The 70,338-nt window shown below is 45.5% G+C and overlaps 3 protein-coding genes and 2 pseudogenes across 16 annotated transcripts in view; 3 read left to right on the plus strand and 2 right to left on the minus strand.

The window, feature by feature from the left end:
* Window positions 1–1,075: 1,075 nt before the first annotated feature.
* Window positions 1,076–1,496, minus strand: LOC118704165 (annotated as a pseudogene).
* Window positions 1,497–14,763: 13,267 nt separating this feature from the next.
* GJB1 (gap junction protein beta 1) lies at window positions 14,764–20,569 on the plus strand. 3 transcript variants are annotated; one of them, XM_036411547.2, is made up of 3 exons: window positions 14,850–14,898; window positions 18,226–18,275; window positions 19,093–20,569. In XM_036411547.2, exon 3 carries the CDS (start codon window positions 19,109–19,111, stop codon window positions 19,958–19,960), a length of 852 nt encoding a protein of 283 aa, XP_036267440.1. In that variant the 5' UTR covers window positions 14,850–14,898; window positions 18,226–18,275; window positions 19,093–19,108; the 3' UTR covers window positions 19,961–20,569. The 3 variants fall into 3 exon arrangements, with proteins under 3 accessions (XP_036267441.1, XP_036267440.1, XP_036267442.1); XM_036411548.2 differs by lacking the exon at window positions 18,226–18,275 and having other exon boundaries at window positions 14,764–14,898; XM_036411549.1 differs by lacking the exons at window positions 14,850–14,898; window positions 18,226–18,275 and adding an exon at window positions 18,622–18,723.
* Window positions 20,570–32,511: 11,942 nt separating this feature from the next.
* ZMYM3 (zinc finger MYM-type containing 3) lies at window positions 32,512–47,318 on the minus strand. Of its 8 annotated transcripts, none has more exons than XM_045571897.1 (25): window positions 47,283–47,318; window positions 45,210–45,892; window positions 44,274–44,305; window positions 43,887–43,959; window positions 43,204–43,498; window positions 42,843–43,020; window positions 42,277–42,495; window positions 41,837–41,987; window positions 41,498–41,613; window positions 41,249–41,335; window positions 40,970–41,120; window positions 40,557–40,729; window positions 40,213–40,378; window positions 39,476–39,573; window positions 39,237–39,399; window positions 38,865–38,977; window positions 38,583–38,757; window positions 38,291–38,437; window positions 37,535–37,638; window positions 37,049–37,217; window positions 36,583–36,734; window positions 35,659–35,773; window positions 34,893–35,147; window positions 34,071–34,188; window positions 32,512–33,977 (listed from the first exon to the last, which is right to left on the minus strand). In XM_045571897.1, exons 2-25 carry the CDS (start codon window positions 45,871–45,873, stop codon window positions 33,785–33,787), a joined length of 4,107 nt encoding a protein of 1,368 aa, XP_045427853.1. In that variant the 5' UTR covers window positions 45,874–45,892; window positions 47,283–47,318; the 3' UTR covers window positions 32,512–33,784. The 8 variants fall into 8 exon arrangements, with proteins under 8 accessions (XP_045427853.1, XP_045427852.1, XP_045427854.1 ...); XM_045571896.1 differs by lacking the exon at window positions 47,283–47,318 and adding an exon at window positions 47,092–47,211; XM_045571898.1 differs by lacking the exon at window positions 47,283–47,318 and adding an exon at window positions 46,654–47,069 and having other exon boundaries at window positions 37,070–37,217.
* Window positions 47,319–56,213: 8,895 nt separating this feature from the next.
* On the plus strand, window positions 56,214–57,428 carry LOC118704157 (annotated as a pseudogene).
* An 8,200-nt stretch (window positions 57,429–65,628) lies between these two features.
* Window positions 65,629–70,338, plus strand: part of NONO (non-POU domain containing octamer binding) — a 16,424-nt gene continuing 11,714 nt past the window's right edge. For 4 of the 5 annotated variants that reach the window (XR_004983310.2, XM_036411532.2, XM_036411533.2 and 1 more), the window contains exon 1: window positions 65,630–65,781. The gene's annotated coding sequence lies outside the window, so the exon portion shown is untranslated. Of the gene's footprint in view, window positions 65,782–70,338 lie in introns of all 5 variants that reach the window. The other variant, XM_045571901.1, reaches the window with a different exon arrangement.

Here is a 70,338-nt window from a genome sequence, read left to right on the forward strand (position 1 = left end):
CTTGAAGATACAGATGAAGCTATCAGAACAGATGAGACTGCTCTGGGAGAGTTTGAGAAGTGGTAAGAACAGATGAAATGGAACTCTGAGGAACATTTGATGAAATAGAACTCTGAGAAACATTTAAGGGGAAGAGTAAGAGGAAAGCATGGAGCAGTCAGAGATTAAAAATCCAGTAGAGAAAAATATAACAAAAATTAAAGGAGATGCCCTAGGCAGTTTGGCTCAATTAAAAGAGCATCGACCTGAGGACTGAAGGGCCCCGGGTTCGATTCTGGTCAAGGGTATGTACCTCAGTTTCAGGCTCGATCCCTGCCTTGGTCAGGGAGCCTGTGGGAGATAACCAATCGATGTGAAAGGTGTTTTTCTCTGTGTGTGTCTTCTCTCTTCCACTCTCTAAAAATCAATGAAAAAATATCCACAGGTGAGGATTAACAAAAAGAAAAAAAAATTAAAGGAAATTATGTAGCCATTTAAAATTTTTTTTTATTGATTTCAGAGAGAAAGGGAGAGGGAGAGATAGAAACATCAATGATGAGAGAGAATCATTGATTTGCCGCTCCTGCATACCCCACCCTGACCAGGAATCAAACTGTGACCTCCTGGTTGACACTCAATCACTGAACCATGCTGGCTGGGCCAATATAGCCCTTTAAAATCCTGTTTTACAGTAATACTTAGTGATATTTTATCGGGGGGGGGGGGTGTTAATCCTCACCCAAGGATATTTTTCCATTGACCTTTTCATAAAAAATATCACTGCATTTCTTTTCTTTTCTTTTCTTTTTCTTCTTTTTAAAAAAATATATTTTATTGATTTTTTTTATTTTTTTTATTTTTATTTTTATTTTTATTTATTTATTTTTTTTTTACAGAGAGGAAGGAAGAGAGATAGAGAGATAGAAACATCAATAAGAGAGAAACATTGATCAGCTGCCTCCTGCACACCTCCTACTGGGGATGTGCCTGCAACCAAGGTACATGCCCTTGACCAGAATCGAACCTGGGATCTTTCGGTCCGAAGGCTGACGCTCTATCCACTGAGCCAAACTGGTTTCGACAGCATTTATTTTCTACAGCTTCAACATTTTCCTCTCAAAATAAAAGAATCCCAAAGCTTAGAACTAGATCACTGGGCCCTTTGACTTCTTATCTCTTCCACATTCAAAATCCTTGCATCTCTTAATGGCCAGCATCCTCTTGGATCTACAGTTAGGCTCAACACATTTTAGCCTTAGCATAATCTTCTTTTTGGTTTCAGCCTTTTTTTTTGAAAATTGACTTTGTCTACCCACTGTAGCCACTCTGCTTCCTACCATAGCACCTCTTTCCCTGGGCATACAGGGAATCTTTCCCCTTCTTATACTGGGTCACTTTGTGAGGTTGATGCTTTTCACACTTCTTACAGAAAGTCCTTTGGGTTTTAGGCACATTGACCATTTTGTTAGTAGAGCTGTCTATATGATGAAAACGGGAAACTCAACATCCACACTTCTCACCTCACTCCTCTCCATTGAATTTTAGAGAGAGTAGAAGGGAGTGGGAGAGTCAGAGAAAGAAACATTGATATGTGAGAGACAAATCAATTAGTTGCTGCCCTGACCAGTTTGCCTCAGTGGATAGAGCCTCAGTCTGTGGACTGAACGGTCCCGGGTTCAATTCCAGTCAAGGGCATGTACCTTGGTTGTGGGTACATCCCCAGTAGGGGGTGCAGGAGGCAGTTAATTGGTGTTTCTCTCTCATTGATGCTTCTAAGTCTCTCTCCCTGTCCCTTCCTCTCTGTAAAAAATCAATAAAAATATATTTTTTAAAAAAAATTGGTTGCCTCCCACATGGGCCCCAACCAGGATATGTGCCCTTGACTGGAATCAACCCGGGACCCTTCAGTCCTCAGGCCGATGTTCTATCCACCAAGCCAAACCAGCTAGGGCTATTTATTTTTTAATATGTTTTTATTGATTTTTATTGATTCGTACTAGGGATCAAGCCTGAAACCCGGGCATCTGCCCTGACCGGGAGTCGAACTGGGGAACTCTTGATTCATGGATCGAAACTTAACTACTGAGCTACACCAGCTGGAGATTTATAAATGGTCATGCTATAATGGCAAGTGAGAGAGGAAACCAAGTATAAAATAATCTGTTTTGTAGAGAAGATTGGTTCTTGCCAGAGGTGGTGGGTGAAAGGTAGGAAAACTGGATTAAGGGAGTCAAAAGATACAAATACTTCTAGTTGTCAAATAAGTCATGGAGATATAACATACAGCATGGTAAATGCAGTTAGTGATATTATACTGCAAATTTGAAAGTTGCTAAGAGAGTAGATGTTAAATATTCTCCTCATAAGAAAAAAATTATTGCTATGTATGGTGATAAATGATAACTAGACTTATTGTGGTGGTCATTTCACAATATACACAAATATTGAGTGATAATGTTGTATACCTAAAAATAATATGTTATATGTTATGCCTCAATAAAAGTAATAGCATGTATCATATGATGAGTATTTTATTTTAAAAATATATTTCTAAAAAAGGTATATTTCTATCTTTTCATTGAAAAACAACTATAAACTTTTAAACCTATTAATAATAACCATTTCTGAGTGGTGGTATTACAGACTCTTTTTCTTTTTATCCTCATCATATTTTTGTATTCTTGTTTTTCCATAAAGAACATGCATTACTTATATAATCAGCAAACATAAAAAATAATATTAAAAGGGGAAAATCAAAGGAGAAGAAAGTTTTGAGAAGGTGGAAGTGGTCAACTGAGTCAAACACCTCAGAGTCAGTAAGATTCATTCTGAAAACTGGTGAAAACTGTTTAAGTGTAGTAGGAAGTAGAGGCAGAAGCCAGATTGGAGTGGAACTGAAGAGTGAATGAGTGATGAAGAAGTGTAGACAGCAAATGTAGAAGTGTCTTTCAATAACTTGGTTAAGAAGGAAAAGAGGGCAGAGGCCCAGTTCAAGATGCCATCCAGTTTGAGAATCCCATACTATTCTTGATGGTTTTGACTATCCTGATGAAAGGTTATCCTGATGAAAATCTGATATTCAGATTTTCACTGTAAGGAGTTACAGCATAGTGTGCAATTTGAAGCAGCGGCCAGCTCAGAAAATCAATGTCAGACATTGCTCTTCTGGTGCAGGGTGGAAGTGGTTCATGGATTTTAAAGAGGGACATCTGTAATATTTTCAACAATAAAGATAATTTTTTAATTGCTCTTCTGGGCTCAGTGACAAATTTATCATCATTAGAACTGAGCAAAACACTACAATGCTACATCTATGGCTACATAATTTAAAGTGTGGGTTAGTCTTTAAAAAGAACCCCTCTCCTCCCCCCCCCAAAAATCTTTGTGATAAGGGTGAAATAGTTGTGGAAGTTCTCAGGGCTCATGTGTTAACAGTCTGGGCTTTTATTATTATTATTATTATTATTCTCACCTGAGGATATTTTTTATTGTTTTTAGATAAAGTGGAAGGGAGGGAAGAAAGGAAAGAGAGAGAGAGAGAGAGAGAGAGAGAGAGAGAGAGAGAGAGAGAGAGAGAGAGAGAGAGAGAGAGAAGTGAAAGAGACACATAGATTGATTGCCTCTCACACATGCCTCAACCATGGTAGGGAATCAAACCGGTATAACCCAAGTACAGTATGTGCTTTTGACCAGGAATCAAACCTGAGACCCTTCGGTGCCAGGACCAATGCTCTAACCACTTAACAATGCCAGCCATGGCAAGGACTTCTTTATCAAGGTGTATAGCTCAGTTCCTTAGACAATATTGTTCTATAGGAATAATGCCAACCTCAATGGATTCTATAGCTTAACCCAGCTTTGATTATGAGATTAAATGTCAGCAGTGAGAAAGAACAGTTTGTTTATTTTAAAGCACAAATTCAAAAATCAATAACTGTTTGACATTCTGAAAAGTGCCTTCATGCTGGAAAAGCCATTTTCTAGGATTTAATGAAGTAACTCCATCATCCTTATCTTTTGTAGGAGGAAAAGTAAGCAAAATGGAGGCCTCTTCAGAGAATCTGAAGTTCTTCCTTTATACCCAAAACAAAGGCCCCATAGATTGTGGAATCCTTATTCTGCAGGCATCTGCTTCTGGGATAAGCAGAGGGAGGAGAATTCTAGGGACATCCAACTAGAAGAGGGTTTCACTTGAGGAGGCGCAGGGCAGCAAAGCCACAGAGAAGAACCATAATCTTTAAACAAAAGGCAAGATAGGAGAAACCAAGATGGTGGCATAAGTAAACATCTGAAATTGCTGTCTTGCACAACCACTTCAAAACTAAAAAAAAAAAAAAAAATGGACATCATCCAGAACCACAGGAAGGCTGGCTGAGTGGAAATTCTACAACTAGAAGGAAAGAGGAAACCACACTGAGACTCAGAGGAGGTGTGGAAGTAAAGTGCAGAGGTATGGAGGTGCATGCAGAGAGGGCTGGCGACTGAGTACTCAGCTGGCTTTTCCAGTCGGGAGGGAGACACAAGCTCCCAACTGCTGAACACCAGTTCCAGGCAAGACTCTGGGGACCCAGACTCATATGGGGAGCAACTGTACTGTCTGACATCAGGTAGAACTCGAGGGCGGCTTTTTCTCAGAGGTACTTGCAGCAATTACGGAGGGACACTGATACCCAGGGGCCTCATAGGGTAGGGCTGTGGATCAGCCATAGCTGTTTATTCTCTCCTATTAAATTCCCTGAGACCCCACCCCACCCAAGCTGTGTGCAGAGGCTTTTGCATATGAATGGCCTGGTCTTTTGAAATATAAAATTACCTAACAAACTGCAGCTGAGTCAGAGAGACCCAGAACATCCAAAAGAAGGCCCAAAGCCCCACAGCAGCTTGCATTGTTTCACAGCTGGGCCTCATCTGGGCACTTCCAAAACCCAAACAAAGAAGAGGAATCTGCAGATCTCTCCATAGCTCTTGCTGGGTGGCCTCAGGCAGAGGCTAAATTAGCACCTCCTTGGAGATCCAAGAGCCAGTGTACCAGGGGTCAGAGTGGGACCATCCAGATTACAATACAGATCCATAAGGGACACACTCAGGGGGAAGACTCATTGAGCACCACAGCCCCACTGAAGCAAGTCTTGCCCCATAGGGGTATCTTCAGCACAGTTCTCCCATTGTAGACACAGCTGATCTTCATAGCCAATTGGCCTGGAGGTCAATTCCTCCCAGTGATACCAACAACAATCAAGGCTTAACTACAACAAGACTGTGCAGCCGAAACCAGTTTGGCTCAATGGATAGAGCATCGGTCTGTGGACTGAAAGGTCCCAGGTTTGATTTCAGTCAAGGGCATGTACACTGGTTGCAGGCACATCCCTGGTAGGGGGTGTGCAGGAGGCAGCTGATCGATGTTTCTCTCTCATCGATGTTTCTAACTCTCTATCCCTCTCCCTTCCTCTCTGTAAAAAATCAATAAAATATTATATTTATATAATGCACACAGCCCACAAAGGGGCACACCAAGAGTGTCCACCTAAGGTAACTGGGGAGGCTGAGCCACTGGGCCCTATAGGACAACTTGCACATAAAGCCACTCTATCAACACAGGAAAACAGCCAAAATGTGGAGACAAAGAAACAGGTCACAAATAAAAGAAATGGAGGAAAGGAAACTGCTGGATATAGATTTCAAAACTTATAGGTTATAAGTTTTTCCAGGAATTTTCTAGAAACCGCCGATAAATTGTGAGACCCTCAAGGATATGAAAAGGGACCAACTAGAAATTAAGCATACACTGACTGTAATAAAGAATAATATACAGAGATTCAACAACAGACAATAGGATTCAAGAATCAAGTCAAAGATTTGAAATAATGAAAAAGCAAAAACCACGCAACCAAAAAAGAAAAAAGAATCCAAAAATAAGCGTAAGGAGCCCCTGGGACAACTTCAAGTGTACAAACACACAAATTATGGGGGTGCCAGAAGAAGAGAGAGAGCAAGATACTAAAAACTTATTTGAAGAAATAGTGACAGAAAACTTCACCCACTTGGTGAAAGAAATACACTTACAAGTCCAGGAAGCACACAGAACCCCAAACAAAAGGAATCCAAAGAGGACCACACCAAGACACATCATAATTAAAATGCCAAGAGCAAAAGACAAAGAGAGAATATTAAATGTAGCAAGAGAAAAACAGTTAGTTACTTACAAGGGAGCACCCATAGGATTGTCAGCTAATTTCTCAACAGAAACTATGCAGGCCAGAAGGGAATGGCAAGAAATATTCAAAGTGATGAATAGCATAAGGTGACAGATATCCCACTTTTGGCTGGGCAGTCCTGATTTTTTATCAATTTGTCCCGCGTTCTGAGGTGTTTTTAAAAAGTCCCAATTTTGGGGGGAAAGCGGACGTCTGGTCACCTTAGAATAGCAAGAACCTACAACCAAAATTACTCTACCCAGCAAAGTTATCATTCAGAAGTGAAGGTCAGATAAAGAGCTTCACAGATAAGAAAAAGCTAAAGCAGTTCATCACTGCCAAACCAGAATTATATGAAATGCTGAGCCGAGACCAGTTTGGCTCAGAGGATAGAGCATCAGCCTGCAGACTGAAAGGTCCCAGGTTCGATTCTGGTCAAGGGCATATACCTTGGTTGTGGGCACATCCCCAGTAGGGGGTGTACAGGAGGCAGCTGATCAATGTTTCTCTCTCATCAATGTTTCTAACTCTCCATCCCTCTCTTCCTCTCTGTAACAAATCAATAAAATATATATTTTTTAAAATACAGAAAATTAAAATAAAAATAATTTTTTAAAAAGAAATGCTGAAAGGTATTCTTTAAGAAGAGGAAGAAGAAGAAAAAGATAAAAATTATGACCAACAAAGACGTTAAAAAGTGAATCTAAAAACCAAGGGAATAAAAAATCTGATGAACAGTATTAACTGGAGCATAGAAAGGGAGTGGACTGACAATTCTCAGGGGTAAAAGGGATAGAGGAGTGCGGGAAGATACTGAACAATAAGTGTACACCTATGGAGAAAGACAGTGCGGGGGAATGGATAAGGGCAGAGGGTGGGGTGGGAACCTGGTGGAGGGGAGCAATGGGGGAGAAAAATAGGAACAATTGTAATAATCTGAACAATAAGGATTTATTAAATTTAAAAAATCTGATGAACAGAATAAACTGGTGGATATAATAGAATCAGAGACATAGAAAGGGCGTGGACTGACAATCCTGGGGAGAAAGGGTGTGGCAGGTGCGGGAATAGACTGGACAAAAATCATACACTTATGGATGAGGACAGTGGGGAGGTAAGGGAAGAGGATGGGGTGGAAACGGGATGAAGGGGAGCTGTGTGTGTGTGGAGGGGGGAAGAGGAACAACTGTAATAATCTGAACAATAAAGATTTATTTAAAAATAAATAAATAAATAAACAAAAAACAAGATAAAGATGGAAGTAGAAGAAAGGCGCCCAGCCAGAGTGGCTCCGTGGTTGAGCATTGACCCGTGAACCAGGAGGTCACTGTTCGATTCCTAGTCAGGGCACATGCCCTGGTTGTGGGCTCAACCATGTGCAAGAGGTAGCAGATCAATTTTTCTCTCACCATTGATGTCTCTAACTCTCCCTCTCTTTTCCCCTCTGAAATAAATAAAAATTTTAAAATTAAAAAAAAATTTAAAGAAGGGAGACAAAAATCTTTGGGAGGCATGGGAGCAGGATTTTCCTTTTCGGATATGAGGGACATATGAAGGAAAGCAGATTATTTAGAATGAAGGCTGTGAAAGATGAAGATGTATTGGAGCTTCTCTTTTTATGTGGTACTCAGAGCCTGTTGCAGGGACTGATTTGGCAATTTACTGGTAAAGAAGGTATACAGGCCCTAGTCCAGTGTGGCTCAAAAGTTAGAGAGTCGACCGACATCCCAAAGGATCAAGGGTTTGATTCCTAATCAAGAGCACATACCTGGGTTGCAGGTTCAATCCCTGGCCCTGGCCAGGGCATGTGCAGATGCAGGATGCAACCAACCCATGTTTCTCACACACAAATCTCTCTCTCTCTCTCTCTCTCTCTCTCTCTCTCTCTCTCTCTCTCTCTCCCTCCCCCCCTCCTTCCCAATCTTTCTAAAAATCAGTGGGATAAATATCCTTCGGTAAGGATTAACAACAACAAAAAAGTCTACAATAATAGATCCTATCTTCACACACACACACACACACACACACACACACACACACACACACACTGCTCTATTGTCTGGGGCTGGAGGTGAGTTGGCTTTATGAAAGGCACAAGGTTGAACTCAAGCTCTTATGGGTGCCCCTTTTTGGCTCATTGTTCTCTCCTTAGACCAGGTGCTCAGGTATCCACATGGATGGATCTGTCCAGGAATCCATGAAACACATACTAGTACTCTGGCTCCCTGTCTCTTATAGGATGGATGGGTGTGCATGAACAAAGAGGTGGGAGCTTTAGGCAGAAGGCAACGGAGTTTGTGATCTCAGCGGTCTGAATGGGTCTAGAAGTCAGTCCTCTATTTTGCAGCAGGGTTGGCTGGGCAGGTAGAGTAGGAGAAAAACGGTGTGGGTTTCCTATCTGGAAAGTGGCCCACCATCTCTCCTGCTATAAGCAGTGCATGTCAGCAGAAGCCTTGGCCTTCAGGGTGTTGTCAGCAACCTGGCACTCCCCAACATATTGACCTGATAGTGCTGGCTGGTTTCAGGGAGAAGCAGGGGTAAGTGGTTGTGATTACTGAGGCATTGGGATTCTGGATGAGGCATTCATGGTGTTATTGTGAATGCCTCAAATCTGGCTAACAGAGGGGAGAGCAGAGGAGTCCAAAAGTTAGACACAAAGGGTAAGCACATGGCTTTTATTTAGGATCTAGTTTACATGTTTCATTGGATTCTCAGCTTGAGTGAGTGGGTGATAGACCATTGGATTTCTATTTGGAAGACCTGGAAAATGATCCTGTGAACAAAATCTTCTGTATGCACAATATGACTTCAATGATGCATGTGTGTGTAAAGAAAGAGAGAGTGTGTGTCCTTTTCACTACACCCTTCAAGTTTGACACTTAGCCCCATTTTTCTGGCTATGACCTGGACTCCTTTCTGATTCTTCACCCCTGCCACACTACCTCTAGTCCCCTTGGGTAAAAATCTAGGATTGGATTCAACCTAGGAACTTTCTATTTCTGTGCCACCTCTGAGGTCCTACAGTGCACTATACCCTCAAGAGCAGAGTGATCTGAAAATAGACATCAAGCTGTATTAGCTAAATAAAAGCAACATTAAGACAGGAACCCAAAAGTCCTAATTTTCCATTTCACTTTTCTCACTTGGCTACCTAGTCTAGTGTGTCCTTTTGAAAGGGATTTGTGAAAACCATTACCAATTATTTTTTTAAATATATTTTTATTGATTTTTTACAGAGAGGGATAGAGAGTTAGAAACATCAATGAAAGAGAAACATCGATCAGCTGCCTCCTGCATCCCCCCCCCCCTCGCCCACTGGGGATGTGCCTGCAACCAAGGTACATGCCCTTGGCTGGAATCGAACCCGGGACCTTCCAGTCCGCAGACCAACGCTCTATCCACTGAGCCAAACCGGTTTCAGCCCATTACCAATTATTGATATAGGACCACTTCCATCACTCTCTAGCAGTCCTTACAAACAGTTTGAATAACTTTCCACAGCCTGAGCTGGATCGGGCACATTGGAAATGTTCTGCAGATTTTCAGGGTTTCACATTTCCTTAATCTCATGGACCCATTTGGAAAGAGTTTTTGCCTGTGTGTCTTAAGAACCATTTATATTGGACGCTGTCCCCTCTGATTTCTAAGCCATACATCAATGCTGTCTCATTGATCAAAGCCATACACAATGCCACATTTTGTCCAGCTGGATGATGGACTCCATATGTGAGGCAGTGCTGCTGCATGCCATCTGAGGAAGCCTCAAAATTGCTGTGATGTGATAAGCAGAACTCCCACCAGTATGCTCATTGATTCTGTTGATGGAGTCTGAATTGCTGAACTATACTGTAATGATGTCACTGGTGAGATGTGTTCTTAAACAATGTGATCAATTTCCTCCATCAATTGTCCTGGTCCTGGGTGGAACAGAAATGGGGAAAGCCCTTCATAGGGCTAATGTTTGAACCATACCAGAGACATCAGGCTTATGTTTAAGGCCTCTTTCCTTGTATGTCTCAAGATCTAATGAAAGGGCTCTGACCAGATACCTCAGTTGGTTAGAGCAGTGTTTTTCAACCTTTTTTGGGCAAAGGCACACTTGTTTCATGAAAAAAATCACGAGGCACACCACCATTAGAAAATGTTAAAAAATTTAACTCTGTGCCTATATTGACTATATATAAAGTAATTCTCTTGAATAGGAATCAAATAAACACAAAGAAAGTATTTTATAATTACTTTATTATGAAATATTAAGTAAACAAAATAGTGAAAAATTATAAAATTCTTGTCTTGTCTGCACCTACAGCACACCAGGCAACATCTGTGCCGCGGAACAGCGGTTGAAAAACGCTGGGTTAGAGCATTGTCCTGATATGCCAAGGTTGTGAGTCTAACCTCCCATTGGGAGGGATACATACAGGAATCAACCAATGATTCTCATATTTTCTCTCTCTCTCTCTCTCTCTCTCTCTCTCTCTCTCTCTCTCTCTCTCTCTCCCTCTCCCTGTCCCTCTCCTTTTCCCTCTCCCTCTCCCTCTCCCTCTCCCTCTCCCTCTCCCTCTTCCTCTCCCTCTTCCTTTCCTTCTCCCTCTCCCTCTCCCTAAAATAATAATTAATAAATAAAAGATTTTTTTAAAGGAAGATCTAATGATGGTCTCCCTGAGTGAATTCAGGGAAATAAGCAGGTTGATATAAAATCTTCAAATAGCCTTAGCTGGTCTGGCACAGTGGATAGAGTATCAGCCTGTGGACTAAAGGGTCCTGGGTTCTATTCTGGTCAAGGGCACATGACCAGATTGTGGGCGTTCTGGAGGGAGCCAATCAATGATTCTCTCATCATTGCTGTTTCTCTCTCTCTCTCTCTCTCTCTCTCTCTCTCTCTCTCTCTCTCTCCCTGTCTGTCTTCCTTCCTCTCTGAAATCAATTAAAAAATGTTTTTAATCAATAAAAAACATTTTTTTAAATTTTCAAATATTCCCCCAAAACATCCATTGTAAGAAGAAAGTCTGCTTAGGATTCAAGGCAGAAGCCTATTTTAGCTGCTTACCAGGAGCAAATGGATTTACATTGCTCAGTGTAGTAGTTTTCCTCCTCTCCACTCTATTTTCCTCCCATCTTTTCCCTCCCATGCCCTCCCTTCTCTCTTCTGCCTTCCTCTCTTTCTTGAAGCATCAATACCTCATCAAGAAGATGTATTCAGCCCAGTCACATGCCCGGTTTGTGGGCTCGATCCCCATGGTGGGGCATGCGGAAGGCAGCTAATCAATTATGTTTGTTGATGTTTCTCCCATCACTGATGTTTCTATCTCTCGCTCTCCCTCTCCCTTCCCCTCTGAAATAAATAAAAAATATTTTTAAGGAAAAAAGACAAGTTTGAGTAGCAGTAAACAGGCAGAGAACAAGTCAATTCTAGCAACAGTATTTTTTTTTTTTTTACAGCTACAAGCTATTCAAATGAACTTCCTGTAGCCTAGAACTGAAAGCACCCTGAAGAAACCCTGCCAGACCTCCAAGGAACAATGAGTACACACTGATATTGACCTGTAGTTTCCCTTCCAAGGAGCTCTGCTATAGGAACTCTCTCTTCTGGTCAAACAGGTCTGTCCACCATTCCTTAAATATATCTCACAGCTTCCTGTCACCTGGAATGCTTGGCCTTCCATCTCCTTTATGATCTGAGCTCAACTCTGCCTCTTGCATTAAAACCCACCCTCTTTTCCTACATCTGAATGCTTTCTGGCACCTCATACTTACAGATGGCATTTAGGACATACTCCCTTGTTGCAGGTGCAAATGTACATGTCTCTAACACTCCAATTTTTTAAAATGTATTTTTATTGATTTCAGAGTAAAGAAGGGAGAGGGAGAAAGAGATAGAAATATTGGGGAAAAAAAAAAGAAAAGAAACATCATTGATGAGAGAGAATCATGTGAGGCTGACTCCTGCACACACACACACACACACACACACACACACACACACACGACACACTGGGGAGGGAGCCCAAATCCTGGCATGTACCCTGACCAGGAATTAAACCATGACCTCCTGATTCATAAGTCAATGCTCAACCATTGAGCTAAACTGTTCATCCAATTTTAAGTTGCACTGTACAAGGCTTTTTAAAAAAATTTTTAATTAAATGATTATATGTGTACATATCTTACCATTGCCCCCCCCCATACATGCCCTCCTTGGTTGATTCTTATATGTGCCCTGACCAATGAATCTGCAAACTTGGCGTATCGGGACAATGCCCTAACCAACTCAGCTATCTGCCAGGGCTAGGTTGCACTTCTTTTTTTTTTTTTTTTTAATATATTTTATTGATTTTTTTTGCCCCCCTCCCTCTCCAGAGTTTTATGTCCATTGGTTTGTACAAGGCTTTTTGAAGTCTTCCCTTGACTATAGTAAAAAGTAGTTTGAAACTTGTAAATATCTGTGTATGCCAGAAACATCATTCATGTGAACCAGGCAAATTACCTTTTCCCCTTCCTTCTCCTAATCTAATTGTAATCTGGGTCAGCTTGGAGGCCATGGCTTTTGTTCATTAGCCATCATGTTCCTTCTAATGCATCTTTACACTCTTGCACAAAAATTGATGAATAAATGCCCATTGCTTTTGAATGTTTGGATGTTTGTTTGTGTGTTGTTGTTTTTTGTTTGTTTGTTTGTTTGTTTTGTTTTTTAATATATTTTATTGATTTTGTACAGAGAGGAAGGGAGAGAGATAGAGAGAAACATCAATGAGAGAGAGTCATTGATCAGCTGCCTCTTGCACACCCCCTACTGGGGATATGCCCGCAACCAAGGTACATGCCCTTGACCGGAACCGAACCCGGGACTCTTCAGTCCCCAAGCTGACGCTCTATCCGTTGAACCAAACCGGTTTCAGCAGAGACATGCTTTTACTCAAAGTCTCAATGGGGCCTGTAGAGCTCAGCAGTTGTGATGTAGTGGAACAAGTTCTGGAGCCAGACTGCCTGGGTTCAAATCTAGCTTTGTTACTTACTAGCCGGGTGACTTCAGTTATGTAACTTAACCTCTGTGTGCCTTAATTCCTCTGTAACATGAGAATATTAATAATACCTGCTGCATATGGTTATTTTGAGGTTCAAACAAAGCAATACTTGCAAAATACTTTGGCTTGTTTGTTTTTGTGGGGGGGGGGGGTTAATCCTCACCCGAAGATATGTTTTTATGGATTTGAAAAAGAGAGGAAAGGGGTGAGAGAGAAAGAGAGAGAGAGAAAGAGAGAGAGAACATCCAGAACATCCATCAGTTGTCTTCTTTTTAAAAATATTTTTATTGATTTCAGAGTAAAGAAGGGAGAGGAAGAAAGAGATAGAAACATTTAAAAAAATAAAAAAGTAACATCAATGATGAAAATCATTGATTGGCTGCCTCCTGCACGCCCCTTACTGGGGATCAAGCAGCAACCTGGGTAATGTGCCCTTGACCAGAATCAAACCCAGGACCTTTCTGTCTGCTCTATTCACTGAGAAAAACCAGCTAGGGCAGCAGTCACCAACTGGTGGTCCATGAGGTCTAAAAGGTTGGCAACCGCTGAGCTAGGGCAATCGGTTGCCTTCTCTATGCACTCCAACCAGGGGATCAAACCCACCACCTTTAGGTGTACCGGATGATGCTCCAACCAACTGAGCCACACTGTTCAGGGCCAAAGTACTTTGTATATTGACTTAAGAACGTTGGGATGTTTTCCACTCTTCTGACAAGTGTCCCCAGCATGAGTATCCAGTAGATGTCCAGGAAAGACTTACCAATTAATGTTTTCATATGCCCACATTTGGCCATGGGAAGAGGCTTTGGTTCTCTTTGTGGCAGTGAGCTTGGACTGAGGTGGAGTGCAGAAGGCAGGGAACCAGTTTCTGCTGACTTCACTTTTTTCAGGCCACAGAATTAGCAGGGTCTTCAGGTACATCTTCCTTCAAACTGGACTGATCCTACAATTAATGGTTAACATTCTTTGTTTACCTTGATGATTGCCAAGATCTGTTGCTGCACATGACACACATTACGGTCCAAGTGCCTTGGCCCCGAGGGTAAAAACCATTTTTGAAAAGGTTTTAGGGTTCTGGGACGGGATTGGTAATACTTTAGTCCAAAAAAAAAAATACTTTAGTCTATCTCTATGCACTCAAGACATGGACAATAAGCAGAGAGCCCTGATGCTGCCAGGTGGGTGAAGTAGAGTCATCCCCACTTTGACCTCAGGGTGCCAATAAACATCCTCCCCAGCATAATATCCTTTTAGAGGCTGGTAGCTATAAAAGATGAAAGGGAACACAGGAGCCCTCTCTGCAGCTCACCCACACTACAGTTGGCCAGGGGGAGGGGGAAGGTTGGGAGTTGTTGATGAGCTCAGGTCCATGCAGTTCAGTCTCACAGATGAGATGGGCTAAACATGGGCACGTGGGTAACAAAGATGCCTCTCTTCCTCTGGGACAGAGCAGTAACTCCAGACTATGTGATCTGTCTATCCAAACCCATTGGAAACTCAGGGGATCGATCTTATTTAATAATTCTGTGTGTGTGAGGAGGTGGAGCTGGTTAATGTTTGTCTGGTTCCTCTTGGGCTTTGGGCCATATCTGGCTCCAGCCCTGGGTTTTTTGCCCCTCCCCTGGGCTGGGCTGACAATACCTAGTGGCATAGTGCAGACACGTCTGCAGACATTCCCGGGAAAGAGCAGCAGCAACCAGGTGAGGAAGCTGGGGCTGAGAGAGGTGGACCAGGGGGCCCTGGTATGGTTCACGGGGGGCAGAAATGGGGGCTGGGAAAGGCCTGTGTCTTATCTTCTCTTGGCCTTGGCATTCAGCCACTTTGATTTCTTCTATGCTTCCCTCTGAGTTGGGGTGAGGAGGCCCCTTCTGCCAGGTGGCAAGCTTGCTTAGCCTCTCTTTGTAGCCTCAATTCTTATCCTCTGGATCCTCTCAATCTTTTTCCCCAGCTAAGGATCCCCTTCATCCCCACAGGGCCAAGTTCCCAGGATTTGCGAGCCTTCCCCCGCTCCCCACCTCCACCTCCCCACCCCCACTCCCAGCACAGGGTAGTCAAGTTGATCTCTTTAGAACATCTCCTACCACACAGGGTTAGGCTTCAGTGGGACTATTGGGCACTGCTGTTTTCCTTCTCTAATTGGAAGGCAAACCAGGCATTCAACCAATATGGGGGCTGAGGGTAGATGAACACAGTGCACTCAGTAGGTGCAGAGGGCCAGCTAACAGAATTAAAATTTTGGAGAATGCATTTCCATGTTCTTGAGGTAGGCAGCTAGATTTAAACAGAGCTTGGAGTAATTGATAATTTGGAGATCTGAAGAGATTGCCTTCCAGCTGTTTGAAAGTTGTTCCAGCTGTTAGGAATGGCATGGTAGAATGCATGGACTTAGAAAATGAGATCAGGGGAGGATAATAGAGATAAGAAAGAGGGGTTTGAATGGATAGAGTATAGATGTGGATGCAGCAAAGCACTGGGGAAGGACCCAGGCTTTGTTGAGGAACCAACATGAGTCCTAACTGGAGCGCCAGCACTTGCTCAGCTTCTTTAAGTCTTCGTTGTCTTGTATAGTTAAACATGAGGGCAAAACACACCAGGAGCAACACAGAGCACATAAATATCTGGACTTTAACCCAAAGTAAAAAAAAAAAAAAAGGTTTGGATTTCAAAATCAGGTCACGCCCCTGGATGTTTTTTAAAATGAAACCCTTGAGGTACTAATGTTGGCATAGGGATCAGCTCTACTTCCAAAAAGGAGAGCAAAAATTGAGACCCAAGTGCCCACACAAGAGTCCTTAGGGGCCCAAAGGGAGCTACTGGCCATGTCCCAGAACACTGAATAAAAGCTACAAGAACCTAGAAACTCAAATGTGGCTAGGCTGTCTGTGGGGCACCCCAAAGGCTAGAAAGAAGAGAGAGCTGAAACTTGCTTTGGAGTTTGAGTAAGCAGAGAAGAAAGCTAAGGAAGGGAAGATAGAAAAAAAAAAAAAAAAAAACAGGATGCAACAGAAAACCCTGGGAAGGAAGGAAAAGAGTTGTCAGCCGAAACCGGTTTGGCTCAGTGGATAAAGCATCGGCCTGTAGACTGAAGGGTCCCGGATTCGATTCCGGTCAAGGGCATGTACCTTGGTTGCAGGCACATCCCTAGTAGGGGGTGTGCAAGAGGCAACTGATCGATAACTCTCTCTCATCAATGTTTCTAACTCTCATCTCTCTCCCTTCCTCTCTGTAAAAAATCAATAAAATACATTTAAAAAAAGAAAAGAAAAAAAAAGAAAGAAAGAAAAGAGTTGTCAGTTGATAGGAAAGAGAAGGGACTACAAGAGAATAAAGCCAGACCAGTTTTGAATATCCCTGTTTCTAAAAACACAAAAAAGAAAATTATTAATCCCAGCCAAGCAGTAGAGTTTATGGGACAGAATATGGGCTCTGGAGTCAACTTAGCTTGGCTCGGTCATGTGCTAACCGCGCAACCCTTGTGACCCTTGTACAAACCCCTTCACCTTTCTTTACCTCAGTTTCCCCATCTGTGACATGAGGACTCAAAATAACACCTACCTGGTGGGGTTGTTCCGAGTTTTACATGAGATGGTGTGTATGCAAGGGCCTGGCATATAACAGGTGCTCAGTAATTGATTATTCTTAATGTTTCTTGACTACATGTTTCTGAACATAATGTCTCACATTACAAAACATTTCTTTACAGTTAACTGTGGTGCCTCCTGTGGCAGTTCTGCATTCAGAACCCTAGGCTTGGGAGAAAGGACACCTGTGTTCCTGTTCCCCCATGCTGGCTTAGGCCCATAGCATGAACTCACTAATGATTTTACATTAAATGAAGAAACCTTGTTCAAATAAGTAATCTATGTCCTGTGGACCATCCCTTTATCCCCTAGTTTCTTTCATCCCATTCTGCAACTTTTCCGGTTGCTAATACCCCCTCTCCCCCCTGGAACAGAGAGGACCACCCAGAACTGGATACGGGGTTTCTGCCACAACCACTGCCCCTGCAGTAGGGGAAGTGAATGCCCTGCATTTTCTGCAAGTTCAGGCCTGTGTCCTCACATCCAGTTCCCTGCTTCCAGTATGATCTCCTTACAACTTAATGGCAGAAGTGGTGGGAAGTAGGGGGGAGGCCTTCTTGCCTACCTAAGGGATAAGGGTGAATTTCTTCCCTAGAGCAACTGGCAAGCTTGGGAAACCAGGAGGTTACAGTGTACACTTGACATAGGGGGCAGGGTAGCAATGGAACAGTCTGTTCCACCTCAGATGGACACTATAAGTCAACAATAGCATTGGGAAGAAAAAAGAGAGAGATTGGGTTTGGCAGCCCGCTCAGTCCCCCAAATTGACATTGTTTTCTCTTCCTGGTAAGGTTCTTACTTCCCTTGATCAGCACTATGAAAGTGGAGCTGAGCTAAGAACTATTGCAGGTTGCTTAATAACCCTGGATATTAAGGCTGTTTATAGATGAGCAAGCAGGCTCAGAAAAGTTCAGTCACTAGCCCGGGGTCATATTTGGTGCAGAACCAGGATTCAAACCCAAAGCTGTGTAACCCTTACTGGTTCCGTCTTCTTTCTATTTGATTGTTTGACTCTCTTTCTCGTTCTGGCTTGCCCACCCTCTGTATGGGTTCCCTTTCCAGCAGCTCAAGAAGTGGTCAGGGTATGTTCCATGATACTAGATTTGGAATTCACTCACAGGTCAACGGCTTCTTTATTGCTCACACTTTTATGAGTAACATTAGCCTTGGCTTTTGCTGTTGTTGTTACTATCGGCTAGCCTTGGCTTTTGCTGACACTATCTGCAAAAGCACAGCTATACTGTGGAAAGAGCTTAGGCTTCTGCTTCAGAACCTTTTATGTTTCATCATACTCCAACACTTCCACGCTGTGTGACTTAACTTATCTGAGCTATAGCTTCCTCATCTGGAAAGACAGTCCTTACAGGTTGGCTAAGTGGATCAAAAGAAAGGATGTATGAGAAAATGCCTAGAACACAGTTCCTGGCTTTCCTCTCCTCTATCTAGCTTACCCATACCCTGGAGGGGATCTAAGTCTAGGAACAATCCAGCAGACCATAAGTTTCTAGTAGGATCATGGGAAAGGGCCTGGGCTAAGAGTGTCATGGTTCTCTCTGGTGCCCTCTTATATGTACCTGTCTTTGTTACATCTCCTCCCCCTCCTTTGCGACAATTCTTCTGGTGGGGCTATGGGGTGGTGCGGCGATGGACCGGGCGGGCACAGAACAGGTGGGTGCAGGCTGGGTGTCTGGCGCTGGGACACAAGTGCTCTGTGTATAGGGTGGGCGGAAGTCAGGGCGTTTGATCTGAATTCTAAAGGGCGTTGTTCAGAGACCCACAAAGGTCCCATTGTGCAGACACAGGGTATAAAGCAGCATATGACTCCCCAGCACCGGGTGGTGATGAATTGGGACGCAGGCGCGGACCCAGGGACCACTCCCCCGGCACAGACATGAGACCATAGGGGACCTGTCTGGGTGGCCTCAGGGACAGGCGCTCCCCAAGGTAACAGGGCTTTTGGGGGTTTCCCCAGCTTCAAACTTAAGGAGCTGGAGGATGGGGAACTAAAAAGGGATGGCTAAAGACAGAACAAGATGTGCCTGGCACAGAAAGGGGCTAGAGAGGAATAAATGTTGGATGAAAGCAAAAAATGAGAGATGGGGCTCAGGGAAATCAAGTGAAGTGAGTGAGTGAGGAGGAGAGGCTGGCAAGGGAGATGGGGTGATGATGAAAGTTATGATTATCTTTCTTCTTTTCTTGTTACTGGCTCTTGGAAGACCTGGTGGAGGGGTGGGGGTGGTTCAGATGGTGTTATGGTGGCCGTCCTTCTGCCCCAGCTCTCTGACAGCTTGCTTTGTGGCTCATGTCTTACAGGTGTGAATGAGGCAGGATGAACTGGACAGGCTTGTACACCGTGCTCAGTGGCGTGAACCGGCATTCTACTGCCATTGGCCGAGTATGGCTCTCAGTCATCTTCATCTTCAGAATCATGGTGCTGGTGGTGGCTGCCGAGAGTGTGTGGGGTGACGAGAAGTCTTCCTTCATCTGCAACACCCTCCAGCCCGGCTGCAACAGTGTCTGCTATGACCATTTTTTCCCCATTTCCCATGTGCGTCTGTGGTCTCTGCAACTCATCTTGGTTTCCACCCCAGCTCTCCTCGTGGCCATGCATGTGGCTCACCAGCAACACATAGAAAAGAAAATGCTGCGACTTGAAGGCCATGGGGACCCCTTACATCTGGAGGAGGTGAAGAGGCACAAGGTCCACATCTCAGGGACATTGTGGTGGACCTATGTCATCAGCGTGGTCTTCCGGCTGCTGTTCGAGGCTGTCTTCATGTACGTCTTTTATTTGCTCTACCCTGGCTATGCCATGGTGCGGCTTGTCAAGTGTGAGGCCTACCCCTGCCCCAACACAGTGGACTGCTTTGTGTCCCGCCCCACGGAGAAAACAGTCTTCACGGTCTTCATGCTGGTTGCCTCCGGCATCTGCATCATCCTCAATGTGGCCGAAGTGGTGTACCTCATCATCCGGGCCTGTGCCCGCCGGGCCCGACGCCACTCCAATCCGCCCTCCCGCAAGGGCTCAGGCTTTGGCCACCGCCTCTCACCTGAATACAAGCAGAATGAGATCAACAAGCTGCTGAGTGAGCAGGATGGCTCCCTGAAAGACATACTGCGACGCAGCCCTGGCACTGGGGCCGGGCTGGCTGAGAAGAGTGACCGCTGCTCCGCCTGCTGATGCCACATACCAGGCAACCTCCCATCCCGCCCCCACCCCACCCTGCCCGAGCCTCCTTCCCCTATGCCGGTGCACAGGCCTCTACCTGCCAGGGAGAGAGAGCTCCATCAAAACTTTCCTTCCCCCCCTACTCCCTTTCCTACCCCCGCCTGCCGCCTGCGGGGCTACAGAGGTGGGGAGCCCGAATGCTCAAGGTTAGTGAGGGTGTGGGGCAGCTCTTGTTGCCTGTACCCCTTCTTCTTCCCTCTCCTTCCCCGGAGCCACTGGGGAAAAGAGATAAGATGCTCTGACAACATCTCCAATTATGAAACTAATCTTAACCCTGTGCTGTCAGATACCCTATTTGTGGAGTCACATCAGTAGGAAGGGAAGGAGCAAGGGAGGGTGCTGTGGACCTGTGGGTGGAGAAGGGAGGGTAGCAAGAAAAGGAGAAGCAGTGCTCGTGTCCTCAAAGAAAAAAAAAAAGGACGTATCTGGGGTGGAGGAGTTAGGGAGGGAGAAAGAAGCAGGCAGATAAATTGGAATAGGGGTTAGTCAGGGCTGCCTTTACCTCTAGTCCCCAAGGCCTCTCTCTGCCTGAAATGTTACACATTAAACAGGATTTTACAGAAAATGAAGGGGTGGCTTGTGTGTTTGTCAAGTTCTTTCTGCTGTAACCTCTGACCTCTCTCGGCTGAGCTGGCCTTGGCTTTTGCTGATCAAGAAAGGAATGGGTGGGGGGAAAAAGAAAAGAAAGGAGTGGGTGGCAGAAAACAGTGATTTGAGGAGCTGAACCTGTAAATGATATACCGCAGCCCTACTGGCCCTCAAAACCAGCCCCTGAGCTGTTCTCCCCTGAGTTCTATTATTTTGTCTTTTGGGGCTTTCCCCCCATTTTTTAATAATATCTTTATTGGGATCTAATTTACTTATTCCCCTCCTCTGGTTCTATTTAATTTTTTATCCATTTTAAGTATAAGATTTATTGAGTTCTGGTAATTGTGTGCAGTTTTATAAATGTGACCACAATATATTAGAAAACAGAAACAACTCAAAAAGTTTCCTTGGGCCTCATCCTCTGATTTTGAAAATATTAAAATGATGAACCCTCTGGGAACAGAGGAAATGATAAAGAAATTTCATAGCTCTTAGAGAGGAGCACACATTTCCTCACTACCTTGGTGAAGGCCCCTCCTCTGCGCTCCTGGGAGAAATAGTGCCCCTCCTCCCTTGAAATTCAACATTCTCGGCAAACTAGTGCCCCACAAGCCATCTATCCAATTAGGCAGTGACTTTGGCCCCTTCCCTTTGGACTTAGCCCCTAATTCTGCCCTCCTCTCCAGTTTCTTCCCCCAATGATCAATGCCACGGACCCCAGAGATGTTTCCAACGCAGGTCAAACATGGCATAGCAAGTTTCCTCACCAGCATAGCATCACTCTCCAAAGCAGCAAGTAACCTCTCCTTCCTTTGTCAGCTGTGGTAGGAAAAGGCTCAGACAGGGACTTGACCTAGCAGTGTTCCAGTCCAGCTTCTGTCACTTATTAGCAAGGTGTTCCCTTCTCCAAGTCTCATTTCCCTTGAGCAAATAGAGCTAGCCTCATGCATCTCTAAGCTCCCTTTAACACTATGTGCCTCTGGGATTCTTAAAAGTCTTCTCAGCCTCAAGGTCAGGGGGAGACCCTGTCAGAATCTCTGCCCTCACCAATAGCCGCTCACAGTAAAATTTCCTTCCACAGCAAATTTTCTCTCCTCAGCTTTCCTATCTCCTAACAGAAAAAAAAGGATTTGCCACTCCATCTTAGAGTGTGCTGGCTCCCTCTGGGAAGAACAGATGGAAATAAAAAAAATCAAGCATAATGTTTTTTTTTAAATATATATTTTATTGATTTTTTACAGAGGGGAAGAGAGGGGGATAGAAAGCCAGAAACATCAATGAGAAGGAAACATTGATCAGCTGCCTCCTGCACACCCCTCAGTGGCGATATGCTGGCAACCAAGGTACATGCCCTTGACTGGAATCGAACCTGGGATCCTTCAGTCCACAGGCCGCGGCTTCATCCACTGAGCCAAACCGGTTACGGCAATCAGGCATAATCTTATAAGAATTGCTCTCCTCTAGAAACAGTCTCTTCTTCCTATAGGAAGCATGGAAGTTTTCCTCATTTGAGGCTGTTTCTCCTTTAGAAAGGAAATAAGGAGCTTCCTCCTCTCTTAAAGGAGATACATCCTTTTCCTGCAAGAAATATCCTTTCTCCTTAGAAACCAACATCATATCCTGTCAATGGCCCAGTCCTATTCCCACTTGACAGGTTCTGCCTGGCCTAGTCCAGGAATCAAAGGAATGCAGCTTGGTGGGTATTTACAGCCCCTTCTTTAACATAGGTTAGGCTTGGCATTAAAGTATTATGGAATCAGTAAATGAAACAGGCAGGCATTTCCATCTAGCAGCCACTGTGTGTATCCAGGCTATCTGATTGGGTCTCTGAATCACTTCATGGTTGCCATGCCAATTCTCTATGGATACCTCAGCCTGCTTTGAAATCCCATTTCAGCTGGCTGGAACCTTGATTACTCTCCTAGTTCAGCCTGTCCCTTCATCCAAGAGCTGACTATGTCCCTTTGCCCGCAGCTCCTGGCAGTTCTGCACACATATGCCTCTAAAAGGTCATAAATGTCCCTAAAAGCCTCAGTACCATACTCTAGAGACAATGATTATTAGGCCTTTTTGCCCTCTTTCAGACCCCTTGAATATTGACCCTTAGATGAATCATGCTCAAGGGAAGCTTGCAACACTTTTTGGACTTTGCTGTTTGGACTGCTGGCCGTTCCCTGGGGAGCCAATCTTATTACTGCCAAGTTCTTTGCACTCACTTCAGCTTAGCTGAACCAGCCTTGCTTCTTTCTGGTTCCTTGCAAGTTTTAGCATGGTTGGGGTCACAACATGAGGAACTGTATTGAAGGGTCGCAGCATTAGAAAGGTTGAGAACCACTGATTTAAGGGCAGTAGGGACAGAATATAGGCATGTGCTTAGGTTCTGCACCGTGAAAGGGTAGTGTGTGCTCAGTGTGATTAGAGCAGAGAATGCATGGGATTTGGTGGAGGTCTAATAGGAGGTGAGACTGGCAAAGTAGATTGGAGCCAGTTCATGAAGCTGAAACCGGACAACCAATGGGTCCAGGCTGCCTGTCACTACTTGAGCCAATTCAACAGAGACAGGGTAGAATCATATTTCCAATAATTTTTTCCAATAATGCCGGCAATATGGGAGAGCAGCAGGTCACCCAAGAAAATCTGTTCTGCACCCCGCTATAAGCCAGGTGCTTATATTTGGTAGGATGATGATTACATGGGGAAGTAGGAATTACAGGAATGGAGAAGTAGGCAATGGGGGCTGGGGTGGGACTCCATTATTTGGCAACAAGGTTGTTAATCTTTCCATGAAAATAGGCAGTTTTTGAATGGGAATGGACTGCATTTCAAGGTTGACTCCCAGGTCCAAGGTTGACTGTCAGGTTCCAGGGATGTACAACTCCCAGCTATGTTAGAATATCCTTTCTTTCATCAGAACAAGGCAATTACGATTAACCAAGCATGAATAATATTTCTTATAACTATAGCTAGTCTCCAATATCTATTTTTGCCCCTAACAAAGGAACTCATATAATGCACATGGCAGTTTGCACATGAATTTGAATTCTCAGCCATCACATATAGGAACCCTTGTGACTTCCAAGTTAGGCCCCTGCTATACTTACAGGCAATTCTGTACTCATAATTATAGATTGACTGTGGAGATCTTGAGGAGATTCAGGCCAGGGAAGACCTTTGCACAAATAGATACATTAAGGTTGACGATGAACTATGGAAGAAAAAGCAATGATTTAACAGTGGACTTCCAGGAGAAAGGGTAATTTACACAATGGTGACCACTGTTCTCCATTCCAACTGAAGAAAGTCTCTCTGAAAAGTCAGTATAGCATAGTGATTAAAAGTATGGTTCACTGCCAAAATCGGTTTAGTTCAGTGGATAGTGTCGGTCTGCGGACTGAAGGGTCCCGGCTTTGATTCTGGTCAGGGGCACATACCTGGGTTGCGGGCACATCCCCAGTAGGAGGTGTGCAGGAAGCAGCTGATCGATGTTTCTCTCTCATTGATGTTTCTCTCTATTCCTCTCCCTTCCTCTCTGTAAAAAATCAATAATATGTATATATATTTTTAAAAAGCATGGTTCACTTCCTACCTGCATGAATTCAGTTAAGTTACTCAATCACTCTGTGCCTCTGTTTCCTCATCTGTCATAGAAAGATAATTACAGTCCCTATGTCATAGGGGTATAGTAAGGAATAAATGTGCTGATTATATATAAAGCACTTGGGAGAGTGCCTAGTTGATAGTAAATTCTATACAAGTGTATGCTGTTATGATTTCATCTCCCCATCTTTTCCATCCTCCAGCTATTCACAAACTCATTCAAACACTGAGCTAAACTCTTTGTTGCACCTAATTAACATGCTTTCTTGATTGTTTGGTTGTCAATTGCCACATATTTGTGCTTAAGTAAGCAAGTCTGCATGTTTGCACACATATGTCACAATATATATGACCACATTTGTGTATATATGTAGCAGGATGGCTGTGAAGGGCATCTTAATTCTTAATGTAGTTTTAATGAAAAGGTATGTCTCAGTTGTAATATAGTCTGAAACTTTATTATCAGGCTTAGACATCATTTAGGTGGATGAAAGGAAAGGAGACTACTTATGGAGCATACAGGATGGACCAGATTTGGTGCTAAATTAAGTGCTTACATACATAATCTAAGTAATGATGAGGTAGCTATTACTATACCCACACATGCAGATGAAGGAATGAAGGTTCAGAAAAGGTAAGTAATACCCTGTTTCCCTGAAAATAAGACAGTGTCTTATATTAATTTTTGCTCCCAAAGATGCGCTAGGTCTTCTTTTCAGGGAATGTCTTATTTTTCCATGAAGAAGAATATGGTACACATTTATTGTTAAATGAAAATAAAGGAAATTTATTACCTGTATACAGTACGGTAGTACGGTAGTTGTCAACACAAACCAGACAAACTGTGAATCCTACAGTATCAAGAATTTACTCATTTATTCAATGACAATCATGTCATCATCTTCGGGAACATCATCAGAACAATCCAATTCCTGAATTTCCTGGTGAATTTCTTGTGACTCCATTTCTTTCAGAATCAGTGGACCAAATCTCTCATGTTTAGCAATAGCACTGTCTTTAAATGAGTACTTCTTGACAAGGTAGCCTGCTCGCAGTGATTTTCTCCCATGAATTCTTCACCCAAGTCACAACTTCTTGCAGTTTAGGTTTCACAAAGTTTCTAAGACAGAGCCTAGGGGGGGCCTTATTTTTGGGGGATGCCTTATATTTCACTCAGAAGAAAACCTGTAAGTAGGTCTTATTTTCGGAGGATGTTTTCTTTTCGGGGAAACACGGTATGTCCAAACGTTGCACAGCTTAAAGCTGCAGCTCTAGAATTAAAGCTTAAACCTATGCTAATCCAAAATTTGTGCTGTATTCTTTATAACAAAACTAGAGGCCTGGTAAACGAATTCATGCATGGGTGAGATCCAGCCAGTCTTCCCTGATGGGGACCAATCAGAGCTGGGCTGGCAGAGAGGAGGGGCTGAGGAGGTTGGCTGGCCAGCCCCGCCCCTGATCAGGGTGCAGGGGGTGGGGGTTGATCGGGGGCTGGGCCAGCTAGGGGGAGGGGCTGCAGAAAATTGGGAGGGAACGATAGGGTCCCCCATCATGTCGGTTGACCACCACAATGCATACCATAGCAACCAATCATTCCACCTTTCTGGTCACTTTTATCTACAATATATATATAAAAACCTAAGTGACCATTAGGATGGAACAACTGGTCGACCAGTTGCTATCATGTACACTGACCAACCAGGGGGCAGATGCTCAATGCAAAGTTGCCCCTGGTGGTTAATGTGCTCCCACAGCCAACCTCCCATGGCCCCTCCACTGGGCCAGCAAACCTCCCATGGTCCCTCTGGCTGGCTAGTCCCCCCCATAGGCCTTAATTGCCAGCCAGCCCGAGGAACCCCACCCTGGCACAAATTCGTGCACCAGGCCACTAGTATATACAGATAAGCAGTCTGTGCTACCTGAGGGAGTGTTTCAGGACACAGGGTAGCATGGGGTGGAATGGAAGAAGCTCATTGTGAAATAATATCCCTAAATATTAACTTGCTTGAAAACAACATGTGTACTTGGGGATCCCTAAGGTCAAGGGTGAGAAATGGTGGAGATTTCAAAAGTTTATATTGATTTAAGGGTTTGGAGGGCAGGAGTTCTGAATAACTGTCTCTCTCCATCTTGCCTGCACTCCCCAAATTGTCTTGCTTCATGGAGATGGACTTCTGGATCCTGCTCCAGGCAGAGATCTTTGGAGAAGCCCCTTTTACTCCAGACTGCCTTCCCTGTCAGGACACAGGGCAGATCCTTCCTCAACTTTCACTAACTTTCAAAGGCAGGCTTGGTTTTGCCTTGCCCCTCCTCCTCACCTTTCCTTCAAGGGACAAAGCCTTTCTGTTCTGGGGTCGAACGAATCCTGGGTTCAAGATAAGACCACCGGAGGCTGATGATTTATTAAAAAAAAAAAAAAAAAAAAAAAAAACAGGCAAAGAATTATTGAAATATCTGGCCAGGACAGCTGCAAGAGCACACGCAGGCGGACTCCACATGACTGCACTGTTTCAGGGGCAAGTAGTTCTTTTTAAAGGTTCTGAGAAGGAAAACCCCTATTTTGCAACAAACTGTTATTTGGAATTTTCTGCTGTTCTTCCTAGATAAAATGTTGCTTTCTAGTTTGCTTTAGCCAGTTTGAAGAATGATGAAGACAAACCTAGCTGTCTGACCTTGTAGGCCAGAGACCAGATATGCCCACAATCTCAATACCATGCCAAGTGCACTTCTTCAATTGGATAGAACTGTATTGTTTTCAAGGCCAGCATCGAGATAGCCACTAAGTGCACATAGGGCTGGCTCTTTAATAAAAAATAAATTAAAAAAAGGAAGTTCTGCCTGTAATCTTGCTTAGAATTTGAATTCATCCTCCCTAAGCCCATCACGTGATGAACAAAGCAAGTCTCTCCAAACTCTCCCCCTGCACCGTCTGACCGCTGGGGAACTCTGCAACATTCAAACAACAGGAATTTTCCTTTGTTCTAAATTCTAAATCCTAAAGACTATATTCTAAAACCTGGGGTCAGCCCGCAGGATCGTTCCCAGTCACATCCTGCTGGACATTGGAATGTGGCCCTGTCTTGCAGAAGCAGAACTCAGTGGTTAATCTCCAAAGGTTATGGTCACAGGCACAGGAAAATTGCCTTAGCAGGTTTAAAATTCAGACAGCAGTTTTTACCTGAGATGTATATTCTTAATGTCTTATTTCACTTTCATTCCACAATTAGAGATAAAAGTCTTGAAATGCAGATGCCTTAGAGAATTTATGCCAACTAAAACTCATTTACACTAAAATATAATCAGTAAGCCTAAAAACAAGGCTAGTAATGTTGTTTCCCAAATATTTATCAAGTCCCTTTCCTTCTCAGCTGCTTTTCTTCAACATATTGTGTGCCTTCCTTCAGGCCATGCTGATAATGTGGACAATAAAAGCTATTGTTTATTAAGCACTTGCTGCGTGCTGGGCACTGTGCTAACAAGTCAACTCCCTTAATTCTCACCACTGTTTGAGATAAGTACCATGACTGTCCCCATTTAAAGATGAGGAGCCCAGCCAGTGTGGCTCAGTGGTTGAACATCAGCCTATGAACTAGGAGGTCAGGATTTGATTCCCCATTAGGGCCCATGCCCAGGTTTCAGGATTGAGCATACGGGAGGCAGCTAATCAATGATTCTCATCACTGATGTTTCTATTTCTCTCTCCTACTCCCTTCCTCTCTGAAATCAATAAAAATAAAGATTAGGACACTGAAGTCCACATGGATTAAATAACTTGCCCAGGCCACATGGCTAGGAAAGAATGGACAGAGCCAGGGAACTAGAACTCATGTCTGTCAGACACTGAAGCAAAGCATGGAACGTTTCTGTTCCACTGCCTCCCTGTATTTCTTCAACACCCAGTTCTCCCCCACCTCACCCAGACATGCTAGAGTCACTTTAAACATGAAGCACAGCCTGCCAATTCTTTGTGAAAATCCTTTACTGGCTTTCCATCACTTTGAGAATAAAGCATGACTGCTCTGGTTTGCCAGGACCAATGGCTTTCCCAGGATGCTGGACTTTCATCACTAAAACCGGCAAAGTCATGGGCAAACTGAGATGGTCAGTCACTCTAGCAGGAGTTGGCATGGCCTTCAATGCCTTTCACAGCCTGATCCTTAGTGTCCCAGCAACACCTCTCACCACTGCTCACCTTTCTTACTGCACCCTCTCCACCTCCTCTGCAACCCAACCACCCTTGCCTGAAGACACTCCATATTCTCACACACCTCCATGCCTTTGCACACACTGATACCTGCACCTTTATGCTGCCTTACAAGCTATGCCCACTTTTCATGAAAACCCAGCACCCATATCACCTGTATGGTCTTGCTTTCCTAATAGAGAATAAGTAATAATTACATTCTACCCTGATAATTGTATTGACATGTGAGTCTTCCCCAGGGTCAGGACTAGGGTGAGGCAATTGAGGCACCTAAGGTGCAACATTTCAGGAGGCATTCACTCTCAGGGTTGCACAAATGCCAACCCTGTACTCGCATGATCCCAGCTGTGCTTCCTTACATTTTGCACTCTAGGTACTTTGATTACCCTGCCCTAGTCCCAGGCCTGGTCCTCCCTATCAGACTAGGGACTTTTCAAGAGCAGACTACAGGTTCTTACTCATCTATATATCCCTGGTGGCCAGCACAAGGCTGGGCACAGAGTCCAAATGTAGTTGAACAAATGAAATCAGACACTTCTCTGTTCTAGCAGAGAAAGGAGGTAGGAGAGCCAGGTGACTTTGGGCCCTGTTGAGGACGGGAGAGGGAGAAGGCAAATTTAATAGACTTCATTCATCTTGGCCTGGGGTATGAGACAGTTTTTCATCAGGTGGTTCTGCCTTTGGCATCTGGCAGATTTGGGGCTTCTCCAACTTCTCTGGTCTCTCTGTCAGTTCCTTTCTCTGCTTAACTGGAGATATTTTTCCAAGGTACCATTTTTGTCCTCTTCTCTCTTCATTCTATTACTCCCCTAAGTGGTCTTGTCCACTCACACAGCTTCAGCTAGAGGCTGTTTGCAGATGACTTCTTTTCTTTTTTCTTTTTTTAAATATTTTATTGATTTTCCACAGAGAGGAAGGAAGAGGAATAGAGAGCTAGAAACGTCGATGAGAGAGAAACATCGACCAACTGCCTCCTGCACATCCCCCACTGGGGATGTGCCCGCAACCAATGTACATGCCCTTGACTGGAATCGAACCCGGGACCTTTCAGTCTGCAGACCGACGCTCTATCCACTGAGCCAAACTGCTTTCAGCTGCAGATGACTTTTTAATTGACACCTCATGCATGCCAGACAGAAAAAGACAAATATTGTATGATCTCACATGTGGAGTCTGAACTTGCCTGGCCAGTGTAACTCAGTGGTTGAGCATTGACCTATGAACTAGGAGGTCACAATTCAATTCCCAGTAAGGGCACATGCTGGGGTTGTGAGCTCGATCCCCAGCAGGCAGCGTGCAGGAGGAAGACGATCAATGATTTCTAATCGTTGATGTTTCTATCTCTCTCCCTCTCCCTTCCTCTTTGAAATCAATAAAAATGTATCTTTTTTTAATGTATTTTCTTAAATTTTTTTAGAGAGGAAGAGAGAGGGATAGAAAGTTAGAAATATCGATGAAAGAGAAACATCAATCAGCTGCCTCCTGCACACCCCCTACTGGAAATGTGCTGCAACCAAGGTACGTGCCCTTGACTGGAATCGAACCTGGGACCCTTCAGTCCGCAGGCCAACGCTCTACCACTGAGCCAAACAAGTTAGGGCAATAAAAATGTATCTTAAAAAAAAAAAAGCTGAACTCAGAGAAACAGAGAGTAAAACCATGGTTTCCAGGGGCTGGAAGGATATAGATTAAATAGGGAGATGTTGGTCAAAGGGTACAAACTTTCACTTATAAGACGAATAAATTCTGGAGCTCTAATATACAGCATGTTGACTATAGTTAACAATACTGTGTGATATATTTGAAAGTTGCTAAGAGAATAGATCTTAAATGTTCTCACCACAAAAGAAGAAATGGTAATTATTTGGGTATCAAATCAACATGGTGTACACTTTTGTAAAAGGCCAAATGGGAAGACACCTGGACATTCTGTAGATTGTTGCTGACTGGACCGGGATATTGGCAGAATCATGTCAGTTGCACTCCCGCCCTGGGAGTGCGGAGATGTTCTTAGTTCCTGACTAATGTGTTTGTTCAGGAGGAAGGAGTGGGTGGAACCTGGGCTCTCCCAGGGTCCTTGTTTTCCTGTGAAACCCCTTGTTGGATTGGAGTGTAAATAGATATGCTGTGTGGCTCAGGAGGTTGTCAGTCTGTCTCTCCAGCAGAGGAGGTCAGCGGCCCTCCCAGCTCCCAGCTTGAAATCTATTTCCATGTCTTCTCTCTTTATTTCTAATATCTCTCAATCCCTGGGCACCTCCGCTTAGAACCGGTTCATTCATCTCTCTTCTCATGTGGGACATGGAAAAGGGAGATCCCTGCAGCTTCAGGCCCCAACACACTTTAAACTTAGGCGGTGTTATATGTCAATTATATCTCAATAAATCTGGAAAAAATAGACACTTTGTCTCTCTTCTATGCCTCAGGGGAGAAAAAGAGGAACAATTGTAATAATCTGAACAATAAAGATTAAAAATGAAGAAAATAATAAAAAATTAAAAAAATTCAAGTTTGCGTGTTCTTTCTGCTATACCATGTTACACTGCCCACCATGTGGATATTTTATAGTCTTGAACCCAACATGATCAAAACCTCAACTTGTTATCAATCTCTTCCTACTCCCCCCCCACTCCCCAGCCAAAAAAATAAAAATAAAAACAAAACCGTGTCCATTTTCCAACTTGGGTAAAGGCATCTCCCATTCAAAACATGGGACTCATGCTTCATGTACAATTATCTTTTTTTAAAATATATTTTATTGGTTTTACACAGAGAGGAATTGAAAGGGACAGAGAGTTAGAAACTTCAATGAGAGAGAAACATCGACCAGTTGCCTCCTGCACACCCCTATTGGGGATGTGCCCGCAACCAAAGTACATGCCCTTGACCGGAATCAAACCCGGACCTTTCAGTCCGCAGGCCGATACTCTATCCACTGAGCCAAACCGGTCCCGGCCAATTATCTTTTTTTTTTTTTTTAATGCTTTTTTATTTGCGAAAGAGAAACATAAATGTGAGAGCAAAACATCAATTGTCTTCCTCCTGCACACCCCTTACAGGGGATAGAGCCCAAAACCCAAGCACATGCCCTGACCAGGCGACCTTCTGGTGCACAGGACAAGAACCAACCGAGCTACATTAACCTAGGCTCAATGTACAATTATTCCCTCTCCCCCAGATCCTGCAGACTGACCTTCATGAATTCATTCTCTCTTTTCTTTCTATATCCCCACAGCTCCCGTTGAGGCCCACATAACTTTTTTTTTTTCAGGATGGCTTTTTTAAAAAATTTAAATTCTTAAAGTATTACATATGCCCTTTTCCCCTCATTGACCTCTCCCAGCCACTCCCACCCCCCAGCACATGCCCTCACCCCTGTGTCCATTAGTTACGCTTACTGGTAAACCCACATAACTTGTCATACCTTTTCACTGATCTGCTACCGTCCCTGTCCTCCATGTTGTTCTAGGGATCTCCTCCCTAAAACAACATATCTGATCTTGTAATTCCCCGACTGGAAAAACCTCAGCCTTTGCTTGTGCTGATCCCCAACTCCTCCCACTTACTGAGGCCCAGGTCAAAAGCCACTTTGTTCAGAAAACTCATACAAACTCCCTATAATCTCTTTCTTCAAACCCACAGACTTGGTATATCAGGATGACACTCTAACCAACTGAGCTACAGGGCCAGGGCTAACCTCCCTATAACCTTAGAGTTCCTTATTCTTCTACTTACTCTCCCACAGCACTAGATATTTCTTTCTGTATCTTACAACTACCTATGCACTGATCTCATCCCAGCCCCTCTAGCTTGGGAACCTGCTAGGGATAGGATCCCGGTCCAATTCATCTTTGTCTTCTCTGAATCTAGGTCCTTAAACATTGTAGGTACTTAACAGCTAGCTGTGGGATAAATTTTTCCCTTGTGTCTGGAAACTTGTTGTGAAAAGGACCATATTCCAAGTGGATTCATTCAGTGAGGTAGGTAAAAATGATTCTCAAACTGAGGTGGGACACTACTCTAAACGCCCTAGAAGATTTGACGTTGTCTGGCATGGGTTCTCCATATCCCTCACCCCTCCAAACACGGCTCTTCCTTCCCAGGAAAAGGCAAGAGACAATTTTAACTCTTTATTTGAAACAAACAATTCCAGAGACAGGTTAGTCGTGACAACAGCTTCTCACTACAACACAAGGGCGGGCATGGCTCACTGAAGGGATAGGCCAGATACCGCAGAACAATATATACAATTTAAACAGTGGCTAAACTGGTAGCAGTTTTAAAAACACAAAAAGAGGCTAGGAAACAGCAAAGCCAACAGGAAAAGAACTGGGTACCCCCTTTGCTGGACACTAATAGTCTTCTGGAACTACAAAAGCAAGATGGGGAAGAGAGAAGATAGATGTAGGCAGTGGAGGCAGGACCCAGGTCCACAGCTCCTCCCTATTCTTTAACCACAGATCCCATCCTGTATGACCCAAGGTCCCCCACAGGCGTGGCCTGGCTCTTACAATGGGGGAAGAACAAGAGTGGGGAACCCAGCCCCAACCCAAATCAGAAGGTAGTTTTTGCCTTGGGAACTGTGTCCACTGAACTAAAGGGAGGCAGTTACAGAAGGGGGCTAAGCATGTTGACACATGGCTCATATCAACCTAAGATGGCAGAGAGAGACAAACACATAAACCAAGGGGATAGAAGTTTGCTCCCCATACTTAGTCATTCTCTGCCTTTAAAGAAAAGAAAGCATGTGGAAGTTTTTTTCAACTGCAGCACCAAGGATTGATGCTTGCAAGGGGAGGGAGGGGAAACAAGTAGCCAGGGGATTCCAACAACCAGTATCTCAGGGGAGGGGAAGAGTATCTAAGTTCTGTGTTTTAGGTAAATGGTCCCCCTCATTACTTTCCGAGTTTCTTTCATATCTTTCATACAAGCCCCTTTAGCATGGTACTGAAGAAGAGTGGAGAAAGGAGTGGGCACAGGGTAGAGAAGGCAGCTGGATTCTTCCCTTGGCCAAATCTAGGAACAAGGGGCTTTAGTAACCTATGTGCGAAGGGTCAGGAGACCCAAAGCCAACAGGATCACCAGAGCTATTAACACTCCATCCAGAGACTGGCCCCAGGAGAAGGGGTTGACTCTGAAGAAAATGGCCTAGCTGGTTTTTGCCTATCACTAGTTGATCAGCCCTCAAGTACAGAGGACTGGGGCCCCTTGGTTGTCAAATGATTCGGGAGAAGGTAAAAGCCAGGAGTTCCTAGGGAAGGCAGGGAATGGATGAGTAGAAAAGGGCACTCACGGCCCTTCAGAATGAGTAGCATTGGTTCCCGGGCCAGTCGCCCTGTGGGACGTGGTGACAAGCCAGACACTGGTGTGAAAGATGGATACAGATGGGTTCAGTCCAGGTCTTCATCCCCAGTACGACCCAGCTCCTCATAAATCTCACGCACGGCTAGGATGCGATTGAGCATACTCTCCAACATGCTTCGGTCCATGGGGATCACAGAGTACCAGAGAGGTGACTCAGCGATGCAGGACCGCTCAGGTTGCAAGTAGAACACATCGTTGCGAGTCCGGAGGCTTTCAGGACTGCAATGGTGGGGTGGGACAGATCAGTACTGAGGCAAAGTGGATCCCATGGGTCCCCATGCTAATGCCATTTCTGCAAACCTGCCAACTCACCATTTTGAGAGATAGAATTCATAGAACTTGACAGGGCAGCGGAGGGGATTCATGCGGTTCTCACGCTGCTCTAAGATAGGGGCTTCATCTTCTCTCTTCCGCTTCCCAGAACCCATGTCTGTAGAGGAGGCAAATGACTCAGACTTGTTAAAACCAGTCTCAACAAACCACTCTAAGTGCACAGTGGGAAGGCCTCAGGACACACAATACAGGCTCATAAAGAAAGAAAGGCAGAAGAGTCAGTAGGTCTTCCCACAGCAGCCAAACTGCAGGGTGATGCTCTGTAACCCACTCCTCCTATCCCATTTACATTGGTCAAGTCTTTACAATCTTGCCCTGTTGCAAGGATGGGCTTCTGGGATTAAAAAAAAAAGCACGATAGCCCTAACCCCCATTAAAGTAGTCCAGGTAGAGGCTCAGATTCCAAGAAGGAACTGTGGGTCAGGATTTCAGAGCCAGAACAGAAATCAGGGGTGCAGTTCTTATAATGCCCAACAGCAAAGAACCATGGAACGACTGTCTCGTTGTCAACTCTCAACACACCCAACAGCTTCCCACCTGTCCACCACCCCGCCAAAAGTAGAAAAGGTCAACTGCCTTGAAATGAGGAAAGGTGGAAGCAGGCAGCTGGGTGACCTCCTATTTATGCAAGAGCCACTAATCATCAGGAGGAAGGACTGGCTGTTTTTACCTGTTCTGCAAATATACGAATGGAAGGTCAGGGAAGACAGTGATAAAGGAGAGGGCCAACCTAGTCATTAAAATGGAGCATGGAAGAGGAGAGCAGAGAGGGAGGAAAGCAAAGGAGGGGCAGCTTCATACCTCGCCCTTTCCGCTGGCGGACAGGGGCATAGTAGCGGATGCTCACCACCTTGGTGGTGCCCCGGGGGGTGGTGCACTTGCGGGACTGCCGCACCACATTGGTGAAGGAGAGCTGCATGTGTTCTTCAGCTGTCTGCAGCCCAAAAAACTTAGTGTTGAAGAACATGAGGGTGTTGAGAAGGACAAAGGGTGAGTAGACCCCCAGCTGCTTACACTCCCAGAGGTGTTCTTCCTCCACTCGGGAGAACACTGTGTCTGCAATGGTGAAGGAGAGGCGAGTCAGGAGCGAGCAACCACCCGAGCCCTGATCCCAGACATTCTGCTCATAAGCATTTCTGTTCAGTAAGTTGCCACTGTGCATAAAACCCTGACACCCTGCTGTATTACATAATAGGACTACATGGTTTTTGATATAGTTTCTACTTGCATTTGGAGCTTCTCTCACCACCCACATGTTATAAGCAGGTAGATGTAAACTTTGAGTAGTCCCACAACTTCTTCCTTGTTTTTTCAATTACCACCCAAACTCGTGCCACCTTTTGTGGTTCCAGAAATAGTTGTTCAGACTTAAGTATTAATCCCCTCCTCATGTTCAAGGTTAGGGGCTCTGCGTTCTCCAGCTCTCAACTCCGAGGCACCCAGCTACACGCTCCTGCCCTCAGACTCTTTGTGAAGAGTGGCAGACCAAACAGCCTGGGGCTTTTGGGATGGCGTCTCTGAAAAATGGAGTGAAGGGTGTAGGGGTTGCTAAGTCCCTGTCCCTTACTGTTGGGAAGGAGTGTGGGCTGCCAGGTACTCAGAGATTTGTTGAGTTCTTGAACGAAAGTCAGGTAGTAAAGATCCGTGAAAATGTTCACCATTCGGTTATTTTCCAGTAGGTACTAGAGAAGGAAAAAGACACACACATGAAGCTAGACTTTAGGTCTTAGAGCACATGTGTCAAACACAAGGCCCGCGGGCCAAATCCGTCCCGCCAGGCCTTGCAATGTGGCCCGCACCGCGCTGTCATCACTGCACTCCGCTGCGTTTCCATCACAATGACAGTTTATGACTGTTCAGTAAACCATTCGGCCCCCGATTTAGGCTGGATTTTAGGTTGTGGCCCCTTCTCTGATTGAGTTCGACACCCCTATCTTAGAGGAAAGACAGTGATACCAAAAGGCCCCAGGCACAGCAACCTTGATAATTAGGAGATGGTGGTAAATAGCTGCTCAATTGCATGACCCAGAGTGCTTTTCCCCAGATATACCTACAACTCTGAGGCACCAAGGCCTTGCTGGAAGGAGGCGGCATGGGACAGATGTGTCCCAGCAGCTTCTTCACAAGCACAGACTCCTTGTCAGGTAATGATGCATGGCTGACTTTCCCAGCGGGTACTAAACATTACCCCACCGCCCAAGGAGCCCACCTCTACCCACCTCTCCCCTTCTGGAATGGGTTTGAGGATTACCAAGGGGACCCAGAGAGCAATGAAGACGGCTCCTTGGCCAACAGTCCTGGGACACAGCTCTGATTTTAGAAGAGTATTGACATGTGTTGTCCTGCTTGGAGTAGGAGACAAAAGACCGCCTGCTCAGGATAGCAGACAAAGTGAGGACCAGGGAGTGGACAGAATAATTTCTGCTGGGACCTTGCCTGTTGTGTTGCTGTGTTGAAAGTGACTACAACTGAGGTGGTGTGTAAGGGGTACCTGTTGGATGCCAAGACACAGGTAGTAGATGCTGTCGGGTTCATATCTTTCACCGTTGGGTCGAGTGATTTCTCTCACAAACTGGGCCAGACCGTAGTTGAGCTCAGCAGCTGAGCAGGCCAGAATATCTTCTTTGATACGCATAGGTTTCGCTGCAGTGATAAGTAGTGAAGGTGATAGGATTAAGAAAACTTCACATTGAGAATTTCATTTAGCTCCACCATTAATTCCCTCATCACTTAGTCATGTCCAGCTCCAGAACAAACCACCAATTGCCAAAAGAGCCCTAAGCCTTGAAATCTAGGCAACATCTCCCCTTATTTTGCAACTCCTCCCAATGTTCACAGGACACCCTTTATATAATCACAGCCTTATCATCCATAGACATCTTCAGCTGAATCACAGCCTTGCTCTTTTCCCCTTCCCCTCCTCTTCCCATCCCCACTTCCCTCCCCTGGGTACTTACGGCCAAAGCGCAACTCATCACCCTTGCTGGTTTCTCCATTGGCATATTTTGATTGCACCCAGCACTTCCAAGCATTGACACCATATGAATAGTTAAGTCCAGTACAGCTTGGCTGGCTGCTCATGGAGTCCCGGGAACAGCTCTCTGAAAGCACCAGCCGCTTTTGACCCTGGAGGGAAAAAGAAAGGAGGTGGGTTCAAGGAGATAAGGTCAGGAACAACATGGAAACGAGTCAGGCCAGTGTTTATCAGCAGGGGAGTGGGAGACTGATGTCAGAACACAGCTATGGAAGCAAAGAGCCCCAGGAGTAGCTCTGATGACTTCGGGAACTGGGGAGAGAGCAAAGTGTGTGCTCTGAATGATGGAGAAAGGAGGTCAGCCAGGGAAGGTCAAACTAAAGCTGCTGACTTGGCTATGAAAGTACCCCATCCCTGGCCATTTGAGCCTCCATCCCTCTTCTATGGATACGGCAGCCCCAGCCCTCACCTTCCTCATGGTTCGGGGAAGGTCTTGTTCAGTAGACACGTCCTCAGGCCCTACCAGGCCACAATCAAAGAGAAAGTCTACACTGGGGTTAATGTCCAAAGGATCTGTTAGAGGTGAAAGGAAGCAAAGTGATTTTTAAGATCTCAGTGCTGTAGCCTTCCCACCCCACCCCTGCTACTTGTACACCTGACTTGAGAAAAGCTTTTCAGAAAGTTCTAATTGCACTCAGTAGGAACCAGCAAAGCCAGATGAAGAATATGCTCAGAGGCACAGAGATGCAAAAATCCACAACAATGGGAAAGTTCCTAACACTACCAAACTGCATACTCAAACGTGGAAATTTTCATATTATGTGTTTTACCACAATTAAAACAAAACAAGCCTGACCGGTATTTGGCTCAGTTCAATTCCCAGTCAGGGCACATGCCCAGGTTGCGTGTTTGATCCCCAGTGCGGGGCGTACAGGAGGCAGCCAATCGGTGATTCTCTCTCATCATCTGTGTTTCTATCTCTCTCTCTCCCTCTCTTTTCCTCCCTGAAATTAATAAAAATACATTATAAATAAATAAATAAATAAAACAAAAGAAGACTCAAGTGTAAAATCTACTACTCCCTTAACAGCCTTTTGTCACTGGTCACAAGGAGCACTGTTAAGGTCATGCTCTAGGTCACACACACACACACAAAAAAAAACACTCCTTTCCTTATGGCACAAATGCTACCATACCCAGTGGGCATGCCTTGAATTCCACTCACTTTTGGGGAAGTCTGCCTCCAAGTCTTGCCCAGGTTCATCCAAGACATTGGCCATCTTAACAGCCATTGCCAGGACATCATCTCGAGCTGGCCCAAACAGGTCACAATCTTCCAGAAGTCCCTCTGCACTCTGGTTGCTTACAAGATCTGGAAGAGAAGTTGGCTTAGTCACCGCATCTCTTACCTAGCTCCCTCACAGGCTTTCAGGGGCTGATTCCGACCACTCCCCCCACTTAGGCAGAGACAGACTAGGAAAACCATGACTCCTTCATTGCTGCTGTCCATGGCATACCACAAAGGTCAGATGAAGCTTTGTCTAACTCTTCAGCCTCTGCGATCATTTCTGCCATAGCCAGGATGTCAGCCTCCAAGGGGTTGGAAGGGATCTTCACCTTCAGCTCCTCAATAGTCTCCACAATCTTGTCTGTGCTCTCCAAGGTAGTAGGCAGGAACATGGGCACAGGTACCTGGAGACATAAATCCTAACTAAACACCAAGAACTAAACCAGTGGATGAGGGGACAGGTGGTGAGAGTAAGGGAGAGTGGTGGGTCAGTTCTAAACGGGCAACTTACCGGGATGGGCATTGAGAAAGGCACGGGGACTTTCTGGCAGTACAGATGCATAGGCACTGGCACGAAGATGGGCACTGGGATGGGTAGCACAATCACCTGTGGCTTCCACTCTTCTGTTGACAAGAAAGGGGTCTACTCAGAGCCTGTGTTAGGTGGGTCACATCTGACCCACTACCTGATACTTGCCTGTCACCCCCAAAGCTCATTGTCACAAAACTGCCCTTGCATCAAAGGTAGAGAGTCAACTCTGTGATTCTAAGATTACCATATCCATAATACTTCATCCTCCTAAGAAACCCCGTTGTCTAGCTCTAGGGCTGCAGGCCTAGAACTATAAAATAAAACCTGTGGTATCTAAGTATCCTGGCTCACCTGTCTGACTCCCTTTGGACTTCATCTCCACTTTGCAGGAGACCCCCCGATTCTGCATCAGAGGCTTACACATGGCAGCTTTGTTTTTGCGGGGCGTGGCTGGGGGTGGTGCGGAGGGAGGAGGAGTAGAAGCAGAGGGAGCCAACCGGATCTTCACAGGGATCTGCAAAGAAACATTAGTGCCACCAAATGCTATACCCTCCTCTGAGACCATCCTTCCCCCTGGCTTTTGCCCTGACCTTGCCCAGATTCCCATTTTCCTCTGGGGTCTTCACTGTATTGCTGTTCTCCACTTTGGTTTGAGAGGTTGTCTGGGGCTTCGCCTCAGAAGACTGACCTATAGATCAAAACAAATGAATGTTTTCCTCTGTGGAACCAGCTCTCCATTTTCATCATCCTGTTCCAGGAGAGCTTCCTTAAGTGGTGCATCAAATGGGAACAGGAAGTCTAGAATTTCTCCTCCTTACCACCCCAGGCCTAGTCTTCTCTAGGCCCCAGAAACAGTGGCCAAGAAGATTCTTTGCCCTGGCTGACACAGAGAATGAAAAAGATTAAGCTTCCCCAATGACCCATAATTTGAGCCCTTCCATTTCATGGCCTTCAGGACTTTGGTACCCCTGGAATACCCCAGAGGGGCCAGGATAATAGTCTTGAAACAATAATGGCCTTCAGTTTCACTAAAGGCAGAGCTTATGCTGATGCTTCCTTCTCTCTGAAAACTAACCACAGTCCCCACATGCCCCATCCTACCTGGTACCCGTTCCCTAAAAATACATCCGTTATAGAAACTCAGTGGAAGGTAGCTCTGTAAACCTTTAAACAAGAACCCCCCTAGTATCTGCACAGTCCAGAAGCTAAAAGAGAGCACAGTACCAGGTGCCCTGGCCAGAGATGAGATGAAAGAAGAAGAGAGGGGCTGGGCCCAGGATTAGAGTCCAGGCTAGTTCTAACAGAGTGCCTCCTGCCCGGGACTCACTGTTCAGGAGGCTCTCGGGCCCACTCTGGGTGTCCAAGTTGGGTTGGTTCTGCTGGCTATAGAAGCGCAGCAGACACTGTTGGTTGCAGAAATGACGGATCTGCCCGCGCCAGTGGATGGTCTCTAGCAGCTTCCCCTGTCGCTTACAGGCATGGCACCGGGCAGCCTGCGGGTATTGACAGGATGATCAGACCTGCATCCCTAAAACATGCTGAGCCCTTTGCCCTGGAATAAGCTCTTCCTTTGGAGGCTGGTCAGCTGGAGCCCCCTCCCTGGAGATTGGCCCACACCCCATCACAGCACAACCCTGTTGCCGTCTCCACCCTTTCTGTCCTTCCCCTTACCTTGCAGTACCACAGCAGGTACTTGCTCTTACAGTCCTCACTGCAGAAGTCCCAGGTGCTGCCATCCAGCTGCTCAGTGACTCCACGCTGGCAGGTCTGGGAGCAGTAAGTACAAGTGATACAGCACAGTCCCAGCTTCTTAGTGAAGTCCTGTTTGTACAGCAGCACGCAGCCTGAAAAGAATCCAGAGACACAGAAATCTCCATGGCCGCGAGACCTACCTTTTTTTCATGGTGGTAACCGAAAGCTCTCCCCGACAGTCGCTTGGGCCCAAAGCCTTGGGATGGACAAGGGCCCGCACATCCTGAGTAGAAGACCCTTGCCCCAAGACCGCGTCCCAAGCCCTCGTCCTTTCTCTGCCAGTCTCCCTGCTGTGTAGCACAAGGTCTCTGACCCCTTCTCCGTTTCCTTACCTTCGCTGCAGAAGCTCTTTTCCACCCCGCTGAACCGGAGTTTCTCATGCAGGAGCTTCTCCTGCCGGCAATGCTCACACTGGGACACCACACCCCGAAGCCGCTTGAAATCCTCACAGCAATCACGACAGCAGAACTGGAACGCCTGGTCCTAAGATTGGGTCACAGGGCATGGAGGAGAGTGCTGTGACATTGGGACCTGGCAAAAGCCAAGTGGAAGGACCCCTTCCGACATACGTCTAGTCATGTGGCAAGATATGGGCAGGGTGGGGGTCTTACCTGCCAGTCCAAGACCTCAGGCTTGCCACTGAAGAGGCTGTGGCAGTAGTGACAGCTCAGGTGAATGCCCCCTTCGGGGCTTGTACGCTGGAGGGAAGGAAGACAAATAAGGGAGGGGCAAGAAGTGTGTGGTGGTGGGGGGGAGGGGAGGTCAGGCTTGTTCTTTGCTCTGCCCCGGCCTACCTACCCCGATTTTCATACCCTCTCTATGCGCCACACCCTCTATCCCTGGTCCAGGGTCTGAAGTACCTGGAACTTGGTCCAGCAGCTGGGGCTGCAGAATTGGTAGACTGTGCGATCGACCTTGTTGTAGTAACAGGGGTCAGAGAGGCTGCGGCGGCAGAAGCTGCAGGGTCGGGGAGGGCCTGGGGCATAGAGAGAAAAGGAGAGCGAAAGAGAGAGGAGAGAGAGAGAGCACAGAAAGTGTAAGGCAGTGCAGAGATGGAGAGATGGAACAGGAAATCCACGGGAAGATGTGGTTGGGGCTGAGGTCAGGTAGCAGGGATTACTTAAGAAGAAGAGGGGAGTATGGGATGGGAGGGGAGAAGGAAGGCCAGCAGGGGTCTGAGAAGAGGGCTTTGCACCTACCAGTGAGCCCTGCCTGCTTCACTTTGTAAGAGGTGGTACAGCAGAGGGAACAGAACAAGCTCGTCTTGCCATTACGATCCACATGTGATAGCATCTCAAAGTTCTTACACAGGGTCTTGCACCAGACACAGGGGTACACACGTGTGTTTTTCTGTGAGGATGGGGAAGGAGAGGCTGAGGCTGGATTTGTCCCTTCACTTTATTTTTTAAATGTTTAAAACATGAAATGTTTCAAGCATACAAAAAAGTATAGATGATGATATAACAAAGACCTGTGTATCTACCAGCCAGCTTCAAAAAATAAAACATAACAGATACAATTGAAACCCCCTTTATTGGTTTTATTCCTCCCAGCCTCGCCCCATCAGGCACCTTTATTTATCACCCAAGAACCACACCCCCTTCCACAGCCCTCTAACGCACTACTCCCTCGGCCCCACCTTCTTGTACGCCCCCAAGCAGGTTGTGTTGCAGAACCGCTTTTGTTGGCCCTCATGAAAGAGGAGCTCGGGGCCCGGGCTCCCGGTCTTGGTATAGATGTAAGCCCCGCACTGGTCACAACAGTTGGTTTTCAGTCCCTTGTTGGCCCGGAATTTGGAGAAGCAAGAATCACTGCAGAGCCGGTGCACCACGCTGCCATTGCTGACCTCATGCTGGACCTGCCACACACACACATATCCTGAGCTGGGGCCTGACCACCACCACCCACCCCAAAGCGAGGACAGCCCACCCCGTCTCACCCTAGACCTTCACAGCATACATGGTTCCCAGGGACCCCCCCAACCTGCACATCAGGCTGCCGACTTGATGGTGAGGTCCTGGGAGGCAAGGAAGGCCAGCTGCACACATCCTAGAGAAGCTCTAATCTTGAATACACTCCCTCACAACGCCTGCCTCCCCTCCCCCTCCCCTCCTCCACAGGGCCTGGCCCCTGCAGCCCCAGGATTGCAGGGGCAGGTCAGGACTGGCCAGGCTCTGTACACCGGCCCCCACCGAACTTCCTCACCTCTCCAGTCTTCTGGCATATGCTGCAGCGAGTAGCATCGGCAGGATCCCCGGACTGGGGGATTGGGCGCTGCTGCTGGGCCTCATACAGGGAGAGGCAGACGGATGTGCAGAACTCGTGGAAGGAGCCTCCCGCACCAGTCTGTGCCACCACCAAGTCCTTGGTGTTCCAGATCTCCCTGCAGATGGGAACAGGCTTGAACATTCATTTGTTTCATCAGCTTCCAGCCTTCCCCTGGGATCAAGGACCACAGAGCAAATGCTCTCCGAGCCCCACTAGGTTCTTGCCAACATAGTCTCTGTCTCGCCCATTATTCCTGGCCTGAGGCCTGCCCTTTCCACACCCCAGTACCCTCACGTACTTCTTGCAGAAGGTACAGGTCTTTTTGCCCGAGGGCTTTCTGGAGAAAGTGGTGAGACAGGATGAGGAACAAAAGAGCTGAGGCAGCCCCTTGCGTTGGTAGGCCGTCTGCCCCTTCTGCAGCGGTGTCCGGCAATGCGCACAAGTCATCTTGGTGCCCACCGCAGAGCGCCCGGCCCTTTGTGCCACGCTGGAGCGTAGGGACATGCGAGGAGAGCGCCGGGGCCGGAATGGCACAAAATCCTCATCATTGGGGTCATCTACCATGGCATCAGAATCCTCATCTGATACTGGAACTGAGGAGGGGGGTGGGGGCGCATGAGAAAAGGCTACCAGACCGTTTCCAACCATCCCCTGACTAACAGGAGCTCTACTGCTCCGGGGATCCCCTCAGTTCCTGCCTTTATCTCCTCCCCCACCCATCACATTGATAACTTAAGTCCCTGGTGTCCCGCTCCCTTAGGGAGGGCTCTAAGTGGGAAGATTCTTAAGGATGGGGGTTGCAGAGCTGAAACAGGAAACTCCCATTCTCACTGCTCTTGTTTTCAATCACCTCCACTGCCCCTGGTTCCCATGCCAACCCAGAGCACAGATAGCACGTCACACTCTGCACGGAGCCGAGAGATCCATGGCGGCCACTTCCCACTCACCCCACTGGGTCACATTTCCTCAAGTCCTACTCACTGCTCTCAGTGGAATCCACCACCTCAGGTTTTGGAGGTTCTACTCTTCTAACGCGCTCACTTCTCTTCTGTACCTTGGAAACACGGGGAGGGAATTGGAGGCTGGTGCCAGGGACAGGCTGAAGGGCCAGCTACACTAGCACAAGGTTTAGGGGGGCACAGAAATAAGAGGGAGAAGGGAGAGTAGGGACCCTTGGCCCAGCCCGTAGGAGGAGGGGAGAAAAGGAGGCTGGGCTTCACCTTAAGAAGCGGTAGCCATAAGGGCTCCCTCCCTCTTCCTAGCTCTCCTCACACACCCCCTCTGGAGATCTGGGAGGGAAAATGAAGGGTCTGTCCTTCCTAGAGATCTAGGGGGAACCAGACTCCTCCCAATCCCCTCCCCCCTCACCCTCTCAGGCGGCTTCTCAGTCAGGCCATCTCCTGCAAAGGAAGCAGAAAGCAGCCTAAATCTTCAACCTGCCCTCACAGCCCCTTCCTGGACCAACTTCATTCCTGGGGAAGAACTCACACAAAACTGAGAGGAAAAATGCAAGTGCCTTCTTGGGGCCCCTCTCAGGGTTACCTCAAGCCCTGCACTGAGGGGAGGGTGGTGGTGCAGCTGCTCTCCATAGGAAAAAAAAAATCCTACTCTTCCTACCAGCTTTCTGTCCCAATCACTGGGAGTCAAGGAAGCAGAGGTAACATACCTTTCATCCAAAATTTATAGTTTGCCAACAAAAATAATGCAATTCCCCAAAGGTAGGTAGCAAGGGGAGACGGTAGGTCCTCTGGACTCAGATGGTTATATAAGCGCTAAGACCCTGGTCACAGCCTGGGAGAGATACCACTAGGCAGAACAGGGGAGAAATTAGCCTCTCCTAGTCTAGGCTGTCCCTCCCCTCTCAGAGACTCAATCCTAGGCCCTGCACTTCTACCATTCCCCTGAATTCATGATGCTGCCGGAGGCTCCAGAACCTAGTCAGCATTCATAAAACCCAGAATCCCCACTCTCATTTAGAACAAACCATCTGGAAAGATCTTAGAACCAAGAAGCCTGGAGTCCTCCCCACATCCTGAAGGGCCTGGCACCAAAAAGACCACTCGCATATGAAAAAGGGAGTCTCTCCCACCAAATTCACTTTCCAGCCCACCTGAAACCTCACCCCGATTCCTCCTCCACAGCAGCTGAACGTCCCCAGACCCCTCATTCTCCCTCCCAATCCCCCAACTCCTTCACACATCCTCTCAATCTCTCAAACCTCCTCCTCCTCCCCCCGCCCCACAGCAGCCCCTCCTCACTCACACCCTCTCCAACCTTGATTCTCCAGCCGAGAAGACAACCTACCTGGTAACGAAGGGTGTGCAGGGGGGCTGGGGCCCCTAGGTTTGGTCTGAGAACTGTTGATTCCATCCCCCAGTCTCTCTCCTACTGAAGGGCTGGGGGGGCCATTTGGGCTCTGTGGCTGCCCTTGGGGAAGATCCTCCTCCAGCCCAGGGGAGCCCCTTCTCCCCGTAGCTCTGGAGGTGGTCTCCTCCTCTTCCATATGTGGGGACTGAAGATTTATTGGAGAATCTGCAGCCAAAGATTCTAGCAGCCCCTCGGGTGAAGAGAGGTTCGCCCCAGACCCTGGGTCAGGTGGCACCACCTCAGGGGTCTGGCCCCCTGGTCCAGGCTCTAGGGTCTGATCTGCATCCCACGCAAGGGTCTCCTCGGGACCATGGTCCACCTCTGGGGGGGAGGGGACTTTATAGAGCAGCCCCCCCAGCCCCAGCAGCTCAGTGGTTCCATCCAGAACTCCAGGGTCTTTTTCCAGGCCAGCAGGGGTATCAAGCAGGTCCAGGGCTCCCGAGGATGGAGAAGGGCCAGGGGGCGCCCATCCTCGAGTTGGGGCAGTCTGAGATTCCAGCAGATCCTCTCCAAATTCCATGTCTACTGGAAGGTCTCCAGCCAGGGGCTTCTCTGGCAGGGTCAATGGGTCAAACGGACTGGGGAATTCACTGGGGTCCATGAGGACGGCTGGATATGGGCTGTAGATTAGGGTAGAAGAGGGGGCAGAAGAGGTGGTCTTCGCCAGAATTCCTTCTTATATAGGCTCTGGGACACACCCCATCATCCACTCGGATTTCTCACGAACAGCCCCCACCACACACGGCGAGCATTTCCACAGGCTTAGTCCAAATGACCACTCCCCCCCACCACCACTACAAACAGCGCCCCCTGTAGGGAGAGGCGTTCCCCGCCCTGGCCCTGCGCCCACACTCGCCAGGCAGTTAGTCGTTGGCCGTATCAGCCCGCCCGCCCCCACCACCTCAGTGCGACTCCCGGTTTCCCTCCCTCTTTACCTTTCACCCCCCCCCCCCCAACTCAGGCTGAACGCCCTATTAGAGTCGCCTAGGGCCTTACTCACCAGGAGCCTTCCCGCCCCCGCGATAGCAGTTTCTACCCCTTCCACTCGCTCCTGGAGCCCCCCAGCCCCCCGGTCTCTACCTACCCGGTCCGGCCCCACCCCCCTCACCGCGCTGCAAGGCCCCCCCTCAGCCCTTCCCTCGCCCCCACAAATTGCCCTTCCTAACCCCTCCCCCCAGTTACCTTTCATTTCAGTTCGCCCACTTCCTCAGCCTCGTCACCCTTCCCCATAGCTCTCGCAGCCCTTCTCCTGTTGCCCACCCCCCACCTCAGGCATTTACAGGAAGACATTTTGGAGCTACGATTTCTCTTAGACCCCCCTCCCGGTTTCTTCAAATCCCGCCTGCAGGTCCGGTTCGGCTAGATCAGGCCCGACCCCTACCTGCGGCAGGGTTAGTGTAAAGGCTATAAGCCTAGAACTGCAGACGGAGACGGCCCCGCGCTCCTTCTCCACCTCCCTCCCCAGCAGCCGGGACAAGGGGTCGCGGCCCCTTTAAATGGCAGCGCAGCTCGCTGCGCCTAGCGCTCTGCACCAGGCGGGCGGGCGGCGCCAGCAACCGAGCCCATTGGCTGGCTCCAGGAGGGGGCTCGCGAGACAGCGCCGGCCCCCGGCGCGAGACTCCCAGCCCAGTGGCCGCCTGGAAATTGTGGAGTGGAGCCTCGTTGTTGGAGATGGAGCTTGAGCCCCCGCCCGGGGCCCCGTTAGTTGAAGAGGAAAATATAGGCTCTGGAGCCTTGAAGCCCGCCCCCGGGAAAGGCGGCACCCTCTTTCCGCCGAAGGGCCAAGTACACTAAATCACAAAAAAACAGATCAACTCACCTGCTTCCCTTACCTGGCTCAAGAGTCTGCCCCCCTCACACCCGTGCCCGCCCTATACCTCCTGGAGCCCACTCTGCCCGCGATCCCCTCCTCTCATTCAAATGGTTCCCGGTCCCCTCCCCCTCCCTCTGTCTCTTCGCTTCCCACTCGTGTTCAATCCCTCGGCGTCCGCCCCCCTCAGCAGTCCCTACCTACGCCATGCAGCAAGCGCCTGCCAAGATTACCCTCCCCCCCAACCCCACCTCTCCTGGGCCCGCCCCCTGGGCGACTGTTGGGGGTAATGAGTGACAGCAGAGGGTGAGGGGAGGTAGAGACCCAGCCCTCACGTGCTCCTCCTCCCCCCCCTCCCCCCCGTTTGCAGCCCCGGCCCCCTCCCCCCAACCATTCTGAGACTCATAGTTATGGGGTGTCTTGAGCTTGCTCTCCAGCTACCCAGGGCGGGATAAATGGCTCTGGCTCAGTAACAACGCCTATGCAGTAACTGTGACTTCCCATAGACTCCTAAACCAGGTCCTGCAAAGCCACTCTCCCCCTACCCCCCTCAAGGGTTAGGGTAAGTTCTGAGATCTCCCAGAGACTACCCGCAGGGGCTCCCTGCTTTATCTCTTCAGCAGATTTCCTCATCAAGGCCCAAAGCTTCTCCCTCTCTCTCTCTCTCTCTCTCTCTCTCTCTCTCTCTCTCTCTCTCTCTCTCTCTCTCTCTCCCTCCCTCTCTCCCCCCTTCCTCCCTCCCTTCCCCTCTCTCTCCATCCCATCCTGGTTGACCTGTTTCCTCCCCCCACTCCCTTCTCCCTCTCCTCCCTCCCTCCCCCACTCCCCACTCCCTCTCCTAGGCTCGTACTCCCTCCCAGTCTCTTTTTGTCTTAAGTCTGTCCCTCTGCCTCTCACACGCGGGAGCACCCACGTGCAAGCTCACGTACGCTCCCCTCTTGGATGGTCCTTAGAATGTGGGTGTGGCTGAAGATGAAGCTGGATAAGTGGGGTAGGGGGAAGGGGCACCAGCCTTGGGCCTACTGCCTTTTAAAAATGTGTGCCAGGATCCATTTTCAGTCTCCATTATAGTTTGAGCATTTTACAATCTCCACTCCCCACTTTGCTCCTCCTACCCCTAGGGCTGAAGAGTGTTTAGTATCTGAGGTACTAGTGGAGGCTCAGGCTAGAAGGAGTCCTGCCACAGATTTAGAAACAAGGTTTGGTGTCCAGTGCCTACTCCAGTCTGCCTCTTTGCTTTGGGCCTTTCTTCTTTCCCACACGAAGCCTTTCCTAGCCTTACAGGGAGTTTTATCCCCCCCTGCCTCATTTACTTGGCCAGAAACCTTATCCTTCCTGACTGCCCACATGGCCTTGAGGTTATCTTTGCTCTCTCTTTACACACGGAGATAAAACCAAGAGTTTTCCCAGTTTCTCAAACCCAGCTTTCTCTTTCTCTTAACCAGTATTTTGTGCACCCTTCTTCCACCTTCTGATTATTTATATGCCCCTGTTTCTCTCTTTACCTTTTCAATTTGTTCAATCTCAGTTGGGATACCTTTTTGTTTTGTTTTGTTTTGTTTTAATATATTTTATTGATTTTATACAGAGAGGAAGAGAGAGGGATAGAGCCAGAAACATTGATGAGAGAGAATCACCAGTCAGTTGCCTCTTGCACACCCCCTACTGGGGATGTGCCTGCAACCAAGGTACATGCCCTTGACCGGAATCGAACCTGGGACCTTTCAGTCCGCAGACTGAGGCTCTATCCACTGAGCGAAACCGGTTTCGGTGGGATACCTTTTTGTATATTGCCTGCCCTTCTCAACACCTGCTTGGATCCTTGACCATTCTGATGAAGACTACCTGGTTTCAAGTTGAGGCGAGACAATCAGGGGATGGTTAATGGTGTAATATTAATCCAGAGAAGCTCTGTTGCATAAAAATGAGTGGGTCCTGGCTGAGATCGGTTTAGCTCAGTGGATAGAGCATCGGTCTGCGGACTGAAAGGTCCCAGGTTCGATTCCAGACAAGGGCATGTACCTTGGTTGCAGTCACATCCCCTGTAGGGCCTGTGCAGGAGGCAGCTGGTCGATGTTTCTAGGTCTCTATCCCTCTCCCTTCCTCTCTGTAAAAAAATCAATAAAAATTTTTTTTTTAAATGAGTGTGTTCTGGAGAGATAAACCAGGATTCTAAACCCAGTTCTGCTCACTTTTTAGCTAGTTGACTTTGGACAAGTTACTTCTTGAATCACTGGGTCTTAGTTTTCTCACCTTTAAAAAGATAAAAGAGCCAGGACGGGTTTGGCTCAGTGGATAGAGCGTCGGCCTGAGGACTGAAGGGTCCCAGGTTCAATTCCGGTCAAAGGCATGTACTCTGGTTGCGGGCACATCCCCCGTGGAGGGTGTGCAGGAGGCAGCTGATCGATGTTTCTCTCTCATCGATGTTTCTGGCTCTCTATCCCTCTCTCTTCATCTCTGTGAAAAATCAATAAAATATATTTTAAAAAAATAAAAAGATAAAAGAAAACAATATAAATGTTCAATCATATGGGAACTCTGTAAACATAATCCTTTATTGTTGAAAGTATTACATATGTCCCCCTTTTCCCCCCATTGACCCCTTCTAGGCCCCCTCCTGTGACACACACACACACACACACACACACACACACCCTGCCCCAGGCCTTCACCACCTTATTGTCTGTGTCCATGGGTTATGCATATATGCTTACAAGATCTTTGGTTGAATACCTCCTACCCCCATCTTCCCTCTGAGATTCTGCACTCTATTACATACTTCCATATCTCTGGATTCACTCCTTTCATCAATTTATTTTGATACTAAGATTCCACATGTGAGTGAAATCATGTGATACTTGTCTTTCTCTGACTAACCTATTTCATTTATCATGATACTCTCCAGGTCCCTCCATGCTGTTTCAAAGGGTAAGAAGTTCTTTTTTACTGCTGTATAGTATCCTATGGTATAAATGTACCACAGCATTTTCTAAAATATATTTTTATTGATTTTTTACAGAGAGGAAGAGAGAGATAGAGAGTTAGAAACATTGATGAGAGAGAATCATCAATGAGCTGCCTCCTGCACACCCCCTAATGGGGATGTGCCCGCAACCAAGGTACATGCCCTTGATGGGAATCGAACCTGGGACCTTTCAGTCCACAGGCTGATGCTCTATTCATTGAGCCAAATCAGTTTTGGCTGTACAAGTCTGCATTCCCAACAGCAGTGTACTAGGGTTCCCTTTTCTCCACATCCTTACCAGCACTTACCTTTTTTTTTTTATTTGTTGATGGTATTCATTCTGAAAAGGTGTGAGGTGATAACTCGTTGTCATTTTAATTTGCATCTCTCTGATGATCAGTGACTTTTATTTTTATAAAGCTTTTATTTTTTATTTTATATATATATATATATATATATATATATATATATATATATATATAATTGATTTCAGAGAGGAAGGAAGAGGGAAAGAGAGATATAAGAGAGGAAAGAAAGATATGACTTTTATTTTTATTTTTATAAGGCTTTTATTATATATATATATATATATATATATATATATATATATATAATTGACTTCAGAGAGGAAGGGAGAAGGAAAGAGAGATATAGGAGAGGAAAGAGAGATATGAGAATCATTGATTGCCTGCCTCCTGCACACCCCCTATTGGGGATTGAGCCCACAACCCAGGCATGTGCTCTTGACCAGAATTGAACCCGAGACCCTTCAGTCTGTAGGCCAATACTCTAACCATTGAGCCAAACCAGCTAGGGCTGATCAGTGACTTTGAGCATTTTTTCATTCGTCTCTTGGCCATCTGTATGTCCACTTTTGAGAAGGATCTATTTGAGTCCTTTGCCCATTTTTTAATTGGATTGTTTGTCTTCCTTTTGTTAAGTTGTATGAGTTCCTTATATATTTTGGATATTAGCCCTTTATCAGATGTATCAGTACCAAATATATTCTCCCATACAGTGGGCTCCCTTTTCATTTTAAAAAATATATATTTTATTGATTTTCCACAGAGAGGAAGGAAGAGGGATAGAGAGCTAGAAACGTTTATGAGAGAGAAACATCGACCAGCTGCCTCCTGCACAGCCCCTACAGGGGATGTGCCCGCAACCAATGTACATGCCCTTGACCGGAATCGAACCTGGGACCTTTCAGTCCGCAGACCGACGCTCTATCCACTGAGCCAAACCAGTTTCGGCTCCCTTTTCATTTTGTTGACCGTTTATTTTGCTGTGCAGAAGCTTTTTATTTTGATGTAGTCCCATTTGTTTATTTTCCTTCTTTGTTTCCTTTGCCCTAGGAAATGCATCCATAAACATATTGCTATGAGGGATGTCTGAGATTTTGCTGCCTACGGTTTTTTCTAGGAATTTTATGGTTTCATGACTTAGTTTTAAGTCCTTTATCCATTTTGAGTTTATTTTTGTGTATGGTGTAAGTTGGTGGTCTAGTTTCATTTTTTGGCATGTATCTGTCCAATTTTCCCAGCACCATTTTTATTTTATTTTATTTATTTATTTTTATTTATTTATTTATTTATTTATTTATTTTTATATATTTTATTGATTTTTTTTGCCCCCCTCCCTCCCTCCCTCCCACACATCCCCTCCCTGCCCAGAGTTTTGTGTCCATTGGTTGTACTTATATGCATGTATAAAAGTCCTTCAGTTGATCTATTATCTCCCCCAGATCTTCCTCCCCTCCCCGCTGTAATTTGACAGTCTACTTGTTGATATACTGTCTCTATATCTATCTTTTGGTTCATCAGTTTATAATGCTCTTTATTATCCACAAATGAGTGAGGTCATGTGGTGTTTCTCTTTCATTGATTGGCTTATTTCACTCAGCATGATGTTCTCCAATTCCATCCAGGTTGCTGCAAATGATGAAAATTCCTTCTCTCTTATGGCAGCATAGTATTCCATTGTGTAGATGTACCATAGTTTTTGGATCCAATCATCTGCTGACGGGCACCTAGGCTGTTTCCAAATTCTGGCTATTGTAGATTGTGCTGCTATGAACATAGGGGTGCATATATCCTTTCTGATTGGTGTTTCTAGTTTCTTGGGATATATTCCTAGAAGTGGGATTACTGGGTCAAATGGGAGTTCCATTTTCAGTTTTTTGAGGAAACTCCACACTGTTCTCCACAGTGGTTGCACCAATCTGCATTCCCACCAGCAGCCAGCACCATTTTTTGATGAGACTGTCTTCACTCCATTGTATGCTCTTGCCTCCTTTGTCAAATATTAATGGAGAAAATCAAGCTTTCTGCACACCTTGGCAGGGCCAGGCCCCCACTCAAGGCTACAAAGTTTCAATTATAGGAGATATTTAAATCCCAGATACAAGGGCCTCCACTTGGGTCACCAGGGCCATGGCCAGCCTGCAAACCACCACAGGCTCCTTGCTCAGGCTGCCCCACACTCCAAGGGAACCCCCACCCTGATCCAGGACATCCTTCAGGGCAAACCAGCCAGCTTCCACCCATGCACCAAGCCTTTATTCTATCTAATAAAAGAGTAATATGCAAATTGACCATCACTCCAACACACAAGATGGCTTCCCCTATTTGGTCAAAGATCCTGTCCCCATGTGGACACAAGATGGCCATCACAAGATGGCCAGCAGTGGAGGGAAGTTGGGAAGGACCAGGTCTGCAAAGGAGGGCAGTTGTGGGTGATCATGCCAGCAGGGGAAGGCAGTTGGGAGGAACCAAGCCTGCAAGGGAGGGCAGTTGGGGGCAATCAAGCCTCCAGGGAAGGGTAGTTAGGGGCGACCAGGCTGGCAGAGGAGGGAAGTTGGGGGTGACCAGGCCTGCAGGGAAGGGCAGTAGCGGGGGACCCAGGCTGCATGGGAGAACAGTTGGCGGGGGGGGGGGGGCAGAGATGCAGGAAGGGCAGTTAGGGGTGACCAGGCCAACAGGGAAGGGCAGTTAGGAGCAAATAGGCTGGCAGGGGAGCAGTTAGGCATCAATCAGTCTGGCTGGGGAGTGGCTAAGGGTGATTAGGCTGGCAGGCAAAGTTTCAATTAAGATAAATAAATTCCAGATACCAGGGCCTCTGCTTGGATCGCTGTGGGGCATGGCAGGACTGCAAACCAGGCCACCCCACGCTCCAAGAAAATCCCCACCCTGATCCGGGACACCCTTCAGGAAAAACCAGCTGGCCCCCACCCGTGCACCAGGCCTCTATCCTAACTAATAAAAGAGTAATATGCAGATTTACCATCACTCCAACACACAATAGTTGCCCCCATGTGGTCAAAGATCCTGCCCCTATGTGGACACAAGATGCCACCACAAGATGACCAGCAGGGGAGGGCAGTTGGGAGACACCAGGCCTGCAAGGGAGGGCAGTTGGAGGTGATCAACCCTGTAGGGGAGGGCAGTTAGGGATGGCCAGGCCAGCAGAGGAGGGAAGTTGGGGGCAAACAGGCTGACAGGGGAGCAGTTATACATCAATCAGGCTGGCATGGGAGTGGTTAGGGGGCAATCAGCAAGGAGGTCAGGCGAGCAGTTGGGAGCCAGCAGTCCTGGATTGTGAGAGGGATGCCCGACTGCCTGTTTAAAAGAGGTAGTTTAACATCCCTCGAGGGGTCCCAGATTGGAGAGGGTGCAGGCTGGGCTGAGGGACACTCCACCCCGTGCACGAATTTCATGCACTGGGCCTCTAGTATTTCTATAATAGAAGGCTTAATAAGGAATGAAATGAGCGTGAAACAAGAGGGAAGAAAACACAGGCAGGCAAAGAGGGAATCTTCATCCTTATATTTAAAAAGAAAGATAAGTGAAATGTAGTGAAAAGGCACCTATCAGCAAGTGTGATTTCATAGTGTGATTCTGACTGTACTCCAGTCTTTAACATTCACTCTGTCCTGTCCAAACATCTCTCCCAAGTTTGGAGGCAACATACTCAATTTACTCCACAGAAAGTCAACAGGCTTTGTGAGACATATTCCCTAGGTTTTATATGAGTTCCAAGGTCTCTACAGGACTGTATGCTATGCCACTGTCCCTTGGGAAATCAACTTAGGTTAGTATTATTTCTTTGGGTCCCCCTTATACTTATTCCTTTTAATATATATTTTTATTGATTTCAGAAAGGAAGGGAAAGGGAGAGAGATATATAAACATCAGTGATGAGAATCATTGATCAGCTGCCTCGTGCACGCCCCACACTGGGGACCAAGCCCAGAACCCATGCATGTGCCCTTGACTGGAATCAAAACTGAGACCCTTCAGTCCACAGGCCAATGCTCTATCCACTGAACCAAACCAGCTAAGGCTATTTATTTTTTTTAATTAGAACTTTATTGATATATAATTCAAATATTATAATTCATATATTATACAATTTGTCCATTTAAAGAATACAATTCATTGGATTTTAGTATATGCACAGATATGTGCAACCATTACCACAATTTTTACATTTTTATCATTTTAAAAAGAAACCCTGTACCCTTTAGTTATCTTTCCCCATCTCCCCCACCCCCCTTTCCCTAGCCTATGCAAGCACTAGTCCAGTTTCTGTCTCCATAGATTCACATATTCTGGACATTTCATATAAATGGAATCTTATAATATGTGGTCTTTCGTGACTTTATTTTTCTTTTTTTTAATATATATATATATATATATATATATATATATATATATATATATATATATATATATATATTTTAGAGAGAGGAAAGGAGAGAAAGATAGTTAGAAACATCGATGAGTCAAAAACATTGATCAGCTGCCTCCCGCACACCCCCTACTGGGGATGTGCCTGAAACCAAGGTACATGCCTTTGAATGGAATCAAAACTGGGACCTTTCAGTCTATAGACTGACGCTCTATCCACTGAGCCAACCCGGTTTCGGCATTACTTTATTTTTCTATTTAGCATAATGTTTTCAAGGCCCATCCATATTGTATCATGTATCAGAACTTCATTCCATCTTACAGCTGAATAATATGCCATCGTATGGATATACCACAGTTTGTTTAACCATTCATCAGTTTATGTACCTTTTGGCTTTATGAATAATGCTGCTATAAACATTCATATCTATGAAGTTTTTTTATTTTTTTTTTAATTTTTTAAAAAATATATTTTTTATTGATTTTTTACAAAGAGGAAGAGAAAGGGATAGTGAGTTAGAAACATCAATGAGAGAGAATCATCAATCAGCTGCCTCTTGCACACCCCCTACTGGGGGTGTGTCTGCAACCAAGGTACATGCCCCTGACCGGAATCGAACCTGGGACCTTTCAGTCCGCAGACCAACGCTCTATCCATTGAGCCAAGCCAGTTTCGGCCATATGCATGAAGTTTTAATGTGAACATAGGTTTTCAGTTCTCTTGAATAGATAATGAAAAGTGGAATTTCCGGATCATATGGTAACTTCATGTTTAATTGTTTGAGTAATGTCAGACTGTCTTTGAAAGTAGCTGGGCTATTTTACTTTATAAATATATTTTTATTGATTTCAGAGAGGGAGAGAGATAGAAACATTAATGATGATGCTCGCCTCCTACTGGGGATGGAGCCTGCAACCCAGGCATGTGTTCTCAACCAAAATCAAACCAGGGACCCTTCACTCCACAGGCTGACACTCTACCCACAGAGCCAAACCAGCTAGGGCAGTAGCTGAACTATTTTATATTCCAGTCAACAGCATTCCAGTTTCTCCACATTCCTGCTAACACTTGTTATCTGATTAATCAAATTCCATTTATTTAGATCTTTTTGAATTTCTTTCAGCAATATTTTGTAGCTTTCAGAGTATAAGTTTTTTACTTATTTTGTTAAATTTATTCTTGAGTATTTTATTCTCTTTCATGTTGTTGTAAATGGGATTTTTCCTTAATTTAGCTTTTTAATTGTTCATTGCAAGTGTATAGAAACTCTGCTTGTTAGATTGGCTGCCTCCTGCACCTCCCCCTCTCCCCCCACTGGGGATCGAGCCCACAACTTAGGCCTGTGCCCTGACCCTAAACCAAAACCATGACCTCCTGTTTCCTAGGTGGATGCTCAACCACTGAGCAGCACCAGCCGGGCTGGATCCTGTTCTTCTGTTGCTTGGCTGACTCCTCTCACCTTGAACTCGATCAAAACTGCCTTGAGCCTTTCTGCTGGTGAACGCCGCGGAGTAAACATCGTTGAGATTTCCCCTGTTGTAGTCATCATGTCTAAGTTTGAGTCTCCCAAAGAGCAGGAGCAGCTGCGGAAGCTCTTTATCAGAGGTTTGAGCTTTGAAACAACCGATGAGAGTCTGAGGAGCCATTTTGAGCAATGGGGACGCCCACGGACTGTGTGGTGATGACAGATCCAAACACCAAGCGCTCCAGAGGCTTTGGGTTTGTCACCTATGCCACTGTGGAGGAGGTGGATGCACCATGAACGCAAGGCCACACAAGGTGGACGGGAGAGTTGTGGAACCAAAGAGGGCTGTCTCAAGAGAAGATTCTAAAGACCTGGTGCCCACCTAACTGAAAAAGATTTCTGTCGGTGGTATTAAAGAAGACACTGAAGACCATCACCTCAGAGATTATTTTGAACAGTATGGGAAAATAGAAGTGATTGAAGTCATGACTGACCGAGGCAGTGGCAAAAAGAGGGGCTTTGCTTTTGTAACCTTTGATGACCATGACTCTGTGGACAAGATTGTCATTCAGAAATACCGTGCTGTGAGTGGCCACTACTGTGAAATAAGGAAAGCCCTATATAAGCTAGTGATTCGTCCAGCAAAAGAGGTCGGAGTGGTTCTGGAAACTTCGGAGGTGGTGGTGGAGGTGGTTTTGGTGGAAATGACAACTTTGGTTGCAGAGGAAACTTCAGTGGTCGAGGTGGCTTTGGTGGCAGCCGTGGTGGCGGTGGATATGGTGGCAGTGGGGATGACTATAATGGATTTGGTAATGATGGAAGCAATTTTGGAGGTGGTGGAAGCTACAATGATTTTGGCAATTACAACAATCAATTTTCAAATTTTGGGCCTATGAAAGGAGGAAACTTTGGAGGCAGAAGCTCTGGCCCTTATGGTGGTGGAGGGCAATACTTTGCCAAACCATGAAACCAAGGTGGCTATGGGGGTTCCAGCAGCAGCAGTAGCTATGGCAGTGGCAGAAGGTTTTAATTATTGCCAGGAAACAAAGCTTAGCAGGGGAGGAGAGCCAGACAAGTGACAGGGAAGCTACAGGTTACAACAGATTTGTGAACTCAGCCAAGCACAGTGGTGGCAGGGCCTAGCTGCTACAAAGAAGACATGTGTTAGACAATACGCATGTGAATGGCCAAAAAAACCTTGAGGACTGTATTTGTGACTAATTGTATGACAGGTTATTTTAGTTTCTGTTCTGTGGAAAGTGTAAAGCATTCCAACCAAGGGTTTTAATGTAGATTTTTTTTTTTGCACCCATGCTGTTGATTGCTAAATGTAATAGTCTGATCATGATGCTGAATAAATGTATCTTTTAAAAAAAACTGCATTGATTTTCTCCCAATGGTGCTCTATTTCCTATCCTGGTTGGTGGCACAATCAGACATCCAGGCACCCAAAACAGAAACCAGGGAATTGTTCTAGTCTTCTTCCACTTCTTCCCCCTACATTTATTTGGTTATTATGTCCCCTTGATCCTACCTTCTAAATATTTGGATTTGGTTTCCTCTTCTCCATCCCTACAACCACTGTCTTAGTTCAGATCTTTCTCATCTTTCACCTGAAATTATTTTTTGTGTTATATCCTATCTCCTAGCTTATCTCCCCCAATCTTTCCTACACATGATTGCCAGGGTGACTGTGGTAAGCTGAATAATGCACCCCCAAAGATATCCCTGTTCTAATTCCTGGAGCCTGTGAATGTTACCTTAAATGGCAAAAAAGTAGGACTTTACAGTTGTGATTAAGTTAAATATTATAAGATGGGGAGATTATCAAGGTTGGCCTTAAATGTATGACAAGTATTTTTTATATTAATGTATAGGACTCTCTTTCACGGCCCGCATAGAAAGAGTTCCAATTCAGGGTTCAGTTTCTGGAGAAGGGCCGCACACAAATGAAAAGAGACTTGAAGAAATTCAATTTGGTTATATGGGGGGCCAGGCAGTAGTCCAACTCTAGTGGGAGAACTACTCCTTGCTCTAGCCCTGCCATCCCTTTTGGGGAAAACATCTTAGGCAACATAAACAGAAATTTACATGTAGCCCTTAGGCAGGAAATAACAGAAACTTTCACGGGACAAACAAGGTAGATTCTGCTTTAGCTAACAATGTCTCAACTAAAGGTTAGAGCAATTAAGGTTGTTGACCAGCCTTCCTGGCTTCCTGTCAACATCTCCTTTTTAGTGAAACTGATTTGGTTTCCAGCATTAATGTGTTTTTGTGTGTGTGTGTTTTTGTTTGTTTTTTTTAAAATATATTTTATTGATTTTGTACAGAAAGGAAGGGAGAGAGATAGAGAATTAGAAACATCGATGAGAGAGAGTCATCGATCAGCTGCCTCTTACACACCCCCAACTGGGGATATGCTCACAACCAAGGCACATGCCCTTGACCGGAATCGAACCCGGGACCCGTCAGTCCCCAAGCCGACGCTCTATCTATTGAGCCAAACCGGTTTTGGCCAGCATTAATGTTTTATTTTATTTATTAAATTGAATTATTTTTTTAAAAAATATATATTTTTATTGATTTTGGAGAGGAAGAGAGATAGAAACATCAATAATAAAAGAGAATCATTAATGGGCTGCGTCCTTCACACCCCACTCTGAGGATCAAGCCCACAACCCAGCATGTGCCCTGACCAGGAATCAAACCATGACCTCCTGGTTATTAGGTCCACACTCAATGACAAAGCTTTGCTTGCCGAGCTGAAATATTCTTTTAAAAAAATTAAAATATATATGTGTGTGTGTGTGTGTGTGTGTGTCTGTGTGTATTGATTTCAGAGAGGAAGGGAGAAGGAAAGAGAGATAGTAACAACAATGATGAGAGAGAATCATTGATTGGCTGCTTCCTGGATGCCACCTACAGGAGATCGAGCCAGCAATGGCAGGCAGTGCCTTGACCAGGAATCAAACTGTGACATCCTGGTTCATAGGTCAACACTCAACCATTGAGCCACAGTGGCTGGGGTCTTTTTTTTTTTTTTTTAAATCATCAGCTGAAGATATTTTTCCATTGATTTTTAGAGGAAGGGAGAGGGAGAGGGAGAGGGAAAGAGAGAGAGAGAGGGAGAGAGAGAGAGAGAGAGAGAGGGAGAGAGAGACAGAGAGAGAGATTGGTTGCCTTTGGCACATGCACCAACTGGGGCTAGGGCTCAAACCTACAAAGTGCCTGCCCTTGACTGGGAATTGAACCTACTACCCTTCAGTGTGAGGGCTGATGCTCTATCCATTGAGAACACTGGCTATAGCATGACAAGTGTTCTTATAAGAGAGGCAGAGGGAGCTGAGCCGGTGTAGCTGAGTGGTTGAGTGCTGCCCCATGAACAGGAAGGTCACCATTAGGTTCCCGTTCAGGTCACATGACAACATTACAGGCTCAATCCCCAGTGGGGGGCATGCAGGAGGCAGGTGATAAATGTTTCTCTCTCATTGAAGTTTTTGTATATCTTTAAAAATATATTTAAACAAAAAGAAGAGGCAGAGAGAGATTTGACACACAAAGAGGAAAAAAGGTCATGTGGACATGAAGGCCGAGATCACTGGAAGATCACTTCAGGAAGATCTTCTGGCAGCCACATGCCAGGGAATGCCAGAATCCCCTAGAACCGCAGTTGGCAAACTGTGGCTCATGAGTCACATGCGGCTCTTTGGCCCTTTGAGTGTGGCTCTTCACAAAATACCACGGCCTGGGCAAGTCTATTTTGAATAAGTGGCATTAGAAGAAGTTTAAGTTTAAAAAATTTGGTTCTCAAAAGAAATTTCAATCGTTGTACTGTTGATATTTGGCTCTGTTGACTAATGAGTTTGCCGACCACTGCCCTAGAAGCTTGAAGAAACAAGGAACAGTCTTCCTTAGAGCCTCCTGAGAGATTATGGCCCTGTCAACACCTAGATTTCAGCCCAGTGATATTGATTTCAGACTTCTGGTTTCCAGAACTATGAGAGAATACATTTCTGTTGTTTTAAGCCACTAAGTTTGTGGTAATTTTTTAAAGCACACACTTCTAAAATTATATATATATTTATTGATTTCAGAGAGGAAGAGAGAGGAGAGAGAGAGAAACATCAATGATGAAAAAGAATCATTGATCAGCTGCCTCCTGCATGACCTCACTGGGGATCGAGCCCACAACCCGGACGGACATGTGGCCTTGGCCAGAATCAAATCCAGGACCCTTTAGTCCGCAGGCTGACACTCTACTCACTGAGCTAAATGGGCTAGGACTGTGGTAATTTTTTACAGTAACCTTAGGGCACATGTGTCAAACACAAGGCCCGCGGGCCAAATCCGTCCCGCCAGGCCTTGCAATGTGGCCCGCACCGCACTGTCATCACTGCACTCCGCTGCGTTTCCATCACAATGACAGTTTATGACTGTTCAGTAAACCATTCGGCCCGCGATTTAGGCTGGATTTTAGATTTTGGCCCCTTCTCTGATTGAGTTCGACACCCCTACCTTAGGGCATGAATACAGTGATTTTCCTGAAGTTCAAACCTATCATACATGGGAAAATTGTAATCTCTTTATCTCTGTCTTTTAGTCTGTGTGTCTATCTGTATCTATATATCTATATCTATATCTATATCTATATCTATATCTATATCTATATCTATACACACACACACACACATATATATATACACACACATATATGAATCCAAATTCCCGCCCCCCCCCCACACACACCCATACAACCACAAATGTATATGTAAGTTATATAGTCAGGAAGAAAATATACCAAAATGTTAAGTTATTTCTACAAGGTGGGATTATGATGATTTTTTATACTTACGTGCATTTCAAGTTCTTTCCTCAATAAGTATATACTATTACTTTTATAACCAGAAAACTCAACATAAGTTATTTAAAAAAAAAAAAAAAAACCTTCACTGTCTCCCCATTCTCCCCAGATTAAAGTACAAACTTCTAAGCATGGCACAGGTCCTTGATTATTTGGCCCATACCTGACTATCTAATTTCCAATTACTTAGCCTTCCACTTCTCTTCAGCCATGACAAATTACCTAAAACCAGCCATTCTGCCTCTTAGTTAAGACCAAATTCAAAGGTTCTCTATCCTGATCCACTCAAGCACAACCAGGCTTCCTTTAATTTACCAGTTTACCTCTAATATTCTAATGTTATTTTATTTGCTGACAGTACTGAAATTAATTGTTTTTATTAACACTAGAGGCACGGTGCACGAAATTCATGCATGTGGGCGGGGGTGACCCTTAGCCTAGCCTGCACCCTCTCCAATCTGGGGCCCCTCCAGGGATGTTTGCTCATTTAGGCCCAATCCCAATAGGATAGGGCCTAAACAGGCAGTTGGACATTCCTCTCACAATTCAGGACTGCTGGCTCCCAAATGCTCGCCTGCCTGCCTTCCTGATTGCCTCTAACTGCTTCTGCCTGCCAGCCTGATCACCCCCTAACCACTCCCCTGCCAGCCTGATTAATGCCTAACTGCTCCCCTGCCAGCCTGTTTGCCCCTAACTGCCCTCCCCTGTAGGCCTGGTCCCCCCCAACTGCTCTCCCCTGCAGGTCTAGGTCCTCCCCAACTGCCCTTCCCTGCAGGCCCGGTCACCTCCAACTTCCCTCCTCTGCTGGCCTGGTCACCGCTAACTTCCCTCCCCTGCAGGCTTGATCACCCCCAACTGCCCTCCCTTGCAGGCCTGGTCTCTCCCTGGCTGGACATCTTGTGGTGGCCATCTTGTGCCCACATGGGGGCAGGATCTTTGACCACATGGGGGCAGCCATCTTGTGTGTTGGAGTGATGGTCAATTTGCATATTACTCTTTTATTAGATAGGATAGAGGCCTGGTGCACGGGTGGGGGCCAGGTGGTTTGACCAGGGTGGGGTTTCTCTTGGTGTGAGGCAGTCTGGGCAAGGAGCCTGTGGTGGTTTGCAGGCTGGCCACACCCCCTGGCAACCCAAGTGGAGACCCTGGTATCTGAGATTTATTTATTTTCTACTACAGGCCCGGTGCACAAAATTCATACACGGGGGGAAGGGGTGGTGGTCTCCCTCAGCCCAGCCTGCACCCTTTCCAATCTGGGATCCCTCTCACAATCCAGGACTGCTGGTTCCCAACTGCTCACCTGTCTGCCTTCCTGATTGCTCCTAACCACTCCCATGCCAGCCTGTTTGCCTCCTCTGCTGGCCTAGTCACCCCTAACTGCCCTCCCTTGCTGGCCATCTTGTGATGGCCATCTTGTGTCCACATGGGGGCAGGATCTTTGACCACATGGGGACAACCATCTTATGTGTTGGAGTGAAGGTCAATCTGCATATTACTCTATTATTATTTAGGAGAGAGGCCTGGTGCACAGGTGGGAGCCAGTTGGTTTGCCCTGAAGGGTGTCCCAGGTCAGGGTGGGGTTTCCCTTGGGGCGTGGGGTGGCCTGGGCAGGAGGCCTGTGGTAGTTTGCAGGCCGTCCACGCTCCCCAGCAACCCAAGTGGAGGCCCTAGTATCCTTCTACAATTGAAACTTTGTAGCCAGGACCAGAGCCAAGCCCCCTGCTTGCTTGTGTCTGCCACCATTTCTGTTTGGATTTGTTTATCATCTATAATTGAAACTTTGTAGCCTTGAATGGAGGCTTAGGCCTGCTAGGGCAGGCAGAAAGCTTGGCTTCTTTCATTGTCAGAGAAACCCAAGCCTTTCTCCTGCTCTCTGTCGCCACAGCCATCTTGGTTGGGGTTAATTTGAATACTCTGATTGGCTGGTGGATGTGGCTGGTGGGAGTAGCTGGTGGGTGTAGCTGAGTGATGCTTAATTTGCATATTACTCTTTTATTAGATAGGATTTCTCTGCTTATGTTGTGATTGCCTTGAGGAGATACATGAATGTACTATTGTATAATACCTTTAAAATAATTTTCCCCCACAACAGATACTGAAAACCATCATGTGATACTTAATATTAAAATGTCCTCATTCATCTTTCTATATTTATATAGAAAGATAGCTAAAGTATTTTTTAGTGAGATCATGACTCAGAAACATATATATAAAAATGTATAACATTTTTGTTTGACCAGGACAGTACAAACACAGAAAATAGAAATGCAAGAAAGTGGTGATAATTGTAACCATTGGAATGAGTAGAGAAAGAGACTTTTCTCTTTATACTGTTGAGTATTGTTTGACTTTTATTCCCACAAGCAGGGAAAAAAATGTCTTTTTTAGAAAAGATAGACATAAAATATCTTTTTTCATAATAGAGCTGCTAATCTTTTTAAAATATATTTTACTGATTTTTTTTTTTTTTTCAGAGCGGAAAGGAGAGGGATAAAGAGCTAGAAACATTGATGAGAGAGAAACATCGACCAGCTGCCTCCTGCACGCCCCCCCATCGGGGATGTGCCTGCAACCAATGTACATGCCCTTGACCGGAATCGAGCCTGGGACCTTCCAGTCTGCAGACCAACACTCTATCCACTGAGCCAAACCGGTCTCAGAGCTGCTAATTCTTAAAAAGTTTGGGAAAATTGGTCCAGATACACCCAATATGGTAGTCACTAGCTACATGTGACTAAATTTTAGCTAATTAAAATAGAATTGCCACTGAGCAGTGGTTAGAGCATCAGTCCTTGAACCTAAGGGTCTCAGGTTCAATTACCCGGTCTAGGTCACATGCCTGGGTTGCAGGTTCAATCTCTGGCCCTGGTCAGGGTGCATTCAGGAGGCAAACTATTGAATGTGTCTCTCTCACATTGATGTTTCTCACATTGATGTTTCTCTCATTCTCTCTCTTTCTCTTCCTTCCCCCCTCCCTCCCTTCCACTCTTTGAAAATCAATGGAAAAAAATATCCTCTGGCAACAAAATAGAATTAACAATTCAGTTCCTCAGTTGCACTAGCCCTCAATGGTCAGTCACATATAGCCAGTAGCTACTGTACTGAACAGAGTAGATACAGAACATTTATATCATTGCAGAAACCTCTATTGGACAGTGCAGGTCTTATTCTCTGTGTCCCCACATAAGGTGGAGCCAGTTGGGACACCCTGAAAACCTGAGTGTGAATTTGTTAATTAGTAGGAATAATTACAAGGAGCTATCAGTTGAGCCTTGTAGCCTTGATTCACCACAGGGCTAGAGCTAGTTAGGCGTTACTGAAAAATAAAAGCGATTACCTGATTGTTGTCCTGCAGTGTTTCCAAAACTTCTCTCATGATGAGAATCACCTGGTGGAGTTGTTAAAATACAGATTCCTGAATCCCAACTAAGAAGTGCTAAACTAGAATTTTTGGGAACATATAGGTAAAATTGTGTACTTAACAACATATAGGTAAAATTGTATACTTAACAGTTAAGTACACAATTTTACCTGTATGTTGTTAAGTACACAATTTTACCTGTATGTTGTTCAGTACACAATTTTACCTGTATGTTGTTAAGCACACAATTTTACCTGTATGTTGTTCAGTACACAATTTTACCTGTATGTTGTTAAGTACACAATTTTACCTGTATGTTGTTAAGTATACAATTTTACCTATATGTTCCCAAAAATTCTAGTTTAGCACTTCTTAGTTGGGATTCAGGAATCTGTATTTTAACAACTCCACCAGGTGATTCTCATCATGAGAGAAGTTTGGGAAACATTGCCCTACAGAATCTAGAATCTAGAGGTCTATAATGTATCCATGGTAATGATGACATTTGTTGAATCTCTGTAAATCTTAGGAACAATAGTGATGTTTGGACTGCTGGTTTTCCTGGTTACCATGGAAATGAGTACCTGGCTACAATTCTGTGTAATCACAGAGAATAAGGTATCAACTTCCCTCCCCTCCCGCAGCTCTTTGCATAACCATAGTGATTATTTCAGGTGGGCTTCATGAGCAGACGTCGCACCAGGAGTGCTCTAAATATCTGATTAAGTATGGAGTATCAGAGTGCAAGCCCTAATGAGGAAGAGTGAAAAAGCAACATGGCGGGGCCTTTTTTCTGCAGGAAAAGACTAGATCTACTACTGAATACGACATTGTTGCTCTGGCTTCTTGCACAGGCGCAGTGCAGAAATCCTCAGAGCACGCCTACGCGCACATTTCCTTCCCTTCTCTCTCTCTTTCCATTTTCCTCTCTCCTCCTTTTCTCCCTCTCCCTCCTCGCAATCATTTGGTCCTCCAGTCTTTCTATTAGCTGGTTTACGTTTCGCCTTCTGAGCCTCCATCCCCCTTCTCCCCCTTCCCTTTGGGTTTCTAGCGGACGAAACCAGCGCATGCGCATTAGGTACAAAGCCTCGCTCTTTGTCCCCATCCGTCGTTCACACGAACCCAAGCCTTTCGCATTCGGCAGCCAATAGGATCGTAGAAATGGCGGCAAACTGATTCCGCCTCTGAAGAAGAATCTTGATTGGCAGTTCAGGTGACCAATCAAGAATGCCACTTTGTGCCCGTGGGGAGGCACCGAGCTCCGTCGTTGCGTTTCCGGCGGTCGCGCGCTCTTTTCTTGGGACGGTAGAGGCCGTGTAGCGTCGCCGTTACTTTGAGGAGCGAACAGTCGGTAGAGGGTGAGTTTGGGGACGACTTAGTTCTCCCGTGAGAGGGGAATAGGATTCCTCGCGACAATCGATGAAGGAAGAGGCCAGGGCAAGGTTCGGTTTGGAGGGCTTGGCCCTTCCCAAGGCCCCTTGAGGCCTTGTGCCCGCCATCCCACTGGCTTCCCAGCCCACCCGCGCGCGGGGCGGTGGGGGGGGCCTCTCACAGTCAAACCGCACTCCCGCTTCCTCTCCCGCCGCCTTTCTTTGTGCGGCGGGGCCTGGGATCTTAGCCCTGTCAGTGAGTTCCTGGGCCATGGAGCTGCCCTGGGCCTGAGGGTGTGGGGTCTATCATCTCGGAGTCTCGGAGTCGCGGCAGGAGGAGGAGGCGCTTTGGAGGGCGCTCCTCCCCTCGGCCTCGCGAGGCCATGAATTCCGAATGAGCCACTGGGGCACCCCGAGCGATGTTTCTTTGTCAGAACTCTGAGCTGGAAAGTTCATCCGTTCGTCCAAACCCCTCCGCTTTCTTCCTCAGGTTCCTGTGTGCCCTTACTTTTAGTCTTGTTGCCAGCTGCTCAACCACGTGTAGCATCACTTTTAAAAAATGAAACTTAATTTGATGGATTTTTTTTTTTGTCGGCTATTTTCCACTCGGAGAAACGATTGTCGTAAGGTGACACTTTTCTTTGTGTTCTTAACAGAGAGGTCAAGGTTAGAGAAGACCGGGAGGCACTTTGTATCTTAAATCTAGGTTGAGGTAGGTGTAGGGTAGCCAGATAAAATATAGGACGCCGTGTTAAATTTGAATTTGACACACACAACGAATTATTTTTTAGTATGTTTCATGGGACTTCCATACAAATAAGCCATTTCTAGTCGCAAATTCAAATTTTACTATGTTGTGTATTTTTATTTGATAAATCTGCCAAATCGGAATACACTGGTTAGATTTTTACTGTCTTTGTTCAACTTCTTTGTTTTCAAATGAAAGGTCCTAAGAAACTCTTAGAAAATAAAAAAGGACCTTACCATGTTAGTGCATTCTACAGCTTTCAGGATGGTTCACATCCAGGCGGCCATTTGGTCTGATAGAGTTTAACCAAATTTCCCGAATGTTTACACTTAAAAGTTGATCCTTATCCTGAAAATTAAGGGGACATTTACTTAGTTTTCAGATATGTGATACAGTAATGCACTTGGTCCTGTATCTAAACACTTGTGCAATTGTATCTCATGCTCAGTAGCCCCCGCTTTCTAAATCAGCAATACATATTTTCTCAAGTGCTTCATCAAGGTTCGTCTTGCAGATAGAAATCCTTGCTGTTGATCTTTGTACTTTCTCTTCTCAGAGGCCCCATGGTTAGGGGGCCAGTGATTTCTGCACATATTCCCAAATTATATTGGTAGTCATCATCAGAAGTAGGTGATAGGGACAATATTTACTGAGTACCTAGCTACTCTGTGGGCACTTTTAAGGGATTTATACAATATTACATAGTCTTCACCATTGAATGCCTGCTTGGGAAAGAACAAACAGAAAGGGAAGATTATAAAGATGAGCATTATGGAGACATTTATTTAAAAACCCAAAGGTATGGAATTTGGTTATACAAGTGATTTTTGCTAGAATCGAGAAGAGAGGAGGTAGAATGTAATTAATGACATTTGTCTAATTGAAGCACCTGCCACATGTAGAAATAAGGGTAATGGCTTCCAGCAGGAACAAGTGTCCACTATGTACATTACCTCACTTAGTCCTTAAAATACCAGCCCTGTAGAGTAGGGATTGTTATCTCCATCTTACAGGTGAGGAAATTAAGGCTCAAGTTAGGTAACATGGCTTGTTTGGAACTCTGAAATGGAAATGAGTAATTACAAAGCCTGTAGTATAGAGGTGAGTATGGCATTCTCCACTCCATGCTCCATCACACCATGTGACCTTGGCTGGGCATCATTTTTCTTATCCAGAATAATAATAATTGTGATTACTAAAGGAGATAATGCAGACTTAGCACAGTGCCTGACATAATGGTCAATATTTTGTATCATCACCTTAACTGCCACACTGTACTTATAAAATAAATAACCTCCCTTGAACAACATAAACTGATGAACAAACCTCAGAGGGAAGAAAGGGGAGAGAGGAGGTAAGAGTTCAACCAAAGGACTTGTATGCATGCATATAAGCATAACCAATAGACACTGATAGTAGCAGAGTGATGGCCTGTGTTGGGGGTGGGAGTGGGCTGAGAGAGGTCAGTGGTCGGGGGGAGACATGTAATGCTTTTAAAAATAAAGATTTTTTAAAATAAAATAACCTCCCTTGAAGTAATTCAAATTAAATGGTTTAGAACATTTTAGAACTTTATCCTCAAAAAGGTAGGCCATTTCTATTAAAAAGTTGTAAAATGGCCTTTTGAAATGGAATGATGAGGTTTGGGTAAGATGTAAAGATAAGAGTTTTTAATATTTCAGTTTTGAATGGATTTCTAAGGGTTTCTATTAACATGTAAATTATAAGTTGTAGATTCCTTAATGGGATGCAAGGTACTGAGGCTAGTGCCTTAAAGGCTGAGGGGGGAAAAGAGGGTCCTTAGGCTCTAGCCAGAGATAGACCTATTTGAAAAATAGGCTGTGAAAATCATTCAGGTTTCTGTTGTAGGCCACTTTGAGGTCAGGGAAGGGAGATGTTTAATAGCTGGGACTCAAAAAGTATCTATGGGAAAAAAGTATAAAATAGGAAAATACCTGATTCTAATGCCCAACTTAAACCTGCTCCCAACTGTTGCTGGGGTAGACTTTAACTTTTATATGCTTTTATTTTATATATATCTTATTTTAAAATAATGATTTCCTTTTTTAAAATTTTTATTTTTTTGCTAACCCCCCCCCAGGATATTTTCCCCCCATTGATTCTTAGAGAGAGTGGAAGGGGGGAGGGGGAGACAGAAACATTGATATGAGAGAGACACATCTACTGGTTACCTCCCGCACGCCCCCTGATGGGTTGGAGGCTAGCCTGCAACCGAGGTGACTGCAATCTGAACCAATTTGCTGTGAAACTGCTACACCTATTCATGGCATTTAAAGCTATTACAATTTTTTGAGAAAACAATGCTTCCCTATGTGGCAAGAGTCACAGATTCGGTTATACTATTTTTATCCTAAGGAAATAATTAAGCAGAAAGCTACAAACACAAAGATATTTACTGCAGTGTTATAATAGGAAAATATTGAAAACAACCTAAATGTCTCATAGTAGAGAGTAGTTTAGTAAATCCATATGGGCTTTATGTAGCTTTTAAAATTATAATTATGTTCACTATAGAGATGAGGAAAATCTGAATATACAATAGTGCATTATGACTATAGTCATAATATAGTATTTTCTGAAAGCTAAAAAATTAAAAAATGGAAACAGCAATATTTACTCAGGGTTATGCCCCAAGCTTTAGCTTGAGCGTTATTTATAATGGTGAAAAATTAGAAACAACACATGTCCAACACAATAGTATCTTGGTTGACAGCTGAATACTGTGCATTAACAATGTAGAAGATTTAGTAACATGAAAACTTAGTCATGTGTCGTAAAGTAGAAAAGGCATTGTAAAATAATTTTTATCGTATTCTATTTAAAGTTACCTACAAATATATAAATCTGACTAGGAGGGTATGCCAAAATGTTAACTATTTTTTTAGTGCTGGGTCTTTGGATTTTTATTTATTTTTGTTTTTATATCTAAGTTTTTTATAACAGATATTTTGTGATAGGTGCCTTATTAATGAGAAATAAAACTGATGACTGACATAAATGAGAAAATTCAAGTCTGGGCTTAAATGCCAACTTTCAAGTGACATGTTACCTCACAGCTCTATTTAAAATTACTACCTTCTACTTCCTATCTATTTTGCCTCTCCCCCCCCCCCCCCCCGCCTTTATTTTCCAGTAACACCTCTTCTTAACTACTGTGTGATATAATTAATATGTATATTGTTTTGTCTCACTAGAAGGTAAGGACCCAGAAGGCAAGAATATTTGCTTTGTTCATCAATGCATCCCAAGCACCTAGAATAGTGCCTGGCAAATAGTTGGCATCCAGTGAATATTTATTTGTTGAATGATTGATTTAATAAAGAAAAAATAGTAAAAAAAAAAAATCAGTAAGAGAAACACCACATGACCTCACTCATTTATGGATAATAAAGAATATTATAAACTGATGAACCAAAAGGTAGATATAGAGACAGTAAAGCAACAAGCAGACTGTCAAATTACAGCGGGCAGGGTAGGGAGATCTGGGGGAGATAAGAGATCAACCGAAGGTCTTGCATACATGCATATAAGTACAACCAATGGAACAAAACTCTGGGGGGGGGGGGAGGGTATGTATAGGAGGGGGGAGAATGGTAAGACATGTACACAGATAATAATTTAATAAAAAATAATAAATAAAAACAAAGGAAAAAATCATCAATAATCTATAACAAGCAGGACAGTTTTTATTTTTGCCTACCTTCTGTTACCTACATTTATGAATTTAAAAAACCCTTTCCGTCTTTTTTAAAATATATTTTATTTCTTACAGAGAG

Source organism: Pipistrellus kuhlii, unplaced genomic scaffold, assembly GCF_014108245.1.
Source record: "Pipistrellus kuhlii isolate mPipKuh1 unplaced genomic scaffold, mPipKuh1.p scaffold_m20_p_40, whole genome shotgun sequence".
Classification (NCBI taxonomy): Eukaryota; Metazoa; Chordata; class Mammalia; order Chiroptera; family Vespertilionidae; genus Pipistrellus; species Pipistrellus kuhlii.

Excerpts from the sequence above, each read along its gene's own strand:
- ZMYM3 (XM_045571897.1), bottom strand. The coding sequence starts at position 45,873 with ATGGACCCCAGTGAATTCCCCAGTCCGTTTGACCCATTGACCCTGCCA. Across the intron at positions 43,960-44,273 it reads CTGAGAAGCCGCCTGAGAGG|GTACAGAAGAGAAGTGAGCG; the intron begins GTGAGGGGGGAG and ends CGTGTTTCCAAG. Across the intron at positions 35,148-35,658 it reads GCCCACACTCCTTCCCAACA|ACACAGTGTTCTCCCGAGTG; the intron begins GTAAGGGACAGG and ends TCACCATTGCAG.
- GJB1 (XM_036411548.2), top strand. The coding sequence starts at position 19,109 with ATGAACTGGACAGGCTTGTACACCGTGCTCAGTGGCGTGAACCGGCAT.